Consider the following 72089-nt stretch of genomic DNA (forward strand, 5'->3'; position numbering starts at 1 on the left):
ACATTCAACCAAGTTGATCTCTCCTTTTCTCTGTGTACAGGGAGTTTAAATATAAAGTATATGTATTTATTCATTTATTTACCATTTATTTTCTCAAAGAGGTAAAACATTTGGCTACATGATACAGTATAGAGGAATTTCCAAGTCACTCAAGAATTATTTTGTTATTTGCAGCCAAATGCATTCTTTACTGATTTATAAATTTAAAATGCCTTCTTGAAAATCCCAACGAAAGAAATCCTGCTATTAGAAGCAACATGGCACAGTGAGGGAAAGGGGAACCGTACTGGTAGTCATATTTATTTTCCTTTTGGGACTAGAGTGAATGTTCCTGCCATTCTCAAGCTTGCTTCACTTCAGATCTCATTTACAGAGTGAACTGTATCTCTAATGTTGATATTCTATAATTTAAAAATATCTCCAATTAAAACTCTTAAGATAGCGGTAAAATCAGGAGCATGAACACAACCTCAATTAAAAATGGGAGGTACACAATGACTATTTTGGTTTGGGTTTCCTGGAAAAAGGAGATTTTGTGATAAAACTATTTCTGCATTTCGATGATCATTTTGACACCGCTGGCCATTGTTCTTAGCACGAGGAAGACTATTACTGAGACAGAGATAAAAGCACATTTTCTTTACTAAGTCTTCTCTCCACTTCTCTAACTAAAAGTGTAGTTCAGTGATTAAAAAAATAAAAGAGAAGAACTTCTGCCTCCGAAAATATGGAATAGATACACTTTTCCCTATTCCTGTTAAGTGCAACTAAAAACCCAGGGGCATTATATATAAAACAAAATGAGAAGTCTCTGAAAGATAGAGACATGAAGTGAATTGGCTACGGATGTTGGGACCCATGAAACAACATGGTGGTGAGTTTCTTGGGTTTTCTTTTTGTCACATATCCCAAACGTGCAGCTGAAGAAGTGGGCAACACAATAGATACAGACACAAAAAAAGCTAGCTCTCTCTAGCCAAAGGACAAGGAAAAGGGCAGCCTAATAAGACAAAACTTTTAGACAATATCATTCTACTCCAGCTAAATACACAGAAAAAAAACTGTGGTCCCAACCATACACACACTTGCAAATGGGGAGTTTGAATGTGCCTTCTTGAGAAGCTATAATGAGTCGCCTTTTCCCAACTCTGCTGGAGTGGGTCAAAAAAGTGCTGCTAAAACAGAAGGTTTAATAAGATCCAGAGTCTTATAACAACACCTGCAATTCCAGGTTTCAACAGAAAATCATTCTTCATACTAGTTACATCTCAAACTGAATGAAAAAATAGCCAACAGATGCCAATGCTGAGATGTCAGAGATCTAAGAATTATCTGTGAAAGATTTTATAGCAGACACAATAAAACTGCTTCAATAAGCAGTTATAGACTGCTTGAAGCAAATGAAAAAAAGCAGAGTACTAGCAAAATAGAAGATCTCAGTAAAGAAATTAAAGAACAAAATAGAAATTTTAGAACTGAAAGTACAAAAACCAAAATAAAAAGCTAAATGGATAGACTGAACAGCAGAATGGAAGACACAGAGGATAAAATCAGTAAATGGAAAGATAGAACAACAGAAATGATTCAATTTCTAGAGAGACAATGAGGAAATAAAAAGAAAAAGAATAGTCTTTGGAGACCTGTAGGCCCAACTATAACAAAATATCTACTATTTGGGTCATTAAAGTTCTGGAAAGAGAGTAAAATGAAGGTGGGGCTGAAGAAGTACTTGAGGAAATAATGGTTGAAAATTCCCGATTGTAGCAGAAGACATACATCAGGAAGCACAGCAACACCCAAATAAGATAAATCTGTTTGGACTTATGTCTTCATCTTCATTATTTTATTTTTAACTTATTGAATCTTTGTTTTACATGTGCTTTAAATAATAAAATTAATAATCTTGAGCTAATAGGCAAACATAGAACACCATATTCAACAGAATGTACATTCTCTCAAGCAAATTTGAAAGGATTTGTTTTCACAGAGACCATAATGTGATTAACTTAGACATCGACTAAAAGAAATTAGAAAATCCCACATTAACTTAGACATCGACTAAAAGAAATTAGAAAATCCCATATGTTTGGGAACACATTACTAAATAACTAATGGGTCAAAGAAGAATTATGATGGAAAATTTGAATATATTTAGAACTGAAAGATAACAAAAACATGGCATATTGAAAACTTGTAGGATAATGCTAAAGCAATAGTGGGTGAACAATGTAAAATCTTGTGTATATTAGAAAATAAGAAAGGGGGAAAAGTAATGAACTAAGTAATCATCTCAAATTATTTAAAAATGCAGCAAAACAAACTTAAAGGAAGTAGAAGAGAAAAGGTTATGATGACAAGGGCAGAAATCAAGGAAAGAAAACGAATATATAAAATAGCCAGGATCAATAAGGTCAAAACTTGATCCTTTGAAAAACTGGATCAAATTGACAAACTTCTGGTAATAAGGATAAAAAATGGAGGGCACAAAAATAACACGAATGAAAGAGGAGATGCTGCAGAAATTAGAAATACAATTGTGGGGTTTTTTTGAAACTGTATGTACCATAGAAGAAATGTTCTTAAATCTAATCCATTCCTGTGGGTGTAAACCCATGGTAAGTAGGCTCTTTAGATGAGGCTCCTTCAGTTAAGATGTGACCCACCTCATTAGGATGGCATTAATCCTATTATTGGAATCCTTTACAAATGAAATGGAAGCAAGGAGCTGAAAGCAACAAAACTTGGAAGAGAAGGGAGAAACCAATAGACTCTGCCATGTGCTTTGCCATGTGTAGAGGAGCCAAGGATGGCCAGCAGCTGGTTTTGGGGAAGAAAGCATCACCTTGATAATGCCTCAATTTGGATATTTTTCAGGCATCAATTGTAAGTGAATAAATTTCCATTATTTAAACTAACCCATTTGCGGTATAGCTTTGAGCAGCCTAGGAAACAAAAACAATAATTAACAGGCTTTTATGAACTTAATGCCAATAAGTTTGAAAATGAACTTATTTTTGCATTTCAGATGAAATGGGAAAAATTCCTGAAAAAATATCATGAAGAAAGAAATATCAAGAAGAAAGAAATATCAGGAAGAAAGAAAAAACCCTGAAGTCTTATAATCACAAATGAGACTAAATCAATAGTTTAAAAAAATAACCTTCCCCAAAGAGAATTCCAGGCCCTGATGGTATTACTGGTGAGTTCTAACAGGTATTCGAGGAATGAATAATTCTAATGTTATACAAATTATTTCAGAGTAAAGAAAAAGGGGAAACACTTCTTGACTCATTTTATGGAACTGGAAGAAGATTTTTTTTTATGTGTGTGTGTATGTTTAATTTTTTAAAAATATTTTTATTGACTAAACAACATACAGATACAAACATTCTTAACATATGAACATTCCATACTTGGTGTTCAATCAATGACTCACAATATCACCACATAATTGTATATTCATAACCATGATCATTTCTTAGAACATTTGCATCATTCCAGAAAAAGAAATAAAAAAAAAGGAAAAAACTCATACATACCATACCCCTTACCCCTCCCTCTCATTGACCACTAGTATTTCCATGTACTTAATTTATTTTAACATTTGTTCCCCCTATTGTTTTTTTTTATCCATCTCTTTTACTCATCTGTCCATTCTGTAGATAAAATGAGCAACAGACACAAGGTTTTCACAATCACACAGTCACATTATGAAAGCTATATCATTATACAATCATCTTCAAGAAACATGGCTACTGGAACACAGCTCTACAGTATCAGGCACTTCCCTCTAGCCACTCTAATACACCTTAAACTAAAAAGGTGATATTTATATAATGTGTAATAAGAAGGTTATCCTCCAGGATAACCTCTTGACTTTGTTTGAAATCTCTCAGCCACTTAACACTTTAGTTTGTCTCATTTCTCTCTTCTGGTTGAGAAGATTTTCTCAATCCCTTGATGCTGAGTGGGAGAAGATATTTTTAACACATATAGCCAAAGGAACAGTATCCAGAATGTTGTAGAAAACTACAAAAATTGAATAAGAAAAAAAAGTAGAAAATACCCAAAATAGTAATGTCATCTTAGAAAGAATATGAATGTTAAGAAAAGATGTCTAGAGGAGGGGCAAGATGGTGGCATAGGGAAGTGTGGAATTCAGTTTGTCTTCTAGAGCAGCTAGTAAATAGCCAGGAACTGTCTGGAAGAACTGTGTGGGGGCCATCCATGACTAGACATACATTGTATACCAGTCTGGAATGGGTGAGGAGGCTGAGATCACACCATAGAACTGTGAGTAAAGCCTCCAAAATCCAGAAGCTGGCACCCCCTCTCCAACTGGCATTGCAGGCTCAGTCACAGATATTTCACCAGGGGAAAAAGAAGAGGCCTCTACTGGGATCAAGCAAGGGCAGCTTAGCCAAGCTCCAATTGCAGTTTTAATTAACAAATTTTGTCTATTGAATACAAGCTGCAAGCACAGATAAACCAAACACAAGCAGGGTAGGAATCATGAGGTTTCTCCCAGCAGACAGGAGGCGGGGCTGACAGAAGGGAAAAAAAAAAAAAAGCCTGAGACTTCTAGAGTCAGCCCAGCTCAGAATTCTGGAAAAGGGTTGTACTCCAAGGTACAAATAGCCAGGTAACAACTCTGTCTCTTGATAGACAAACTTTGGGAGCTGGGGACTGGCTCTGAAAATGGAATTAAAAAAACTATTCTAAGTGGCTCATTAGAGAATGCCTCAGGCATTTTCAATTGTCAACCCTGATTCAGACAAGGGAGGAATTAAGATAGACCTGACAGTCAAAGCACAAGTCAAATGGAGATAATTCCCTAAAGGGCTTATCTTTCCAGGAAAAGAAGGCTGGGTTCAGCTCAAATGGTGGTCCTCAAGGGAGAATTCAGACCCCAGGGATTAAGCCCTAAATCTGTCTTCAACATCAGCCTCTGGCTCAGCCATGCCCCTGGCAGCTACAGGGTCAGTTTAGAATAAAAGGCTCCACAGTACTTTACACTGGTGGAGAGTTGAAGCCTGACAAACACCACCTGCTGAGAAGGATAGGAAAAGCACAGAGTCTAGAGGCTTCACAAGAATCTCTAAAACCTACTGGGTCTTATCCCCAGGGAAACTTGATACTGATTACACCCTCCTCCTGAGACCTGAGCCTGTCTTATCTTGGAAAATCTAATTGGGTCAATGATAGCTGGGGAAACCATCCTGAAAAAAAAAAAAGATTCTAGATAGGGCAAAACCCAGAAAAACAAGAACTGAAAAACTCTGAACATTCAAATAGAGGCTATGCTAGAGGTCCAGAATAAGTTGAAATGAACACCAAAAAAAACAGGTAGAAAACCAGACCAGCCAACAATTTCACTAGGTAAAAGAGCAAAATGACCTCTAGAATAAATTAATAAAGGAAATCAGATGCCAAGGCATTAACAAAAAATTACAAGTCATACTAGGAAAAATGAAGATACGGCCCAAAGAAAAAACACTTCAAATGAGGTCAGGAGTTGAAGCAATTAAGTAATGTTCAATCAAACATGCTAAATGAATTCAAAAATCTAATCAATGATTTTAGGGAAGATATGGCAAAAGAGATGAGGGGCATAAAGAAGACATGGGGCCAACATAAAGAACTTGAAAGCTTAAAAAAACAAATAGCAAAAATTATGGGAATGAAAGGCACAATAGAAGAGAGGGAAAACAATGGAGATTTACATTAGCAGATTAGAAGAGGCAGAAGAAAGGATTAGTGAACTAGAGGACAGGACATCTAAATCCTACACACAAAGGAATAGATAGGAAAAAAAATGGAAAAAGTATGATCAGGGTCTCAGGGAATTAAATGACAACATGAAGTACATGAATATAAGGAATATATGTCATAGAAGAAGAGAAAGGAAAATGGGCAGAAAGAATAATGGACGAAATAATCACTAAAAATTTCCATCTCTTATGAAAGACATAAATTTACAGATCCAAGAAGTGCAACACACCCCAAACAGAGCAGATCCACATATACCTACTCCAAGAAACTTACTAATCAGATTGTCAAATGTCAAAGACAGAGAGAAAATTCTGCAAGCAGCAAGAGAAAAGTAATCCATCCTATATAAGGGAAGCTTGATAAGACTATGTATAGACTTCTCAGCAGTGACCATAAAGGTGAGAAGCCAGTGGTATGATATATTTAAGATTCTGAAAGAGGAAAACTGTCAACCAAGAATTCCAAACCTGGCAAAACTGTCCTTCAAAAATGAGGGAGCACTTAAAATATTCTCAGATAAACAGACACTGAGAGAATTTGTGACTAAGAAACTGGTCTACAAGAAATACTAAATAATAATAATAACAACAACAACAATAATAATACAGGCTTATAGGAAAAGACAGGAGAGAGAGGTCTGGATAAGTGTAGAAATGAAGGCTATCAGTAAGGATAAAAAGAGACAGAAAAAAATGATGAGACATACATATAAAATCCAAAAGACAAAATGGTAGAAGTACTGCCTTTACCATAATAATATTAAATGTTACTAGATTCAGCCTACCAATCAGAAGACATAGACTGGTACAATGGATTAAAAAACAGGACCCATATATATGCTATGGGTCTAAATGAGGCTCTAAAAGAGATTCATTTTAGACCCTAGGACAAAATGAAAGGTTGGAAAAAGATATTTCATGCAACAACAATTAGAAAAGAGTGGGGTAGCTATAGTCATATCCGACAATTTAGATGTCAAATGTAAAACAATTAAAGAAGACAAAAAAGGACACTATGCAGTAATAAAAAGAACCATTCATCAAGAAAAGATAACTATATGCACCTAGCCTGAGTGCCCCAAAATACATGAGGCACATCTGACAACACTGAAGGGAGAAGTAGACACCTCTACAATAATAGTTGAGATGTCAACACATTGCTCTCATCAGTGGACAGAATGTCTAGACAAAGGATCAATAAGGAAACAGATTTTGAATAAAACAATAAATGAACTAGACTTAGACATTTATAGAACATTACACCACACAATAGAAGGATCCAAAAATTTCTCAAGTTCTCATGGATTAATCTCCAGGAGAGACCAAATGTTGGGTCACAAAGAAAGTCTCAATAAATTAAAAAAGATTGAAATTATAGAAGATACTTTCTCAGATTGTAACGAAATGAAGTTGTAAAACAATAACAGGTGGAAGGCAAGAAAATTCAAAAATATATGAAGACTTAAGAACACACTTTTTTTTTTTTTTTAACATGGACAGGCACCGGGAATCGAACCCAGGTCCTCTGGCATGGCAAGCAAGCATTCTTGCCTGCTGAGCCACTGTGGCCCACCCTTAACAACACACTTCTAAATAACCACTGGGTCAAGGAAGAAATTATAAGATAAATCAGTAAATATCTCAAGGCAAATGAAAATGAAAACACAACATATCAAAAGTTATGGGATGGGTGGGCCATGGTGGCTCACTGGCAGCTTTTGCCTGCCATGCTGGAGACTGGTTTGATTCCTGGTTTGATTCCTGGAACCTGCCCATGCAGAAAAAAAAAAAAAAAAGTTATGGGATGCAGTAAAGGTGGTGCTGAAAGATAAATTTATTGCCCTAAATGCCTATATTAAAAAAGAAGAAAGAGCAAATGAAGAATTAACTGCTCACCTGGAGGAACCAGAGAAAGAACAGCAAACAGAAAGAAAGAAATAATGAAGATTGGAATAGAAATAAACGAAGTTGAGAACATGAAAACAATAGAGAGAACCAACAAAACCAGAAGTTGGTTCTTTGAGAGAGCAAAAAAAAATTGTTGGATTGTTGGATTCTTAGCTAGGGTGATGAGGGAGGGAAGGAGGGAGGGAGAAAGAGAGAGAGAGAGACAGAAACACACAGAGAAAGACAAGAGAGAGAGACAGAGAGAGACAGAGAATGCAAATAAATGAAATCAGAAATGGAAGGGGGACATAACAACTAACCCCATAGAAATAAGGAGACAGTGAGAAGATACTAAGATCCTCTCTACAAGCTAATAATCGAGACAATGTAGACAAGATGGACAATTTCCCAGAAAAGCATGAACAACCAACATTGACTCAAGAAGAAATAGATGACCTCAACAAACCAATCACAAGTAAAGATACTGAATCAGTCATCAAAAATCTCCCAAAAAAGAAAAACCCAGGACTAGATGGCTTCACATGTGAATTCTACCAAGTATTAAAAAAAAATTAGTACCAGTCCTGCTCAAATTCTTCAAAAACATTGAAGAAACAGAAAAGCTACCCAACTCATTCTATGAAGCCAACATCACCCTAATAGGAAAGCCAGACAAAGATACTACAAGAAAAGAAAATTACAGACCAATCTCTTTAATGAATAAAGATGCAAAATCCTCAACAAAATACTTGCAAATAGAATCCAGCAACACATTAAAAGAATTATACACCATGACCAAGTGGGATTTATTCTAGGTTATGCAAGACTCATTCAACACAGGAAAATCAATTAATGTAATATATAACATCAATAAATCAAAATGTAAAAACCATATGATCATCTTGACTGATGCAGAAAAGACACTTGACAAAATTCAACATCCTTTCTTTTTTTGCTTTTTTATTTTTATTTATTAATTTTAAAAAATACCAAAAAACACCAAACAAATGCAAACATTCATAACTTTTGATCATTCTGTTCTACATATATAATCAGTAATTCACAATATCATCACATAGTTGCATATTCATCATCACGATCATTTCTTGGAACATCTGCATCTTCAACATCCTTTCTTGATGAACACACTTCAAAGGGTAAGAATAGAAGGCTGATAAAAATATCAACATGATAAAGGGAATATATGAAAAACCCACAGCTATCATCATACTCAATGGGGAAAGATTGAAATTTTCCCTCTGAGATCAGGAACAAGACAAGGATGCACACTGTCACCACTGTTATTCAACATTTAAACAAGAAGAAAAAAAGTAAAAGGCATCCAAATTTTCACTGTTTGTAGATGACATGGTACTATTGTCTTAAAATACCGAAAAATCAATAGTAAAGCTACTAGAGCTAATAATACAGCAAAGTGGCCACAATCAACACCCCCAAACTAGTAGTGTTTCTATAAACTAGTGATGAGCATTATGAAGAGGAAATCAAGAAAAAAAATTCCATTTACAATAGCAACCAAAAGAATAAAATGTTTAGGAATAAATTTAACCAAGGCCACAAAAGATCTATACATAGAAAAATTACAAGAAATTGCTAAAAGAAATCAAAGACCTAAATAAATGGAAGGACATACTGTGATCATGGATTGGAAGACTAAATATAGTTAGATTTCAATTCTACCCAAATTGATCAATGCAATACCAGTTAAAATCCCAAAAACTTACTTTGCAGAAATAGAAAAAAACAACAACCAAATTTATTTGGAAGGGTAGGGTACCCTGAATAGCTAAAAATATTTTAAGAAAGAGGAATGAGGTGGGAGGGCTCACATTATCTGACTTCAAAGCATACTACAAAGTCACAGTGGTCAAAACAGCATGCTACTGGCATAAAGATAGATAGATATACCGACCACAGGACTCGAATTGAGTGTTCAAATATAGACCCTCTCATCTGTGGACAATTGATCTTTGATAAGGTGGGAAAGCCTACTTGACTGGGACAAAGCAGCCTCTTCGATAAATGGTGTTTTGAGAACTATATATCCATATCCAAAAGAATGAAAGGACCCATATCTCAAATTTTATACAAAAATGATCTCAAAATGGATCAAAGACCTAGATCTTAGAGCTAAGACCATAAAACTTTTAGAAGAAAATGTAGGGAAATATCTTATCTTATTTCCTATATGTGACAGGGGATGGTTTCCTAGACCTTACACCCAAAGTGCAAGTAGTGAAAGAAGAAATAGGTAAATGGGTCTCCTCAAAATTAAATACTTTTGTGCATCAAAGGACTTTGTCAGGAAAGTAAAAAGGCAGCCTACGCAGTAGAAGGCAATATTTGGAAACCATATATTAGATAAGGGTTTAATATTGAGAATATATAGAGATTCTATGCCTCAACAACAAAAAGACAAGCAACTGAATTAAAGAATGGGCAAAAGACATGCACAGACATTTTTCAGAAAAGGAAATACAAATGGCTCAAAAAATATATGAAAAGATGCTCAACCTCACTGGCTGTTAGTGAAATGTAAATAAAAATCACAATGAGATATCATCTCACATCTACTGGAATGGCCATTATAAAAAAAAACAAACAAAAAAACCCCCAGAAAACTACAAGTGCTGGAGAGGATTAGAGAAAGAAGCACACTTATTCACTGTTGGTGGGAATGTAGGATGGTGCAACCACTCTGGAACGCAGTTTGGTGGTTTCTCGGGAAGCTAAGTATAGGATTGCCATATGAGCCAGCAATCTCACTACTAGGTATATATCTGGAGTAACTGAAGGCAAGTACACAAACAGACATTTTCTCACACATGTTTATAGCAGCATTATTCATGATTGCCAAGAGATGGAAATAGCTCAAATGTCCATCAATGGACAAGTGGCTAAAGAAACTGTGGTATATACATATGATGGAATATTATACAGCTGTAAGACAGAATAAACTCATGAAGCATGTAACAACATGGATGAATCTTGAGGACATTATGTTGAGTGAACTTAGCCAGAAACAAAAGGACAGATACTGTATGATCTCACTAATATGAACTAACATTAATGAGTGAACTTGGGGAGTTAAAGTTAAGAGCACAGGTTATCAGGAGATAGAAAGAGGGTAGAGATTGGGCTTTTGATGCTGAAGAAGTACTGAATGTTCAATAGGATTGATCGTAAACATCTGAAAATGGAAAGAACAATACTATCTGATAGTACCACAGTACCGTCATTCATTCAGTACACAGAATGAAGCTGAGTGTGAATATGGTTGAGGGAGGAGGAAGTGGGGCATGCATAACACCAGAAAGAAAGAGGATAAGAACTAGGATGGTATAACTTAGTGAAGCCTAGAATGGACAATGATGGTGATTATATGTACAAATATAAGAATGTTTTTGCATGAGGGAGAACAAATAAATGTTAACACTGTAAGGTGTTGAAAATGGGATGGTATAGGTGGGGGCGGAAAATGCAATCAATGGAAACTAGGGTCTATAGTAACAGTAACATTGTGACATGTTTCCATTGAATCTAACAAAGGCAATATGCCAAAGCTAAATGCCAATAAGCTGGGGATATAGGGGAGGGATGAGGGATTCTTTGAGAAAGAAACGGAAATGTTCATACAGATTGTGGTGGTAGAGGTATGGCTATGTGATTATACCAGGAACCATTGATTTTTTTACCTAGGATAGATTGTATAATGTGTGAATATAACTGTTTAAAAATGAACAGAGATACAAGTGCTGGTGAAAAATGTGGAGAGAAAGCTGTACCTTTTCACTGTCAGTAGGGAAGTAGAAATGGTGCAGCCCCTCTCAAAGGCAATGTGGTAACTCCACAGGAGGCTGGGGATAGGGTTGAGTTAGGATCCTGCAACCCTGTAGTTAGGTGTATACATGGAAGAACTGAAAGCAGGACACAAATGGACGTTTGCATGCTGGTGTTTATGGCAGCAGTGTTCAGACTTTCAATGGATGGAGGTGGCCTAAGGGTACACTGACTTGCAGAATGGAGGGGGGAACTGGCTATACATACAATGGGCTATTGAGCAGCTGCAAGAAGGAATGAAGTTGTGAGGCATGCAACTAGACAAATGAACCTTGAGGACTGTATGTTGAATGAAATAAGCCAAAACCAAAAAGACAAATATTATAATGCATCATTAGCATGAACTATAATATGCAAACTCTGAGAACTGAATTTGAGAGCATAGGTTATCAGGTAAAGGCCAATTGTGAAGGTTCCTAGATTCTAAGCTCTCACAGCAGTCACATCTACTCCGGAGTTGTAACTGTTATTTCTAAGTTTTGAGATGCTGAGCTTTCTGTGTATAACCTGGTCATTCCTTGGAAATTCGGGTATTTGTGTGACACCTGAGACTCAGAGCTAGAATACTGCAGATATGAATGCCAGCATTACCCCATACAGCAACTCTTAAAAACACTGAAAAAGTGATCAGACTTCAATCAGAGATGTGAATGAAGCTGATCTGGGTAGGACTAAGGTAAATGAGACTAAAGGCTATAGGATGATAGTGAGTGTATTTTAAAACTTCAACTTCTATGTGAGAACAAAGGAAGTGATGTTTATTTGGTTAAAAATGTATATGTTCGGTAGCACGCTATCTAATTTAATTTTATGGTGCATTAGTCAGGGTTCTCTAGAGAAACAGAACCGACAGAAGAGATATGCAAATATATTTCTAAAAGTGTCTCACACAACTGTGGGAATGGAAGTGTCCAAAATCCATGGGGCAGGCTGTGAAGTTGGGGGCTCGGATGAAGGGTCTGCATGAACTTCACAGGCGAGGCTCACTGGTTGAAGAAGCAGTGCGAGTCTCTCTTTTTCCTTAAAAGCCTTCAACTGATTGGAATATCTTGTTGTGGAAGATAAGCCTTAGTTGATTGCAGATGTAATCAGCCACAGATGCAATCAACTGACTGATGATTTAGTTCACCAGCCTTCCGGTTTATCAACCAGTCACAAAATATCCTTGCAGCAATGGTCAGACCAGTGCTTTCCTGACCAGACAACTGGGAATAATCACTTGGCCAAGTTAACACCATTACCCAACCATGACATATGGACAGCTCATTTGAACACCATAATTACATGGACCCTTTAATCGGGAGTGAGATCTTAATTGGTTGATACACATTGGTATAATGGTCTGATATATCCTAGGGTTATCTGGGCAGAAGATATAAAATTATTTGTAAAGCCCCCATAAGGGACTGGGGAAAAAGATAGGAATACCAAACTTGCCCAAATGGGGAAGACCCGACATTCTCACAATCATTGGGGACTTCCAATTTGATAGGCCAGGCCCTTGATCTTGGAGTTTGCCCTTATGAAACTTATTCCTGTAAAACAGAAGTTGGCCTACTTAGGATTATGCCGAGTCACCCCTAGAGAACCTTTTTTGTTGCTCAGATGTGACCTCTCTCTCTAAGCTAACTTCACATGTGAACTTATTGCCCTCCCCCCTACATGGGACATGAATTCTAGGGATGTAAATCTCCTTAGCAATGTGGGACATGACTCCCAGGATGAGTATGGCCCTGGTGTGTGGAATTGAGAAAACCTTCTTGACCAAAAGGGGGAAGAGAAATGAAACAGAATAAAGTTTCAGGGGCTGAGAGAAATCAAATAGAGGCAAGAGGTCATTCTGGAGGTTACTGTTATGTAGTATATAGATATTCCTTTTCAGTTTTTGGTGTATTGAAGTAGCTAGAGGGAAATACTTGACACTGTTGAACTGTAATGCAATAGCTGATTCTTGAAGATGACTCAGTAACTAAAGAGCTTTTAAGGTGTGACCGTGTGATTGTGAAAACCTTGTGACTGATACTCCCTTTACCCAGTGTATGGACAGGTAAGAAAAAAAAGACAAAAATAAATAGCAGTGGGATGGGGGGGTGGTTATGGGATGTTAAGGGTGTTCTTTTTACTTTTATTCTCATTTATTTTTTTGAGTAATGAAAATGTTCATTTTCATTCGTTGGTTGTGAGATGAATGCACACCTAAATAATGATACTGTGAACTACTGATTGTACCATTTGGGTGGTTATATGGTATGTGAATATATATCTCAATAAAATTTCATTTATTTAATAAAAAGCCATAGGCCCCGCGCACAGCTGCTACTCCGGTGGGACCCAGGCTGGACCGCGGGCCCCGGCCTGGGGGCCACAGCTGCCGCCGCCGCCCTCGTCTCCTCCCCATCCCCGCCCCGCCCCGTGTCTTCCCGCCTCGCTCGGGCCGGTGGCAGGGGTCCCTCCCCGCCGTCCCACCCCGCCTGGATGCCGAAGATGAAGGCGCTGCAATGCGCCTTGGCGCTGGAGATCCGCTCGGTAACTTGTCCAGGAGTGGTGCTGAAAGACAAGGAGGACATCTACCTTAGCATCTGTGTGTTTGGCCAATACAAGAAGACACAATGTGTCCCAGCCAATTTTCCACTGGTCTTCAATGCCAGAATGGTGTTTGAAAAGGTGTTCCCTGAAGCAGTAGACCCTGGAGATGTGGTCGCGCAGCTTGAATTATATCAATAAATGATTTTAAAGAGAAATTTCTAAGTCTGGATAACAAGAAACTCTCCAAAGTACTAGTAATCAACTATAAAAAGGAATAACTATTTGTAAGAACAGCAGTACAAAATTGTACTCTTGGGAATTGATTCTTCAAACTCTGGGTATGAAATGAAAAGCTGTTTAATTTTTCCTTGTAACTAGAAAAGTATATGGTATAACCCTGTTGGTCTAGTATACAACTATGGCTAAACAGTAAATCCAGCAGCATTGGTCATCATCATCAACCATATCCTTTCTGCTTCCCCACTATCCCCTGGGACTCTGGCATTGTGGGAACGTGGAGCCTAGTATTGTGTTAGAATATGGACATATCAGGAAGAGCAAGTCCCATGGTCCTCATCTTCATGGAGCTTCTACTGTAGTGACTCTTCAGAGAATACTGACAAGTGTCAATGTTTGATTTATCTTATATTTGTTCTAACACTTGGTGTTGTATCTTTTTTGGCAACAGATTAGGTAGGTGACAGTTTGATGCCAGATGGATATGACTTTTAATATTTGTTCAGTTTTTGGGAAATGGCCTATCTTGAAAATATGAAGATAATAATTTCCCTCATTTTTCTGAAATTCTCCTGTTGAAAAGCAGAATATACTTTCTTTTTGCTATTGAATTTGAAATTTTGAGGCTTTAAGAAGAACACTTTATGATTATTATCACCTGGAAACATTCTTGCCTTGATTTCTGTGTTTCAGTTTTTCTCTTGGGTCTCTTCTTACCTCATTGACTTTCTACTTTTTGGTATCCCCAGATTCATCTTTTCTCTTCCCTATCGGTATTCCACTGGCTTCATTTCTCTAATCTTTTTTTACTCAGTTTCTCCAGAAACTTGACTTCATTTTGTTACTATTCTCTGATGACTTCTACATCCTCCTTTTATTTGTTTATTTCAGTTTGTCCTCTAACCTTTTAACGTGAACAATTTAAAATATACCTAAAAATTGAGAGAATGGAATAATGAACTCCCCTGAACCTGTCACCCAGCTCCAATAACCCAAAATTTTGCCAATTTTCATTACTTGCTCAACCTGCCACATTAAAAAAAAGTTGGAATATTTAAAAGTATATTCTAGATGTTGTCATTTCACCAGCAAATCTCTGGTATAATCTTTAACTGATGAAGCCTTTTTTTTTTTCCTCCAATATAACCACCATACTGGTATCACACTTAAGGAAATTAAGAATAATTTCTAATAATATCACCTACTTAGTCATGATTCTAATTTCCCCAGTTGTCTCCCCAATTTTTTTTATAGCTGGTTTGTTAGGATCCAATGAGGTGCGGGTCACACTTACTTATGGCTGTTTCTCTCTTAAGTTTTTTTTTAATGTAATATTGTACCTCTTTTTTTTCTTTCTTTCTTTCTAATTTCATTTATGTCCCCAGCCCTCCTCCCTCTATCATTCTCACATGCAGCTTCATTCAGTGTTTTAACATCATTGTATTACAGTTAGGTAGTATTGTGCTGTCCAGTTCTGAGTTTTTGTATTCAGTCCTCTTGCACGGTCTGTATCCCTTCAGCTCCAATTACCCACTATCTTACCCTATTTGTATCTCCTGATGGTCTCTGTTACCAATGAAATATTCCAAGTTTATTCACTAATGTCAGTTCATATCAGTGAGACCATACAGTATTTGTCCTTTTGTTTTTGGCTAGTCTCACTCGGCGTAATGTTTTTTATTTCATATATTTGTTACAAAAATTAGATTTCTTTAGAATGTCCTAAATGGAGCTGACTGATTGCTTTCTTAAGAGGTTGTTGAGCTTGTTTCTTTATCACTTGTATTTTGTAAGCTGATAAATGGACCTAAATTCCAGTTAATGTTTTGGGAAGGGGGCAAAAACCTTCACATTGGTGCTGAGTACTTACTATTGTATCATATCAAGTGGCAAATAAAGTCTGATTGTCTCAAAAAAAAAAAAAGCCATACCCTGAATGGTGTGTCTAAAAATCATATGCCTCAAGTAATTATTCTTTTTAAAAAACATTTATCCTGAATCTCTTTATCTTGCCTAAAATCACAGTATAAGTGAATGGCAGAGTCAGAATTTGAAACCAAATGTCCTAAATTCTTTGCATTATACCCTATGCCATATGTAAGCTGTGTAAATTTAGACAAGTCTTTAATCTTCCCATGTGTTTCCTGCCTGGCTCAAACAAGATAATATATGAGAAAGTGCTGTGTAAAAAAAACCAAAAAAACAAAAAAACTGATGTTTAACTTCATTCATTATTGAGGATATTAAATAAATTTATATTTATTTAATAAATATTTATTTATTAAAATTTTTAATTTTAATTAAATAGTTATTTATTAAAAATAAATAAATTCAGAATGAAATATTTCACTTTACCAAAATGGCAAAAATTAAACAGTAAAACAATGTCAACTGTTGGTAAGACTGTGAAACCATGAAAACACTCATCCATTGCTGGTGGGAATGTACATTCAGACAAACATTTTGAAAAATGATTTACTTAGCATTAACCAAGGTGACCATGCACATAAATACTCTACAATCTAATAGCAAAAACTTGAAATAATCTAAATGCGTATAAAAAATGGATTTATGAATTTTATTAAACTACATCAGTGAGGATTAATAAACTGCCCATAAATCCATTAACATGGATGAAATTCTTAAAATGTTGAGCAAGGAAAGCAAAACCAAGACGAAAACATGCTTATATGTTTATAAACCTCAAAAGCAGGCAAACAAAACCGCATATTTAAAATGTTAAAAGCTACAAAGAAAAGGGAGAGATGAGCACAATGTTTAGTATTAAGGATGCAATCAGGAGGGGTAGTGAGGCACTGGTAATGTTCTGTTTCTTGGTCTGAAAACTGCATATGTACATTTCATATACTTTTGTATATATGGTATAGTTCATAATAAAATTATTTTTGAATGGTGTAATAGGTTGAATAATGGTCACTGAAAGATATGTCTTAATCCCTAAAATTTGAAAATGTTATCTTATTTGGAAAAAGGGTCTGCAATTGTGATTAAGGATTCTGAGATAGGGAGATTATCTTGGATTATATCAGTCGATTCTAAATACTGTGAGAAGAATCCATACATGACAGAGGCAGAGAGAGATTTCACACAGACACAAAGGAGGTGATGTGAAGATGGAGGCACAGACTGGAGACATGTGATCACAAGTCAGAGAGGCTAAAATTCTCAGAATCTGAGCAAAGCAAGAAATCAATTCTGATGACATTTTTATTTCACAACAATAAAACAGATTTTGTACATCTGGCTTCCAAAACCATTCAGAGTACACACTTCTTTTGTTTTAAGCCACCAAATTTGTTACATTAGCCTCAGAAAACTAATATAAATGGTGAAGAAAAAATGAATGGTTGAGAGTTGCCTAGGAATGGCTGGTAAGGGAGAGCCAGCAAAATTACAAACATTTATAGTAGTACCAATCTGCACAGCTAAATGATTTTTTTCCCAGCAATGTTGAGCAGCCTTAATTCAGGAACAGAGAAAGATGATAACTATGGTCGGGCTTTTTCCAGGCAAAGAAGCAAGAATATTTTCATGTGGAGTACCTAAGGTAGGGAAGAAATTGGGAGAGAGAATAAAGTGACTGACCAACAGATCTTTAGAAGATAAAGAGCAGATGCGGTGGGAATTATCAGAATGGAAGAACTGGAAAGATGGGTGGGTGGTCCAGGTCAGAAAAAAATTCAGAAAAGGAATACCTGATCTTTTGTTCACTTAGAGGGAGTTCATTCATTCACTCAAATTGATTGGACATCTATTATATGACAGGCAGTGTGGGAGGAGTTTAATCTATTATTTGCTATTAAGCAATAATGAAACCTCTCCTGGAAAACACAGTAGTTAATTGGACTGTGAAGAGTTTTTAAAATGGTACCTCTTAGATTTTCCTAATGCTGATCTTGCTGTTCTCTTTCTGAATAAACTCCCAGGCAACAGTATTCAGGTGCATTGTCAAATTACAGTGAAAATAATTTTCATTTCTAATCTATTCTATTATAGATGACATAAGCAAAGAAGAATTTATTACAAGAATCAGTACAACAGTCTGTTGGCTGGAAATGTGAATGATGTTCTCTCTTATTTCCACAGGCTATGAGCATTTTGATTCAAATTGAGCATTTTCCTCTCTAAGAGAGTGATCCTTAAAAGTATGGTCCATTTGGAAGTGATCTTTCCATCTAGGGACCAAACTTTAGCAGAACCAATAATGAATGTCATTTGATCTCCTAGGATTATGACCATGGGTAATACCAATCAGACCATCAGGTTGTGACAGAGAATCAAAATATACCTTGAAGGGAAAACAAATAACATAGTTCTATCTACCAGAATAGTGAATTTAGCAAGGTTCAAGTATATAAGATTAATATACAAAAGCAAAATGTATTTCTATATATTAGCATGTATAATTTGAAGTTGAAATGAATATTATTTTCAATAGCATCAAAATATTATCTACTTAAGGATAAATTTGACAAAAGACATATAGAACTTGTACACTGAAAACTACAAAACATGCTGAAATTAAAGATTTATATAAATGGAGAATCATATCCTTGAATTGGAAGACTCAATATTGTTATGATGCCAATTGATCTATAGATCCATGACAATTCCAACAAAAATTCAAGCACGTTTTGTAGGGATTGAATAGGTTGATTAAAAAATTCATGTAGAAACAAAAGATCTCTAATACCCAAAACAATTTGTAAATGAACAAAGTTGCAGAGCTAAAACTGTGTAATGCTAAGCATTCTTTTAAAACCATATAAATCAAGATGGTGTGATACTGGTATCAAGATACACAAACAGTATGTATTGTCTGTTCACAACACACTGAACAGAATGCATTCAGAAACTGACCCACGTATATACCGTCAACTAATTTTTAACAGTGAGACAAAGGTAATTCAGGAGAGAAAGGATAGCCTTTTCAACAAATAGTATTAGAGCAATTGGAGATCCTGTACAAAACAAAACAAACATTTAAAATTTGATCAATACCTTATGCAATATATAAAAATAAACTTAAAATGGACCAGTCCTAAATGTTTTAAATTATAAAACTTTCAGGAAAAAAAGGAGAAAATATTTGTTATCTTTGCTCATACAAATATTTCATACCACCACCACCATTACTCAAAATGAACACACAATAAATAAAGAGCTCTCAAAAGTCAATAATAAAAGCCCAATAAAATTTGGCCAAGAGACCTGAACAGACACTTCACCAAAGATATAAAAGTGCCAGATTAGCATATGAAAAGCTTCTCAGCTTAGCCACTAAAGGCATGCAAACTGGAATCACAATTAGTTATTACTACTTAACTATTAGATTGGTTAAAATTAAACGAGTATAACCACAAGTGTTATAAGTTGTGAACTGGACTCTCATACACTGCAGGTAGGAAAGTAAATGGCACAACCGCTTTGGCAGTTCCTTAAAAAGCTGAACATATTTCTACTACATGATTCAGTGACATACTCCTAGGTATTTACCCAAGACATCAGAAAGAATATATTCATACAAAGACTTTCATATGAATTTTCACAGCAGTTTTATTTGTATTAACCCCAAATTGGAAACAGCCCAAATATTCTTCAATAGGTGAAGGTATAAACAAAGTGTGATATATCCATACAATGGAATAGTACTCAGCATTAAAAAAGGAATGAATTATTGATATACACAACACAGATGAACTTCAAAATAACTATGCTGAGTAAAAGAAGCCCAACTAAAAGAGCCTACTGCATGAATCCATTTATATAAAACTGTAGAAAATGCAAATTAACAGAAAGAACTGTTTTCTAGGAAGAAGGGGGAAATGGCAGAGATGAGAGGGATTACCAAAGGGCATGAGGTAAATTTTGGAGGTGACTGATATCTTAATGTAGTGTCAGTTTCACAGCTGTGTGTAATATACCTATTAAGACTTAGTAAACTGTATACTTTAAATATGTGGAGCTTTATCACTTATTCCTCAATAGGCTATTTAAAAAACTTTCACTATGGTCCTTAAAATTAAGACTAACAAGGTATCACTTGTAAATGTTATTTTGTACAAGTAAAATTAAATCAAACTGTACAGGAGTTTCACACAGGAAACTCTATATGGAAATATTATAATATACAATACTATCATCTTATTTTGTCAGTTTAATTAAACTGATAAGCCTTTTCTATTTATCTGTCTGAAAGATAATAGAGAAAGATAATAGAAGAAAAAAGGTCTAATTTCCAAACAAAATGAAGAAACAAAACCATTACTTGCAGATAATAAAATTATCCACATAAAAATTAGGAGTCTACAAATTATAAAATTAATGAGAGGTTGCCTGATAGAAGATCAACAAATAAAAACTGGACGAAGTCCTATACAACAGCAATAATTACAGTTACAATTAATTTAGAATACAACTTAAACATTACTATGTACAAGAGCCACAAAGTCTTTAAGACATAGGTTTAAATCTAAATCTTTATGTAGAAATTATAAAACTTTATTGAAGGGCATAAAGATGTAAGTGGAGAGACAATACTATGTTCATAAATAAAGTCTTTGTATTATGTATATGACAGTTCTCCTTAAATTGAGCTATATATTCAAAGCAATTTCTTTTGATTAAAATCCCACAAAGGTTTTTAGAAACTTGAAAAGCTTATCTTAAAGTCAAACAAACGGCAGTGCGATGGTGGCTTAGTGGCAGAGCTCTAGCCTGCCAAGTTGGAGACCTGGGTTCATTTCCTGGTGCCTGCCCATGCCAAAAAAAAAAAAAGTCAAAGGAGTGTTCAGTGCTAGAATGCTTGCGTGTCATGTCGGAGACCAGGTCTGATTCCCAGCCCACGCACCCCACCCCCCACAAAAATAAATAAATAAAAAAGTTAAAACAAAGGAATAAAAGGTCAAGAATAGTCAAGATAAGGGTGAATGACAATGATAGTGTTCTGGTACTCATCCTGTCATATGACAATTCTTACTGTATAGCTAGCTACATGTAACAAAGGGTGCACACCCAATTAAAGGGTGTAGGACTAGATATGGTACATATAGAAAGAGCTACAAATAACATGGGAACTTGACATATGAAAGAGGTGAACAAAAGATGAACTTTTAAATAAAGGGAAGGAAAACTGGGTATGAATACTGAAAACAATAAAATTAGATCTCTACCCTCAATGTATTCCTGATGGCTTACAGACCTAAAAATAAAAAAATAAAACTCATGTACTCAGAAGAGAACTTGGGTGAATGTATGTTTTTGGAAGCATTTAAGATGGAAAAAGCACAATGAGGAAATACAGACAAATCAGTTTCGAAATAAAAAAGTTTTGTATGACAAAAATCTTAAAGCGAAAATACAAGCCATGGACAAGGTGAAGACCTTTATTAGTGTCAAAGGCTTAGAATCCACTATATATAAAGAGCACCTCAATTCAAAAGAAAAATAGTCAAACATCATAAAAGAAAAATTGGCAAAGAATACGAACAGGGAAAACCTAACTGGACAATAGAAAAGGATCATCACTCTCAACAGCAATTAGAGAAAAACCCATCAACTCTTTCAAACCCATCAGTCTGGTAAGAGTCCAGTAACATCAAGAATTGGCAATAATATGGGGCAAAAAGAAGACTTAAACATTGCTGGTGAGAGATACAGTAGGAACAAGAACTTTGCTGAGCAAATTTCTAATACCTAAGTTACAACTGAAAAACGTATCTCACATTCCGACAGTTTCACTTTTAGTTTTTTGTGTCTTAGAGAAGCTCTCACACATTTTGTAAGATTACTTATTTCAATGCTAAATGTAACTGGAACTCAATAAGGAAAAGGCTTAAACTCTCTAAAAAAATACGACCCAAATAAAGCAAAATGTTAACATTGTTTAATCTTGTGGTGAAGAATTATGCCTAAATACATTATTTCCTTACTATACTTTTCCGTTTATCTGAAATAACAATTTAAAAATTAATTCTGAGGCATAAAAAAAACGTAACAAGCAATACTGCCCTTAACATTTATAGTAGGTTAAAAACTAAGTATCTTTATCCAAGTGATTGCAATTCACAAAAACATCAGTAGTGAGTTGATCTGTCCCTAAATAATTCCCTACCACCTATCAACTAGTAAGTCAGAGCCTTTATTACTTCTGTCCTAGAAATTATTCTATAAAACTGCTTAACCCTATGACGTTGAATCAAAAGCAGGGAGTGAAAAGACATTAGACCTTGACTCCTTTCCAAATCTATTCTAGTCTCAACACCTATTATTTTTTAATGTCATAAAACATCTATCATCAGTAGAAAAATAAGCACACCAAAACATCTAGGACTTTTTGAGGAGTATAAAGGGAGACTCATGGAAGTTTGTCCTGTCCTCAAGTTTGTCCTGTCCCTCCATCCAAGACCAGCCCCTCTACCCCCACCGCCCCACCCCACTCCAGCACCTCATGTATTCCAGGTTAAGAATCTTTGCATTAAATGCTCTACAAAGTCAGTAATCATAGCTAACATTTATAGAGTGTCTATTCTTCTAAGGAGTCTTATTAACTAACTTCATTCTCATAAACACTCTTTGAAGTCAGTACTTTTATTATTCCCATTTTTCCAAAAAGGACATTGAGGAATACAGGGCTTAAGTTTGCCTAAGGTGAGCTAACTAGCTAGTTAAGTGGTGAAGTCAAGATTCAAATTCAGGCAGTATGGCTCCAGGGTATACACTCTCAATCAGAAATCTTTGTTGCTTAGTTGGATAGTCAATCAGAAAATGTTTATCAGGAAAACTTGACCTGAAAGTTCTAATTTTTTAAAAAAATGAGACTGAAAGAAAAAAAGATATAACAAGGACTCCCAAAGCTTTTTTTGTGTTTTTTTCCTTGCCAAACATTTAAAAATAACTACTGTGATATTCAGTCCATTTTACATTGCTCATTCATTTAAGATGGTTTCTTTGTAATATAGCAATCAGTGCACTGTTTCTTTCAACTTCTTTATTAAGTTGGTTGCATAAAAGATATACATTCTCATACTGACAATTCTTGTCATGAACAAAAAGCAACAAAAATAAGGCAATAGCAAGTGTGCTTCACATATAAACAATCATGTTGTAAGAACAGGAAATCTGGATCCCAGTACAACAAAAAGTTTAGGAAGCAGCATGTGAATAAGCCGTGTATTCAGAATATACTCAAATGTGTGTGCAGAGACTGTACACTCATTATATAGGTCACTTAGGTACTTTTGTTTATAATGCATAATTCCTTAATTATCCATTTGTGAAATAAGAATGAACACTAAGAAACTGAAATCTGATTAACATTTATTTTCACAATATCATGCTAAACTCGAAATAGTGACTTCATTGACTGTAAATATTAAATGTTTCGAAAGTAAAAGGTAATCCTAATTTTTTTTAACCCTCTGAGTGGCATCTGCCAAAAAAGGTAGATTTCAAAGGAGACTAGACAGCCTGAGCTTAAGTAGCATGAGTAACAAAAGAGAGCAGACAATTATCACTAAAAGTAATGCCCATACATATCAAAATATCTAGTTGAGCTGTGTTCTTTCTACTTATATAGCTAGCCTATTAACCAGCATAATGAAAGCTTACACCTCACATGACAGAATTACTAAATTACACATCTATTCGAAATTTTCAAATTCCTGCTCTCAAAACAATTTTAGCACAACTATTAAGTACTACAGGTCATTTAGAAAAACAGAAATAAAACATACACCCAGTCTTTGGAATTAAAAATCTTTCATAACATTTGAACAACGTTCTGATATAAAATTTGAACTAATTACATTTATTTCTAAATATGATTTATGTAATTAAAGGCTTCCTAAACAAAGATCATAAGTATATGATCTGTACAAACTTACAGTAGTGTATATTTCAAATAAAGATTTTGTTCCTACTATAATATTACAATATAACTCTTTTCTGAGTAAATATATATGTTAAGGCTTAAGGTGTAAACTCTTTTGGAAGGCAAACAACTTAGTGAAGAAATTATCATTCATTTAAAAATGTGTATCATCCCATAATAGGCCCCTGAACTTTCAAATTTATATGTGAGAATATATTTACATCTCAAATCTCTAGGAAAGGCACAGGCTTTATGTAAAAAAGCAGCAAAATTTTAAACCTACCAATTTATTTAAAAAGCCGTTACTTTTATTAGAAACAAACAATGCTTCTCAAGATGTTGGCAACAGGTCATATATTTCACACAGTGCATTTCTCTGTTTAATTACATTCCAGCAGGAGGTGGAATACCTCCCTGACCATGGGCAGATGTATTTGATGAACTGTGTAAGCTGGTCTCCTTGTATACAAACCAAGCATTTCCTCCCCAAAGTATCATATTCAGAAAGCCAAAGATCTATGAAAGAAAAAAATAAATATGAAAACCTGTATCTACTTAAAAATTCATAGCCCGACAGTAATGCATTATTGCATTTAAAGTTTATACTTTAATCTATCTATACACTATATAGAAAGTGGCACAGAAAGGGAAGACTATTTTTCAATGTATTGAATTTGGATTTATGATGATTTAGTCCCAACAAAATAAAGCTAAACCTCTAAAAAATCATTAACATATAAAATCTGGACTAAAACAAACTTACTTTCGCGTGCTCATTATTACCAAAAAGGTGGGATTAGATAGATATGAGGAAACCAACTAAAACCTTCCTTGTATTACTCTGTATTTAACTTGAGTGCTTCAGGGTAAAGAGTAACAACAGAAATCCATGTTTCCTTCACTTGAGGACTTTTACTTATCTCCATTTTAAAAGATATAAACTGTCCTGTAGACCTTTTCCTATTTCCCTCCTTCCCCACCCCAGTATCGCTCTCCTTACTCCCTATAGACAGGAGAGAAAAGGAGTCACAAAGGAACTTTATCTCACATCTCACATTAGTTAACCTAAAAGAAATTAATTTTCCCAGATATAAATCTGACAATATGAAAGTCTTCGAGATGAATAAACTGAAGCTACCCTATTTTAATAGTGTCCTTTATAATCTAAAAATAATAGTGATTTATGAAGAGTGGGATAAGAAGCTTGTGAAAGTACTACTGAAGAATAAATGCTTTGTGTATATTTGTATACCAAACATTTCTGAAACTGTTCAACTCAAATCACTGTCTATATAAATGCAAAAAAACCAAAAAACTTTAAAATTATAAACTCATGAAACAAAAATGGGAAACAGTTTTACAAGGTCATACTGACTTCATCCACTGAAAAAAGGTATTTTCTTGAAAAGATGAGACCTCCCTAAACCTAACAAACTCAGTATTAATGACAGTATATGTTTTTTCTTGAAATACGTATATTTAATAATAAAATTACATTTTGGCAAAAATAGCAAACTAAGTAATATTTAATGCTTTATATGTATTAACTAAATTTTATGGGGTTACTTAAACTATAATAGTATTACCTTCATACACTTGTAAAGTAGGCTCTAAAGTCAAATTTGGGTTCAAACCTTAGCTTGCCGTTTACTAGTTTTATCATCCTGGGTATATTAACTTCTCGGCCACATATTTTCTCGCAGTGTAAAATGAAGCCACTAATACTACCTTTCACATTCCTCTTAGGATGGTAGGGTGATTTAAACAAGTTATGAATGTGAAGTCCTTAGCACAATGCCTGGCACATAGTCTTAATGTGTTAGTGACTACTATCATTGCCTTCAGGTAAAAGTCCTGCAGATCAATTTTAATGAAAAATAAGACTAAATCCCGATCATGTTCAAACCTGTTACAAGTAATAATTTACTTAACAAGCTCTTCTTCACTTTTATAAAGGCAAACACTATATGGTCACTAGGATTTTGATAGCTCTTAATAAAAATAAAAGCCAATATATTCATCTAGAGATTATTAAAAGTTATTACACTCAATGAATAAGGTTTTTCTAAGTGAAATAAATTTTTTAGAAATAACGTATACATACCACAGACACATTTAAGGATCCCATACTAGTGACAGAGCCAAAATAACATGTCAATCCTGGATGCTTGGTACAAGGAGAAAGTTCCGCAACAAGACTGTGACCAGTAGCTATTTTAATATCTGTAAGAGCCTTAGCCCAGGCTGAAGTGCTCACCAACCACAAAAAAGTGGCAACAAGAGTAACAACGAAGTCCTAAGTAAAAATAATTACGAGTTAATAATGAAGAATAAATTTAAAAACACTAAATTTCAAATCCATGATGAAGGAATTGAGATTACATCTAACTCTATGGTGTTGAGAAATGGCCTTCATGATATACTTTATAACAAAAGGTCACAGTCACCATAGTAATCATTTGCTGTTCACTATTACTAGCCCAATGTCAAAGATTCAACATAAATGAGATTCAATCAGCCCCTTGGGAGTTGATTTTGTACTAGAAACCAAAATTTTACACAGCCTTTACCATAATTTTACTTCAGCCACTCATTTCCAGGATCACACCTTAGACTTTGTCATTAACAGCATAACAGCATTCCTTCAAAACCTGTTTCAGTTATTCTGCTCTCCAATCATCAACATCTGTCCAACTCACTCCCACACTCACCTCAACCTCCCAAATCCTTTGACCCCTCTAAGATCTAAGCTCTGACCCTACTAACTTTCTACTGTCTTCTTAACTTCATTTATGTCTTCATTTCCTTCCTTACCCAGTTTATATTTCAAGTTCTTTCATTATAATCCCTTGCATATACTCTCAACTCCTTTGCCCTTCTGCTTTTTCATGCTATTCTGGCAAAACATTAACTAACATCAGTTAACTCTAATTCTCCACGAGACAGTTAATGAAAAGGCGAAAAAGGCATAACCAGACTGACTTGTCTCTTGTTAAACTCATAATCATAAACTTCAAGAATTTCATTATATTAAGAAAAATATATATATACTTTCCCTCAAGGTAAAACTTTCTACTAAATCCTTCGTTATTAAATTTCTGAAAATAGGAATGAACATTTTAACATCTCAAATACCTTCTTATTAAACTAACAAGCTGCAGAGGAAAAAATACAATTTACTTTCCTTAATCTAATCTGTTGGGGGACTAAAATTTTGTAAACTAGTAACAGTTACAAAGACATAACTAAAACTTTAGATATGCATATTTACGTAATATATTAAGTCCTCTGTTTGATTTTCCTTCAAATTAAGAAAAATCACCTTGTTTAATCTTCCCTCAAATTAATGATCAAAATGGGAATGATGCCTCATACTCTGAACATACAAGTACATTCAAGGCATGGCATCTTACACATCTGCAGCAAAAATCTCTTTAAACTAAGAAATGGGTTTTGGAGCCTATCATAGAAGTGCATCTGAAATAAGCAAGATTAGTTTTAAATTACTTTTGCCAGCCAGCTTTTGGTCATTTACTTAAGATAAATACTAGTGAACTCTCTCTTATGAGATACAGAAACTATAGCTACAAAGATTCCCCACCTAGTCAAGACTAGTATTTAGTAAATGCCTTCTGATTAGAGGACCAAAACTAATTCTACAGGAATTGTTCTTTCATGGCAGTCTAACAAAGTACAAAAATAATTTTGTAAACATGGGGTATTTATATGCATTTGAGCTGTCCTCCACTACGGGTTTTCTTAAAAAAATATAAATCAAAGAGAAAAGAATAGGAACACCACAGCTTAAAATTTTTTTCCAGTATAGGAATTCTACCCTTTACTGCTGCTGCTCTTTTTTTGCTGAAGGAGGACATTTTCTAAACACTTGCTAGAAATACAGTGCCTTTTGGAAAACTGATAATAGTACAAGGTTATCATATGATAAATGAGCTCTCTCTGGGATAAAATTCATAGCTTTGACCAAAATATATGTCAAATGTCCTTAACTTTCAGTTAATCCATGCAAAACCTTAATAAAAACACAATTTGGGGCAGGCTATGGTGGCTCAGCAGGTAGAGTTCTCGCCTGCCATGCCGGAGATCCGGGTTCGATTCCTGGTGCCCGCCCATGTTAAAAAAAAAACAAAAAAAACCAAAACCAATAATAACAAAAAAACAAAAACACAATTTGTTTCTTTTACTGACTGTGCTTTTTTTTTTAATTAATTAAAAAAAATTAACTAACACAACATTTAGAAATCATTCCATTCTACATACGCAATCAGTAATTCTTAATATCATCACATAGATGTATGATCATCATTTCTTAGTACATATGCATTGATTTAGAAAAAGAAATAGCAAGACAAAAGAAAAAGAAATAAAATGATAATATAGAGAAAAAATAAAAATAAAAATAAAAAATACAAAAATATATAAGAAAAAAAACTATAGCTCAGATGCAGCTTCATTCAGTGTTTTAACATAATTACATTACAATTAGGTAGTATTGTGCTGTCCATTTTTTTTAGAAATCATACCATTCTACATATGCAATCAGTAATTCTTAACATCATCACATAGATGCATGATCATCGTTTCTTAGTACATTTGCATCGGTTTAGAAGAACTAGCAATATAACCGAAAAAGATATAGAATGTTAATATAGAGAAAAAAACTAAAAGTAATAATAGTAAGAACAAAACAAAACAAAACAAAACAAAACAAAACAAAAACCTATAGCTCGGATGCAGCTTCATTCAGTGTTTTAACATGATTACTTTACAATTAGGTATTATTGTGCTGTCCATTTTTGAGTTTTTGTATCTAGTCTGACTGTGCTTTTTAAACATACTTCGCTGATGGGTTAAGACATAACATTCTTACATTTCAAAAGCAGGTACTTTTCTGAATATGATGCACAAAGTAATCCTAGGGGGAAGGAAAGTGGGGAAAACTGGTCTCTGAAGATAGTCTTTGTCCTACTCTAAGGACTTACAGTTGCACAACTCCATACATACTGCATTCCAAGTTATCAGTGCTACTTGGAGTTGTATAGTGTACAACCTGCAGCTGCCTATGGCAGCCTTGCTCCAACCAATAAATTAGGACATATTTCATAACAGACTTTTTAGGATTTAGAAGGCCCTATTTTTAATTGCTTTCATTTTGAATTTCTGCTTTTTCACTTCGCTTAAAATCATGGAGTTTCTACTACTAAATCGAAAGTGCTATGTATTACTTAAAATAAGAATTAAAGTAGATTTAAAATTTTACAATCAAAATATTCCTGGACATACCTCAGTGTAAAATTAAGAATACTGTCAAATACCAGTCCTCATGAACAAAGAGTACTGAAAAATCAATGTTATATTGGGCTGTATTTAAAATTTTGGATATCTAAAAAAAATATTTTTTTACATTTATACAGTTAAATTAAAAATTGAATTCAAAATTTAATTTAGAAGCTTGTTTGTTTACAGTCAACACCTATTATATTTCAAACGAAAACAAAAACCACCCAAGGAACTAATTCTGCACTAACTCTCTATGTAACCATGACCATAACTGATCATTATGATGTAGATAATTATTTTTGATTTTCTGAATGATGCAACTAGATCAGTTTTATAGTTTTATTTTGAAAAACACTCTACAAAAATAAACCTGAATTCTGCTTTAAGAAGCATGGTAGTTTAAAATTTCATTGGATAAAATATATGAAATAAAGGGTGCATTGCTAGATTTAATTTAAAAATTTGTGAGAATGACAAAGTAACAAGAAATAAATCTTCATTTAGAATTAGGTATGGAAAATGTTAAAATAGAACATCTTTATGATCACCCTAGTTTCCTTTTAAATAAGTCTTGAAAGTCTGCAGAAGGCACAGATTCCTAATATGTAATACCTGATGAATAAGCATTCTAGATAAAAACAATTGGTGTCTATCTTTTTGAAAGCCACCGAATAGCCAAGAAATAGCTGATGAAAACAACTGATTTAGATTACATCTGAGACAAAAAAACTAAACAAATCTCAATATTTTTAAAAACTTTTATTCTATACTTACCATTTGCATTCTTATGATCCAGGCAGCAAAAATTAAAAACAAGTAAATAAATAAAACATCTTATTTGACAATTCCTTCAGTTAAAGGGCTTTCGCTTTAAAGTAACTGCACTAATATTTAGCAGACCTGTGTTTTCATAGACATAAAAGACGAGTATTTCCAGAACACCTTCCATTCTCCTTTCAAATCAATGGCACTAACGTTAATTCTGTAGTTATAATTTCACAGTGGAGGTTTAGCTTAAAACCATGGCTTAACTCTGGGTTTGCCATCACACAATCTGGGGCAGATTCTACTAAATCGTGAAGATTATTTATATGTCTAGATTGGTAAACTCTGAAGCCAAGAAAGGTGTCGAAACTTCAAATCCAAATCCTTTGTTGGAATCTCAAAGATTCACAATTACCTCATGGATGCCACTATTGCTGAATACAGGAATAATTTGGTTCGGATTTAAAATGAAAGAGTTTAGGTTTGGCAAACTTTTTCAGTAAAAGGCCAGATGGTAAACATTTAAAAATTTTCTATCACAACTACTTAATCTCTGCCATTGTAGCATGAAAGCAACTTTATACAGTATGTAAATGAATGGGTATGGCTGTGTTCCAAAAACACTTTATTTTAAAGATAGAAAGCCAGATCTGTCCTGTAAGCCGCAGTTTATTGATTCTTAATATAGACCATTAAGCTCACTAAGGCATTGCAGAAGCATAAAGGGTATCTTTGGAGAAAGAGAAAAAAGGTTACAAGTAAGTGTATAGTTACGAGAGTACTGGTATGGTCAGCAAATTCTTCAAATCAAAGTAGAAATTCTATTTAAATAATTTTCCACTAATTTTAACCTAATATCCTTTCTTATCACATATTTGAGTTTTCCCCTCAGGTTAAAATACAGTTTAAAAAAAAAAAAACCTAACCAAACTAACTTTTGCTTGAGAACAGAAAAAGTGCTGCAAAAAGGCAAAAAGAATTGAGTTAATCATGACAACAGGAAAGTTCAATCTCATGGTAAATAGAAGTTGAAATATGTTGAACTGGCATATGACAAAAATTCTGATTTCCAGTGCAAAGAAAATCATATTTAAATTAAAACGACTTAAATACTTGGCTGAAATTATTTTTATATAAAAAGAAATAAGGTGTTTACTTACAATCATGGGAAGTTTTCGACTATCCCGATATAGGTTCATGTAACCAACATAAAGGAGAAGAGCAGCAGTGCAGTATAGAAAAACAAAGACTGCAAATGTAACATAAAATTGTGCAGAAGAAGAGTAATCTCCTATAAGGACAAGACTTTTCCAATTTACTTCACACACGTTTGCTGGAGATGACTGAAATGACACCTGATTCAACCTATTTAAAAAGAGACTCAAATAAATTTATGAATTTCTAGACTCTCCCAACAGAGGAGAAAGCCTAAAATACTTAGGTAGACATATAGATGCAGGATATTGAATGACATTTCAAAAAATATTCTCTAAATATATATAAAAAAATTTTCTTTCTTGTAAAAAGTAAAATTGAAACATTCAAGTAAACTGAAATTTGCATAACAAATGTACCTAAATTATATTTTTTTATGACTGAATATAGACTGAATTAAAAACTTCCATACACCAAGATACTATCTTCCTGCAATAAAAATTAGATCAGGATGGTTTAAACCAAAGTGCTTACAAACTGAGACATGACATCCATTCTAGGAGGTAGTCTGGGACTAGCAGCAAGGGAGCACATTATAACAATGAATCACATTTTAACCTTGGATTAATTAGCTGTTAGCTTCACATTGCCTTTAATTTTCCCCATTCAGAAATGGTAAAGGTTCTTACGACTAACGATGCTGGTAAACAGTTCCCTGTACAGGAACACCTCAGCGGAAAGGGATGGAAGATGGAAAGGCATTGATGGTTAACGAGCGCTTACTATTTGCATATCTTTTACATAAGATTTTATTTGAATTATCAAAACAATTCTTCAAATATAATATTTACATTTATTGGGCAGAAAAATTAAGTCATAGAGAGGTCATGTAAGGCAGTTAGTAAATGGAAGAAGACTCATACCCTGGCTTAAACACAGGACACAGTCAATAAACTTCTCAATGAATAAAGACTTCGCAAAAAAAATTCATTTTAGTGTAAGAGTAAAAGAATAAGGTTTTATGCTAACGAAAGAAATATAGGGACTCTTTATTTTATATAAATGTGCCTCAAAAATATAAAACAATATATTATTTGGTAACTGCAAAAACATGAAAAATCTGGATTTTCCTAAGTTACGTTTGCTTCTATTTCAGGGCTTCTCACATTAAGGTGACAGAGCTTGTTTTGTTTTTTAATTTCCAATCTGCTGCTGGTTAGTACAACAAAAAAGTCAAAATAATGCCAAATTGCTACAAAAGGTTTCTAAATGCTTACTCTCACTTTTGGTACTTAATTAATTGCAGACCAGTAAAACAGTTTGTAGACAGGTATTAGTCTGTGAATCACAGTTTGAGTAGCACTGATTACTTACAAATAGGCATGCAATAAAAAATTTCCTATCTTCCATGATCAGTATATTGCTGGAAATCTTAATGAGTAAATAAGTTGACAAACCATAAAAACAAACAACTCACCTGAATGGATAACCAAAAGTGGCTGAAACAGTTTTATTTACACCAATTTTAGGACAAGTCACTAGTATTTCTGTTTTACCCTTAAAACCTCCACAGGTGGCAAAAGCAAAGATAGAAGTAATCTATACAAAGTGAGACAAAAGAAAAGGAAAAGTATTACTATTACCCAAAATATGGGCCAGTAAAACTCTAAATAGAATGTTTATTTAAAAAAATTGGTTCAATGATAATCAGAAATTCTTAACCACAAATTAAGCCTAGATGTGAAAAACATTTAAAAATTTATTTGTATCTCTCAACAAATTTTATTTTCTCTGGATATAATATAGAAATTAATATACCAGTTCTTATAATAATTCATTTGTTCATGCCCCAGTATACCTACTAAGTATTAGTATGAAATTCAGGGAGAGACTTATTTATTAGTATTAAAATCAAAAGGGGTAACCTGGAGGTATTTTATTATTTTTTTGGAATGCAAGGTGAAGCTATAAAGCCAAGAGGCAGTAAACATTGAAGAGATGTTCCTTCATGAGCTTGGATGGCCTCATTTGTGGGTACTTCTGGGTTTCAAAAAATATGTAGAAATTTGTTTTCCTGAACATGAATAACAATGTCCTTTCAAGTGATACCTGTAACAGAAAAAAAACTGGAAGCATCCTAAATGTTGATAGAGAATCCATTAAACTATAATTTATCATACCTGGAGGGCTGTGCAGCCATTAAAATGTTGGGGAAATATTTAACAAATGTTAAATGTTCATTACATATAAAGTTTGTACATGCGTCTACATCTATGCACAGAACAAAAATAAGAAATGCTTTGCATCAGAATTCTAACCATTGTTAAAATTCTGATTAATTAATTAATTAATCTTAATGGAAAATAAAGTAAAATTCTTTTTTTTTTTTATGTACCTTCTAAATTTCCTACGAAACAAATCAATCAACCAAAAAAATCCAGATACACTGCAGTGACAAAGAGCTCAATCTTTCAGCTACTACTGATGGTTCTGCTTTCAAAATATATTTGGAATCTGACCACTACTTACCACCATGATGTTATCAAAACATCATGATCTAAACCACCACTGCTTGCTCAGATTATGTGCCAGTAGCCTTCTTATTGATCCTCGTGCTTCTGTCTTGGCCCCAGCTACAATCTATTGTCCAGCCAAGGTGGTCTTTTAAAAATGTTAAGGTAGAAAGTAAAATCTTTACCCTCCTACTATATGGGACATGATTCCCTGGCAATGTGGGACAACTCCCAGGCATGAGCCTGGCCCTGGCACCATGGGGTCGACAATGCCTACCAGACCAAAAGGGAGGAAAGAAATGTAACAAAACAAGGTATTAGTGGGTAAAAGATTTCAAATAGAGTGGAGAGGTTATTCTGGAGGTTACTCTTACACAAGCTTCAGCTAGATATTGCTAATTGCCATGGTATGAGGTATGTGCCAAGCCCCAACCAACAGTATGTCTGTAAATCCTAAAGAATATCCAGGGCTCTGAGAATCTATAAAAATTTCACTCAATAAGTTTATTTTTCAGAACCCTATAACCTCCAGATGGTTCCTAGGCCAGATAAACCCTGAAATCCAGGGTTACCAGTTTCTCCTAGAGCATCAACCAGTTGCATCCCCCTACCCCATAATGCCAACACCCCTTTTCAACATGAAGAGGATAGAATGGTCATTGCCCAAATATCCCAAAAGACTGGGAGAAGGATCAAAGGAGAAGGAGGAGTTGTAACAGAGAAGATCAGATTTAACAAACTGAGCATGACCACTGATATTTCTTTTTAGTCTTCAGCGTCTTAGAGCAGCTAGAAGAAATATCTGATTGGTAGAACTGTAGTTCATACCATACTTTGACATTTGTCCTAAAATTACTTGCTAAAATTTACTTTGAAATTTATCGCTTTTTTGTGTATATGTTACACTTCACAATAAAAAAGATGTTTAAAAAAAAAAGGCAGAAAAATTTTATTATCTGCTCAGAACTCTCCATGACTTCTGAGCACTGTCTGAATAAAAACCAAAGCTCATACAACGGTCTAATTAATGGTCCTCTCCTCCCTCAATATTTTTGACGTTATGTTGCTACTTTTCTTCCCTCGCCTAATGTGGTCTACATAAAATGGTCTCTTTGCCATTCCTAAACTCTCTACCTCAGGGCCTCGGAACTGGCTATTCCTTCTTTTTTGCTTAGAATTGTTTACTCTCTCACGTCCTTAGCTCTCCATTCTAATATGACCTCTCAGAGGCCTTTCCTTTCCATTCTGTATAAAACAACAGTGCTCCCACCACACATTACCTATTCCCTTTATTTATGCTGCTCTATTTTTCTTCCAAAGTAATTAACATTGTCTGACATAGTACTTGTTTGTCTGTTTTCCTTCACTGAAAAGTAAACTCCAAGAGTATATGGACTTTGTCCGCTCAAGGTTACACACACCTAGGAAACGGCAGACAAAATACAACCCAGGTACGATATCCAAGCCTGTATTGCTGAACACTGATATAATGCCTTCCCTGGATTATTCTACGGTCTTAAATCTGGTAGGCCATTACGAGAATCATAATGACAATGAAGGGAATTTTTTTTCCAAGAAAAAGAAATATACAAAAAGAAATCTGGCTTCAGATGAGTCTGAGGTAATGTCCAACACATAGTTTGGGGTCTTCTGTAAAGAAGTAATAGGTGAAAAATAGAAGAATGGATACTTTCTCAGACAGAATAAATGTGTACTAATATAAAGAACGAAAACCGAAGGCCAGGAAATGAATCTTGGGCATATACCCACAGTCAAATGGGAAACACAAATTAAACCAATAGAACAGAACAGAGGCCAGAAATTGACTAATGTATATGGGGAAATATGAAAGCAGTGTGGTAGTTTTAAGGCTATGCCCACAAATTCTGTGATAATGTCCCCCTCAAGAGAGGGGAGCTTAAGTACCCTCTTGTTGAGTGTGTACTGGATTTAATGACTTGCTTCTGGTAAACAGAATATGGTAGAAGGAATGGGATGACATTTCTAAGAATAGGTTATAAAAGACTGCAACTCTGACTTTCTTTCTCTTGAATCACCCACTCTGGGGAAAGCCAGCTGCCATCTTGGGAGGTTACTAAAGCAACCTATAAAGAGACTCTTATGATGAGGAACAGAGATGACTGCCAGCAATCACATGAACAAGACTGAAGAGATCATCTGAAGCCTGCCAAGAACCAGGTAAGTGAGCTAGGAGAGGGATCCTCTCAGTTTGAGCTTTGAGAAAACTACAGTCCAGCCAACAGCCTGCCTGCAATCTCATGGGGGGACCCTAAGCCATGACCACTCAGCTAAGCCACTCCGGATTTCTGACCTACAGAGAAACTGTGAGATATGTCTGCTGTTTTAAATTGCTAAGCTTGTGGCAATGTGCTATGCAGGAATAGATAACTAATATAAGGAAGGATTATTTAATAAATGGTCCAGATAGGCTACAGACTTAAATGTAAAAAGCAAGTCTTAAAAACAAAAATGAAAGACAATATAAAAGAAAATCTGTGGGCCTTGTGGAAGGGAAGATTTTTTAAAAATCAAGTGACCATATGAAAGTAAAACAAGCCAAAAACTAGGTAAAAATATTTGCAATTAACATACTGTCATAAAGGATTAATATCTACCTGTATAGACCTCAAAGATATTGTGGATTGGTTCTAGACTGCTGTAATAAGGCCTATAATACAATAAAGATAGTCACATGAAATTTTTAATATCCCAGTACAAATAAAAGTTATGTTTATGCTATACTATAGTCTATGAAGTGTCGAACAACATTATGCCTAAAAAAACCAATGTAGTACCTTAATTAAAAACCAATTTATTGTTAAAAAATGCTAACTGTCACCTGAGCCTTCAGCAAGTGGTAATCTTTTTGCTGTTGGAATCTTGCCTAGATGTTGATGACTGCTAACTGATTTAATCAGGGTGGTGTGGTGCTCAAGATTGGGGTGGCTGTGACAATGACCTCTGCCACATACAATGACTCTTCCTTTCACGTGAACACTAAAGAGGCCTTTGTAGGATTATGGCGTAATTTCAATATTGTTGTATCTGAGGGAATAGGGCGGCTGAGGAGAGGTAGAGATGGGGAATGGCTGGTAAGTGGAGCATTCAGAACACACACATGTATTGATTAAGTTGTGTGTCTTATATGGATGTGATTCATGAGGCACCAAGACAATTACAATAGTAACATCAAAGCTCACTGATCACAGGTCACTGTAACAGATATAATCATAATGAAAAAGTGCAAAATATTGTGAGAATTACCAAAATGTGACAGAGACATGAAGTGTGCATATGCGCTATTGGAAAAATAGCGCTGAGGGACTTGCTCAACACAGGGTTACCACGAACCTTCAATCTGTAAAAAACTAAAAACTAAAAACGCAGTATCAGAGAAGCACAATGAAGCGAGATATGCCTGTATCAAGATCTAAGAGAAATATGTGCTCATATGGGCCAAAAGACATGTATAAAAATGCTCATAGCAGCACAGCTTGTAATACTAAAATATAGGAAGAGGGAACCAACAGGAAAATGGACAGAAATATTTTTGCAATGGGAAGTTATACAGCAATAAAGTTACAGAAACTACAGCTACCCATACCAACGTGGAAGAACTGTCAAAAGCTAAAGCTGAGTGAAAAAAACATGCTGTATTAGACTACTTACAGTATGATACCATTCTTAAAAAGGCCGATTACTTGTCTATAAAACCTCTGCCATTAGTTTTGTTCAGTCTCTCAGCATTTTTCCCTGGGACTAGTCAACACACTCTTCCTCTCTGAATCGCATTCCAAATCACCTTTAATATTCTGTAGTGTGGGCTCTAGAGATACGACGTCAAATAAGGTAGTCATCAGCTAAATGTGGCTACTGAGCACTTTAAACATGGCTAGTCTGAACTGAGATGTGCTATATAAATGTAAAATACACACTAGATTTAGAAGATTTAGTGTGAAAAAATATAAAACGTGAGTTTTTATGCTAAAATGTGAGAATTACCAAAATTCTCTAAAATGATATTTAATTATTTGCTAAAATGATAATAATATGGGCACAATGGTTTAATTAAAGTATATTAAAATTAATTTTGCCTGTTCATTTTTCCTTCTTAAAGGTGGCTAACAGAACATTTTAAATCATATATATGGTTTGTACTGTAGTTCTATTGGACAGAGAGGCTTTGAGGTGATGTTACACAGATCTAAAATAAAAATCTGATTGATCATGTACTCCCTTGTTTAAAGGGATTTCCTCAATGGTTTTTCAAATCTAAAAAAAAACTTAAAAATGTTTTAAAGCATAAAAGAAAAGTATGGTTGATCTAGCCTCAATTTTATCCTTGTAGATTTACGTGTATTATATACTATCACACTGCACTACTTACTTTTCCTGAAACACACTGTACATTTATATCTTAGATGTACATTAATTCTGCTGGAAATGTACCCATCGCCCCCCCCACCCCCAATTCCCTATGTTCTGTATCCTGGGCTGACATAGACTTAGAAAGGTTAACTCTTCTATAGGCATTTTTCTTGTTGTCTTGGTTTATTAAAAAAAATTAATTCCTTAATACAATATAAATAGCACACTGTTCTACAGCTTATAGCTTTCAAGACTACTGCCTCTTCCCTACCCTTGCCAGACAAATATGTCTTTGTACTGGTCTTATTCAGAATCGTCAGTGCCTACCTAGCAGAAGGCCTGGCACACAGCATGTGTTCAGTAAATAATTGTTTAATTAAGGAAAAGTCAATTTCCAATAACCTACAAATAAAACCGAATTTCTAATCTTACATAACCATCATTTCAAAGCTGCCTTTTCATTACAAGGACAAATGCTATGTCAGCAATTCTGGTCTTTATCGTATCTTACAGAAAAAAAAAACCAAGGAGACATTTTAACCTTAAATTAAGTACAAAATGATGTGAAAGTGAGCTATCCGGCCATCTTACCTTTCATGCTATATTACTATTATTCTGATCTAAATTGTAAGTTATATACTGGAAGCCCCAGAGTGAAACTTGGCCTACAGATATCTGTATGGTCTTTTCAGTATTTATTTAAAAAGTGGATTTGTTCCATTATTTCAATGTCAGGAAACTACACATAAAAATTTGGATTTCCTGCTTTTCCTGAGCCAGAGTTGTAGTGGTGGTAGAAACAGAAAACATGGCATATTCTTTTACAGCAATAATCAAGATGGAGTTGAGTGACAAACGCCACTCAAAAACAATGCACGTAGGAAGTTAGACTAGTCATTTGCCAATTATCCCAGAAGATTGGGAGTAGGATCAAATGAGAGGGAGAAGTTACAACAGAGAAGACAGGATTTAACAAATGAGTAAGCCTACTGAATCATATTTCTTGTTAGTTTCTAGTGTATTGGAACAGCTAGAAGGAAATACCTGAAATTGTCAAACTGTAACCTATAACACCATACTTTGAAATTTGCTCTATAAATACTTGTTAAACCGTTCCTTGAAATTTATCACTTTTGCATTTTACATTTCACAATAATAATGTTAAAAAATCTCCCACATTAGCATGATTTATGCAATCTACTCACAAATGTTTAGGCAGATACATACATAGAATGATACAATAAATGTGGCAAAATGTTAAAATTGGGTAAATATGCATATTTGAGTAGGAAGTATATTGTAGTTCTCTGTAGTATTTTTTGAAAATTTCCTGTAAGTTTAAAATTATTTCAAAATACAAAGTTTAAACAAACAAAAAACAATACATGTGCTTTCTAGATTGCCACTACTTTCTACTACTGTCTTAACACATCTCAGGATGCATGTTAGTTGCCAGCAATCAATGAATTTGACTATTTTTTTCCTTCCAAACATATCTTAAAAAAAACACTTTTTATTGTGAAATATAACATATCTACAAAAAAAGCAATAAATTTCAAAATACACTGTAACAAGTAGTTATAGAACAGATTTCAGAGTTTGGTATGGGTTACAGCTGCATAGTTTTTTTTAAGTTTTTCCTTCTAGCTACTCCAAGACACTGGAGACTAAAAGAAATATCAATGTGATTCAGCAGTCATACTCATTTGCTAAATCCTATCTTCTCTGTTATAACTCCTTCTCCTTTGACCCTTTTTCGAATCTTAGGGGTTATGTCCATTCTAACTTTTTATGTTTCTACCAAACATCTCTTTAAGAGGATGGTTCCTTTAAGCTTTTCAGTTTATATCCTAATCCAAAATAAGGAGTACTAGTATGCTGATTTATACTTCCTTGACACTTGTGAAATTCATTGCTCAGTTTTGCCTGCTTCATGAAAAATGACTGCAATTTCTGATATGAAATTCACGTGTGGAGTAATTAATAAAAACCCAGGGATGAGAGCAGGCTTTCCTTCAGGTTGAAAAAGTTCCATAGTCATCAACATGGGCCAAACAGTTCAATGTATCTCTCTGGTTCACCAGACACACACTAGAAGGCCACCATGTTAGATTCCTCACTTATTTAGTAGAGCTATAATCTCGGGTTTAATATTATAGCCTGGTCCTCTAGAACACTAATTTCCAAAGTTGAGTTTATGGGTTCCTGGAATTCAACTTAATTAACTGGTATTTGAACTTCTATTTACATCTACTTTTAGACCTAATGAAGTAATTAAAGATTTAATGAAATTAATATGCCAATGAAACTCATTCTGGGCCTAAACGTCAGATGATCACATCTCACTACAGAATTTTGGTTATCATGAAGGTATTCATAATATAGAAGGGCTGACATTAGTGCCTTCACTTATTCGTTCACTTTCAGTTTTAATGTTTACAAAGTGAGTGAGTTAATTAAATAAATCACCTAGTTTTAACTGAACTAAGCTTCATAAAAAGGACGGGTAGTTTAAAAAAATACATCTTCTAAGAAAGTACAAGATTGATAATGTAAACAAAAATTCATGTCCCAAAAGAAAATGGGGGCGGGCCAGGGTGGCTCAGGAGGCAGAGTTCTCGCCTGCCAGGCCGGAGACCCAGGTTCAATTCCTGATGCCTGCCCATGAAAAAAAAAAAAGAAAATGGATTAACACTCCATGAATGAGCTATATTTCCCAGCCACATTTCAAGATAAAAACAGATTTCCTTTAATCAGACAAGTTGGTAAAAATATCAGAAAATTATCAAGTAGAAAATATGAAATAAGGATTTAAGTATGAATGAAACCTGACCTGCGTGTATCAAATGCCTTAAGATATGAATTAACAGTAAAATATATATCTAAGCTATGAATATACATGTATTAGGATTGTGTCCGTAACATTTTTACATTGAATTTTAATGCTCTTGATGGGGATCCCTGATGAAAAAAAGAGAGAGAGAGAGGAAGGAAAAAGATAAAATACGATTTTAGAGATCGCTGGTATCTTCAATGATTTATCTATTCTTATAAACAGAGACATAGTCCTAGCTCTTATTCCTAAACCCAGCTCATTCTGAGATTTCTATTGGGGAACATTTGTACTCTAATTCACGGTCTCTTTGCTTGTTTCTAGTTGCAAGATACTCACCACTATTTGGTTTCATCATTAATCCAATGACATCTATTTTAATTTTTTCTGTCTAAGATTTAATTTCTAAGATTTAGTTTATCATTTTCATAAACTAAATATATTATAAATGATATATTAGGAATATATATAATAGTGTATTATGTATGAATATGTACACGCACTGGATTTGGCAATGGATTCTTAAGTAAAACACTGAAAGCATGAGCAATAAAAGAAAAAACTGGAACAAAACTTTTGTGCATCAAAGGAGTCGAACAAGAATGTAAAAAACAACTGACAGAGAGGAAGCATTTACAAATCATATATGTAATAAGGGTTTCATATCCAGAATATATTAAAAAAATGCTCTTACAACTCAAGAACAAAGCCAAACAACCTGTTCTAATTTGCTAGCTGCCGGAATGCATCACACCAGAGATGGCTTTCAATAAAAGGAGATTTATTTAGTTAACGTATAGTTCTTCAGAGGAAAGGCAGCTAACTTTCTACTGAGTTTCTCCCTTATGTGGGAAAGCACAGGTGATGCAATCTCTGCTGGCCTTCTCTCCAGGCCTCTAGGTTCCAACAACTTTCCCTGGGGTAATTTCTTTCTGCATCTCTAAAGGCCTGGGCTGAGTTGCAAGTGCTGAGATGAGGTATGCTGGGCTGTGCTATGTTGAGCTCTCTCATTTAAGCACTAGCCAATTAAATCAAACATCATTCATTACAGCAGGCATGCCTCTTAGCCAACTGCAGATGTAACGAGCAACAGATGAGGTTCACATACCATGATCCAATGATCATGTCCATAGCAACAGAACTAGGCATGTTCACCTGGCCAAGTTGACACCTGAACCTAACTACCACACCACCCAATCTTAAAATGGTCAAAGGACTTAAATAGAAGTCTCTCCAAAAAGGATACACAAATAGCCAACATGCACATGAAATGAGGTTCAACATCACTGGTCATTAAGAAAATGTAATTAAAAAATGAGATACAACCTCACACCCATTACAATGGCTTTATTTTTTATTTTTCAAAAGAGGGGAGGTAGAGTACTGGTAAGGAAGTGAAGAAACTGGAACCTGGTACATTGCTAATGGGAATGTTAAAATGGTGCAGCTGCTATGGAAAACAGTTTGGCGATACCTCAGAAAGTTGAATGTAAATTACCATGTGACCCAGCAATTAGATTCCTAAGAATATATCAAAGAGAAAAGAAAGTATATGTCAACACAGACACCTGTTTACAAATGTTTATAGCAACCTTATTCATAATATTCAAAAGTTGGAAATAACCCCAATGCCCATCAATCTATGAATGGATAAACAAATTGTGCATACATACAATGGAATATTATCCAGCCATAAATAAAGGAATAAAGTATGGATACTGCTAAAATTTGGATGAATCTCAACACATTATTCCATGTAAAAAAAGTTAGGCAAAAAATGGTCATATATCGCATGATTCCTTTTATATGATATACCCAGAATAGGCAAATTTATAGACAGAAAAGCAGATTAGAGGTTAACACAGGAAGGGGAGATTAGGGTATGATTACTTCATGGGTATGGGTTGTTATGAAAAAGTTTTGAAATTATAGAAAGCTGTTGGTTATACAACATGTGACTATGCTTAATACCGCTAGACTACATACCTTAAAATGATTAATGTTCAAATTTCATCTCAATTAAAAAAAAAAGAAAAAAGAAATTTAAGAGTCAAATTAGCCAAATTCAATGTTTGCACTTTATTTGGAGTTTGATGTAAGTAAACAGTAAAAAACAAACAAACAAACAAACAAAAAGATATGCATCAGGCAACTGGAAATACTGACTTGGTATTTTGAGATAGGAGGCAATTATTGTTAATTTGACATATATAAAAATGGTAGGGGAATGTGACTGTTTTTAAAAAGAAGCTTTATATTTTAAAGATTATACTGAAATATTTATAGGGAAAACGAATCAATGCAACGTGGAATTCCAATGTAACGTGGAAGTCACGTTACAAACATGGTTTGAATGTTTTACAATGTGGGAGTACTCTGTACAATTAAAAAGATGAAAACATCCCTTGAATCATAACCATGACTAAACAAATACAAATAATGTAAAGAACAGAGTAAAACATATCATGATGGTAAAACACCTCAAAAAACTATTTAATGCTGTTTTTATGAAATCAAATGATCATGCAGTAATTAAAATGAAAAATCACAGAATATTTGCCTTTACAATCATAAGATCAGATGCTTAGAGCTTAGACCCAAGATATTTATTTTTATGAGTTAAAAGTCTGAAGTGTATTGAATGTGCTGGTTTGAATCCATGGTGGATCCCAGAAAAGCCATGCCCTTTAATTCTCATTCAATACTGTTAGCTGGGAGCTTTCTGACTGTCCCCAAGGAGATGTGACTCACCCGATTATAAGTATGAACTTTTGATTAGATGATTTCCATGGAGTTGTGACTCCACCCATTCCAGGTGGGTCTTGACTAGTTTACCGGAGTCTTTTAAAAGAGGAAGCATTTTGGTCTCATTTAGAATGATGGGAGTCACAAAGCAAAGACCACACAGCCATAGACCTTTGGAGATGCAGAAGGAAAATGTCCCTGGGGAGCCTGATGAAACAAGAAGCAGGGAGAGAAAGCTAGCAGACACCGCAATGTTTGCCATGTGCCTTTTGTTTGAGAGAGAAATCCTGAACATCATCGCCTTCTTGAACCAAGGTACCTTTCCCTGGATGCCTTAGATTGGACGTTTCTAGCCTTGCTTTAATTGGGACATATCCATGGCTTTAGAAATGTAAACTTGCAACTTATTAAATTTTCCTTTTTGGGGGGTGGGGTGGGATGGGGTACATGGTCCAGGAATCGAAACTGGGTCTCTCTCATGGAAGGCAAGCATTCTCTCACTGAACAACCCATGCACCCTAAATTTCCCTTTTAAATGCCACTCTGTTTCTGGTACATTGCATTCCAACAGCTAGCAAATTAGAAAAGATTTTGGTACCAGAGAAATGGGGTGCTGCTGCGGTTTGCAAATATCAAACATGTTGAAACAGATTTTTAAATGGATAAAGGGAAGACTTTGAAGAAGTTGTGAGGAGCTTGATAGAGAGGGCCTAAAATGTTTTGAAGACACTGTTGGTAGAAATGTGGACTCTAAGGATGTCTCTGGTGAGGCACTAGACAGATATGAGACATGTTATTGCAAACTGAAAGGAAGGCGATCTTTGTTGTAAAATGGCAGATAATCTGGCAAAGTTGACCAGTGGCTTTGGCTGGAAGGCAGATTTAAAAAGCTATGAACTTGGATATTTTGCAGAAGAGATTTCCAAATTAAATGTGGAAAAAACAGCCTGATTTCTCCTTGCAGCTTACAGTGAAATGTGATAGGGAAGAGATAAGCTGAGAACTGAACTCTTGGATACAAAGAAATCAGAAACTGATGTTTTGGAAAATTCTGGGCTTCCAGGAAGGGAGAACACAGAGTATGGTGCCCCATGTGAGGATTTAACCAAATGTGGAACCAATCAGGTATTTCAGAGAAAGCCAGGATTGGAGATGGAGTTATCAAGGAAGGATTTGTGGAAGCTCCTGCTGTCTGATGGGTATGATCCTTGCTTATTACATAGAAAGCCAACAAGAGTGCTATGGGGCCACTGCCAGCCTGGACTGGGGCACTCAGAAAAGGGACAATGTGAAGGTAAAATAACTTCAGAGGCAAAACTATGGAAGCTAAAGTCTAAAGTCAAGATATCTCAGGTCAGGAGAGCAAACCCACCCAAGCACCTGGAGAGGGAGAGTTTGCCCCAAAGGCAGAGAGTATGGGTCTTCCACCTTATTGCAGTGGAAAAGTCATGGTGCTTCAGGGCTTGGAAAGGGTGCAGCACATTCTTTGGGTATTGTGGAGAGCCTGGCTGCCACCACATGGAGGGGATGAGCATGTGCCTCAGAGTGCCCTGCGTATGGCCCCAACATTTGAAGAGGGTGTAGCTGAGAAAAAGGTGGTCTCTCCAATGTCCCTGTTGCATTCAGAGAGAGGCAGTCCACTGCAAATGTCCTTGGAAAGGGTGGTACTGCTGCTTTCTAAAGCCCCAAAGATAAATGACTCTCAGACTTTGAAATCTAATGGAATTTGTCCTGCAGGTTTTAGAAACTGCTTGGATCTGGTGACCCCTGTGTTCCTTCTAACTCCTTCTTATGGAAATGGGAGTTATTTATCCTATGACTGCCTCTCCTTCACATGTTGGCAGCAAATAACTTGTTCTGAGTTTTGCAGGTCTAGAACCAGAAGAGAAGTTTCCCTTAGGACAGGCCATGCCTGCACTGTCTTTGATGAGATTCTGTACTGTTTCTGACTTTGAATTTCATTTGTATTGTTACTGAAACACTTCAAGGCTTTCTGATGTTGTGATGGAATGAATGTATTTTGTATTTGGAAAGAAAATATCTTTTTGGGGTTCAAAGGGTGGAATGCATCAGTCTGAATTTGTGGTGGACCTAAGAAAAACTATGTCCTTCAATCCTCATTCAATTATTGCTGGATGGGAGCTTTTTTGGGGGGGGGGGGGTGCACGGTCCAGGAATCAAACCTGGGTCTCCCACATGGAAGGCAAGCATTCTACCACTGTGACTGGGAGCATTTTTATTGTTTCCATGGAGATGTGACTCACCTGTTGTGGGTATTAACTTTTTTTTTTTTTTTGGCATGGGCAGGCTCCAGGAATTGAACTCAGGTCTCTGGCATGGCAGGTGAGAATTCTGCCATTGAGCGACCACTGCACCACTTGGGTATTAACTTTTGTTTAGATGGCTTCCATGGAGTTGTAACTCCATCCATTCCACGTGGGTCTTGATTAACTGAACTCCTTTAAAAGAGGAAGCATTTTAGAGAGAGCCCCATTTTAGAATGATGAGAGCCACAAAGTAGAGCTCATGCAGCAAGAGACCTTTGGAGATGCAGAAGGAAAATGCCCCTGGGGGAGCTTCATGAAACAAGAAGCCAGGAGAAAAAGCTAGCAGATGTCATCATGTTGCCATGTGTCTTTTGTTTGAGAGAGAAATCCTGAACATGATCAGCCTTCTTGAACCAAGGTATCTTTCCCTGGATACCTTAGATTGGACATTTCTAGAGCCTTGCTTTAGCTGGGACATTTCCATGGCCTTAGAACAATAAACTTGCAGCTTATTAAATTTCCATTTTAAAAGCCATTCCGTTTCTGGTACATTACGTTACAGCAGCTAGCAAACTAGAACATTAAATATTCACCTTTTAAAAAAATGTTTTGTGGGTGGGCCATGGTGGCAGAGTTCTTGACTGCCATGTTGGAGACCCGGGTTCTATTCCTAGTGCCTGCTCATGCAAAAAATATATAAATAAAATATTTTGTTAGTGTTACCAATATTTATCCCACTGTACACTGAGCGGTGAAGTCAGTGAAGTCTACCTCTTCTTCTAAAATGCTAATATAAAGCTCTAAATGACCTCTAGAATAATTCCATAACCTTTAAGAATTTCAAACACGAGCATAAACTCAGAATACCTGCTGAAATAAACAAGATGTGTTTTGCTGAACTTTTAATCATTATATGTTGAAAACATCTGTGTCATCTTCATTCTTAATCAACTGTTAAGCTAAGAATAAAATTATAAATCTCCGAGGAATCTAAAAATATTTAACTTTCAGATTGTTCTATCATTTTTATGTCTTTTGAGGTGAATCAATATTCTGATTGTTGATTTGGCTGGCTGTCTTGAAGTCAGCCTATCACAAAAAAAAAACTGATAGTATTGGTTGCCACTGATATTTAAGCTTTCAGGTGAAAATTAGTTTCCATGTGTCTGGGATACCTGATGTAGGCTCAAGTTGAGAGTCTGGCTTTCCCCCTTTTTGTTTCTGTTGAGTGGTTTTACATTCATCTCTCTGTCTAGTATTTTTATGGTCATTCCTACCTGGTCTCCTGAGTCCCCTAGTCCAAATATACTTCTTATACTGGGGCCCCCAAACCACCAATATATGAAAATATTCAAGTCATCATAAATCCAGCCCTTATGAAAGCACATAGATTAGTCCAGGTTTTAGTTAGAAAGCAATATCTCTTTCTTTCTACCCCTTTATACACTCAGCTCTCTCTATGTCATGTATCTAGACAGTAGGTTGAAATTTTTTCCAGATATATTTCCTGATCTGGGAAGAGTACACCCACCCATGTTTCCTGTTTTGTTTCTGGTCCTCGATGATGTTTACTTTGAAGGAGAATAGCAGTTCTCAATGTGCTGTCTGTGGACCACTGGGACTCACCAAGATTCTTTCAGGGAGTAAAGAAGGTAAAAAATATTTTTATAATAATATCAAGCCATTATTTGCCTTTTACACTGTGTTGACATTTGCACTCATGGAGCAAAAGCATTGGTGGGAACTGCTTGGCTTTAGCACGAATCAAGGCAATGGTACCAAACTGTATTCCAGTGCATCTCACAGTTTAAAAAAAAAGGCAGCTTCATTTAAGAATGTCTTTGAAATGTAACAAAAAAGGTATCAGTGGCTAAGAGAGTTCAAATAGAGTTAAGAGGCTACTTTGGATGTTGTTCTCATGCAAACTCCAGTTAGACATTGCTACCTATCATAATTTGCCAAACCCCAACCAAAACCATTCTAGCCAATCCTAAAGAACACACCTAGGGCAATTTTTAAGATTTTACAGAAGTTCTATGCACTAGGGTAACTTTCTAGAAACCTACAACCTCCAGATGGGTCCCTGGACCAGGTAAGTCTTGAAACCTGGAGGGGCCAGCCTTTCCAGAACATCAGCTAGTTCCATCTCCCTACCCCTTATTATTGACAGCCCTTCCAACATGAAAAAGTTAGAATGGGTATAGCCCAAATACCTCTAAAGAGTGGGAGAAAGATCATAGGTGATGGTGGAGATATACAGAGAAGTTAGGGTTTAACAAATGACTATGAATGCTGAATTATTAAACTGATATTTCTTTTAGTCTCCAGTATCTTAGAGCAGCCAGAAGTAAACATCTAAATTTGTGGAACTGTAACCCCTACCGAACTCTGAAATCTGTTCTACAACTAATCGTTGTGCTGTGCTTTGAAATGTATTGCTTTTCTGTGTATAAGTTATTTTTCACAAAAAAGAAAAAGTTGATTGTGATGATAAAAAATTATTCCCTTTAGCCTCCAATGTTCTGGAGCAGCTATGTGGCAGTTAGATTCACGTGTCAACTTGGCCAGGTGAACGTGCCTAGTTCTATGGCTGTGGACATGAGCCAATGGCATGTGAACCTCATCTGTTCCTGATTACATCTGCAGTCGGCTAGGAGGTGTGCCTGCTGCAATGAATGATGTTTGATTTAATTGGCTGGTGCTTAAATGAGAGAGCTCAACATAGCACAGCCCAAGCAGCTCAGCATACCTCATCTCGGCACTCACAGCTCAGCCCAGGCCTTTGGAGATGCAGAAAGGAATCACCCCAGGGAAAGTTGTTGGAACCCAGAGGCCTGGAGAGAAGGCCAGCAGAGATCACCCTGTGCCTTCCCACGTAAGAAAGAACCTTAGTTGAAAGTTAGCTGCCTTTCCTCTGCAGAACTATACGTTAACTAAATTAAACCTCCTTTTATTGAAAGCCAATCCATTTCTGGTGTGTTGCATTCTGGCAGCTAGCAAACTAGAACAAGCTAGAAGGAAAAATCTGAGATGATGGTATGGTAGCCCATGACAAACTCTGTAATCTGTCTTGTATCTACTTGTTGAAAGGTGCTTTGAAAACCATTTCTTTTTTCTTTCTTTGCTTTGTATTATGTTATATTATACAATAAAAAAACTTAAAAGTAAGTCTTGATCAAGCAGTAAAAAATTTTTAAAATTAAATTTGGACCCTTGCATAAGCATCTTCATAAAATTCTGTGTGATGAAATGAGAAGTGCAAATAAAGAAGTGCATTCTAAAATACAATGGCTACCTCCAGGGAGAGCATTTAAGTTGAGTTGCAAGCTGAGCTAGCTGTTTTTCATTTGGGACCAGTTCTACTTGAAAGAATAATAGAGAAGTGACAGCTACTCAGACTTAGATATCCGGCAGACATTTTTCTCGAAAACAAATGAGATGAGCCAGCCACCTCAAGGAAAACTGACATTTGTTCCCATTCTTATAATTCAAGCTTTTGAGTGGTTTATTATAGAAATAGCAATAACTATTTCTAAATAAATAAATATTTAAAATGTTTTTCATAGTCAATATCGATAGATATAATTCACATAAACAAAAGAGTACTTTGAGGTCCTCAATTTTTTAAGAGCATAAAGGGAGTCCTGAGACTAAACAGTTTGAAAACCGTTATTGTAGAGCATCACTCTGCTATCTTACTTTTCCCTTTTAAATTTTAATAGCAATTACTATCTGTATGTATGTGGGAGGGTGTTCTGAAAGTATTGACAACATATATACTGTCTATGAAAATGACATCTGATTCATCTATGAAGATGATTATGATGAACAGTGAGGATTTCAGGTAGAAAGAGCAGAGAGCAAAGGTACAGGGGTGAATCAATAAGTCTATCAAGAAGGTTTAAGTTCTGATAGGCAAAATGCTATGTGAAGCCCTTTTGTTCCTTTCTATAATGGGAACAAAAATGTGAACCCAACTAGTAAGATTAAGTGCAGGACATGTTTCTATAAAGTAGCCTGTGTTACAGGCGGACAGTCTAAAAATGTAGAAATTAAGCAAATGCATAAGAGAAATATCAGTCTTTATATATATGCCTTATCTCCAATGCTCACAACACAATTTCTAATTTCTAGAGTGTTCATCTATGCTATACTGAAAACCACATCATTAGGATAAAACATGATCCCTGTTTGCAAAAATCTAAGGTATATATATTTTATATAAACTATTATGCATTACTAAAAGTTTGCTTGTTTAAATAAATTGATATATGTAATACTCATATGTACTGTTTTCCACACTACTTTCCTGAATTATGGTTTATCCCAAAGTAATGTTTTTAAAGAGCTTTTGAATTTGCTCATTAGGAACACAAAGGTAAATTACCAAAGCGACTATTACAGTCCTGGATCTTCCATATAGTAAATATAATCCATGGGATGCTGGGCAAGTTACTCAACTTTACTAAGACTCAGTAACATGGAGATTAACAATAGGATCTACCCTCATAGGTTGTCAGAAGATTAAATAAGAAAAAACAGGTAAAGCCCTAGCACATATATTGTGTTCAAAAAACCTCATATTAATACTGAACATAAACTTGACAAGCATGGAGAAAAACATCTGGAGAAGGTTCATAATTTAAAAATTTAACTTAAAAAAAAAGGAAAATTTAACTTAATTTATCTGGTATTCCCTATACACTCCCCCAAATAATATTTCTTCCATGATTTTTTTTTTTATTTGCTGCACCTAGGAAAGCATACTACTTAGATGTATTAATAAACCTGTGTTAGTCAGGGTTCTCTAGAGAAATAGAACCAACAGGAGATCTGTGAATATGAGACTTTTAAAGAATGTCTCACGTAACAGTGGGAATGGGAGAGTTCACAACTATACAGCAGGCTGTGAAGCTGGCAGCTCCAATGAAGGGTCTGGATGAACTCCACAGGAGAGGCTTGCTGGCTGAAGAAGCAATGAAAGAGCCTCTTTTCTTTGTTAAAGGTTGTCAACTAATTGGATTATATCATTGTGTATGGGGAGGGGTGGGGGATGGCCACGCCTTAGCTGATCGCAGATGTAATCAGCCAGATGCAATCAAATGATTGATGATTTAACACACCAGCCTTCTGTTTTATAAACCAGCCATGAAATATTCTTGCAGCAATGGTCAGGCCAGTGCTTGCCTGACCAGACAACTGGGCATTATCACTTGGCCAAGTTGACATCAGAACCTAACCATCACAGTCCACCTCTTGCCAACGTGGCAGCTATACATATCACCTCAACATACGCTCATTTCAAAATAGAACAGAATAACAGACATATGTTTTGCCTAACAATACTCAACTGCCCTGCATACAACTGGAAATGTACCACATCTCCCCAGAATAGTGTGCAAGTATCTAGGTAACATTCACTCTTAAACTTCATATTCTATGACTTAAATACTGTAACATGAACAATACAACTTATGTCATATGATAAGAGGAAAACAAGATATTTGCTTATGTACAAATGCAAGCATACTTAGAATAACACAGGGAGGATATATCATACAATCATGGTCCTTGGTTCTGTAAATGGTCATGTGGTCGTAGTTCATATTTATCACTACCTTCTTCTACTACCCATTTCATGCTCCCTTTACAATCAGCAAACACTTCAGCTGGCTGTAGTTCTTTGCCGTGTGGGGTGACCCAGACCTTCGTTCTTGAAGTTTCCGGGACATTGGTAGTCCTGCTTGGATTGGGTTGTTGCAGTTTTCCATTGACTTTAATAACAGAGCATGGTAGTACTAAGAGACCCCTGAGGAGATCTCCTGTATTCCAGGAAAACTCTTTTTCACCTCCATTGTATAGGTGCAGTCCTGCTTCCCCTTGACAGTAAGGATCAATCACCCCAGAAAGAACACTAATCCCCTTTCATGCCTGTGAATTCAGTGTCATGAGACACCCAAAGTGGCCAGGTGACATTCTTTTTTTTTTTTATTTTTTTTAATTTTTTTTTCAGGTGACATTCTTAACTCCCAGTTCAATGGAATCATTGTTGTATCTCCTGTTAGGAGCACACCTCCTTTGGGAACTAAGACCTGTAGACCAGCAGGGCTTAAGGTTTCAGGGACAGGAAGAAAAATTTTCCTAGTGTATCACTAGGGGTGATAGTGAGTGGTGCTATTCCCATTTCCACCCCTTGATTCCTGGACTTGTGAATCCTGATTATGGGAGAAACAGCACCAGAGTGATCACTGATTCAGAGCATAAACAATCTCCTGGAGAACAATGCCCCAGCCCTGCAAGGTACTGCCACCTAGTTAGCACTGTAATTGGGTCTTCAAAAGGCCATTCCACCGTTTTATCAATCCAACTGCTTCTGGATGCAGGGGACCATGGTAAAATCAGAGAATTCCATGAGCATGTGCCCATTTCTGCACTTCATTCGCTGTGAAGTGGGCTCCTTGGTCAGAAGCAATGCTGTGTGGAATACCACGATGGTAGATAAGGCATTCTGTAAGTCCACAGATGGTAGTTTTTGCAGAAGCACTGCATACAGGGAATGCAAACCCATATCCAGACTATGTGCCTATTTCAGTTATAACAAATTGTTGTCCCTTCCATGATGGAAGTGGTCCAATGTAATCAACCTGCCACCAGGTAGCAAGCTGATCACCTCAGGGAATAGTACAATATCAGGAACTGAGTGTGGATCTCTGGTCCTGGTAGACTGTGCAATCAGAAGTGGCTGTAGACAGGTAAGCCTTGGTGAGTGGAAGCCTGTGTTGCTGAACCCATGCATAACCTACAACCCTACTACCATGCCAACTTTGTTCATGAGTCCATCAGGAAATGGCAGGTGTGGCTAAGGAAAGAAGATGACTTGTATCCAAGGGACATGTCATCTTATCCATTTGATTATTAAAACTTTCTTCTGCTGAAGTCATCCTCTGGTAAGCATTCACATGGGACACAAATATCTTAATGTTACTTGCCCACTCATAAAAGTGTATCCACATACCTCTTCTGCCAGACCTCTTTTGTCACCAATTTTCCAATCATGCTCTTTTTCAAGTCCCTGGCCATCCAGCCAAACCATTAGCAACAGCCCATGAGTTAGTATACAAACACACTCTGGCCAGTTCTTTCTCCCCACTCCTGGTACCAAACTGTGTCAGGGTTCTCTAGGGAAAACAGAACCAAGAGGAGAGAGACCTGTAAATATGAAATTTATAAAGGTATCTCATGCAACTGTGGGAATGGAAGAGTCCACAGTATGTAGGGCAGGCTGTGAAGCTGGTGGCTTTGATGAAGGGTCTGGAGGAACTTCACAGGAGAGGCCTGTTGGCTGAAGAAGCAGTTAAAGAATCTTCTTCCTTAAAAGTCTTCAGCTTATCAGATTATCTCATTGTAGGAGACATGCCTTAATTGATCGCAGATGTAATCATCCACAGATGCAATCAAATGACTGATGATTTAATATACCAGCCTTCCAGTTTATCATCCAGGAATGAAAATATCCTTGCAGCAAAGGTCAGGCCAGTGCTTGCCTGACCAGGCAACTGGGTATCTTCACCTGGCCAAGTTGACATCAGAACTTAACCATCACAAGTGCCCAACTTAGGCAAGATAGCGGTTAGAAAGTCCAAGACAGTATTCAATTTTAAAAGGAAATAAAATCACTTTAATGATAAGCACAGTTTTCTCATTACTTTAATCTAAATGTTAGGGAAAACTGATTATAAGAGCCAAGTTAAAATTTACCAGGGAAAGTAGAAGTTTTTTAAAAAGTTGCTTTGATAAAATTAATCCTTGACTTTTATTTCCCATATTGAACTCCTACATATGAGGCATCTATTCTTACCTTAGCTCGCTTAAACATTTGAGTAGCCTTGTGAAGGGATTGGTACTTTCGTGTAAGTGCTATATAACTTCAACCTTTAATGAGTACTTACTACACAAACAGAACTGAGCCAATGTCAGTGCTAGGAATTTCAACAAGGGGCCAGGGGATAAAACAAGGTAGGTGCAGTTTAAGCTGAGAGAAAATGCACCTGCATAGGCAGATCTATATTAATTCTGTCCAAAAATATTTACTAGGCAACTTGCCTTCAAGAGGTGTAACTTTTTGAGTTACACAGTACCAGGATAGACCTCTAATATCTTTTAGAAGCTTGCAAGCACTAATGATTTGGCGAACTGTTCTTTTAACTATATAGATGGAAAAAGAGACTTTTAAATAGTTTTAGATTTGTTTATAAACTCATTTCTTGACTAATTTTAGAGGTAGTCTCTTTCCCACTCGCCCACTCAATGCTTCATGAAACTTCATTCAAAATATATGAAAACATTCCCACCATGGGCCTTTCTACTCTAGAACCTTGTTCTACTGTTTTATCCCTTTTCTGTCCATGTTTTTAAATCTCCAACAAATCTTTTATCTATAGTCAACAAACATGTTCAGTTTTTCCCATCTTTACATGAGTTACCACCAAATCCCTCCCATTTTCAGTCAAATTGTGATTTACTCTCCTGTTCCCTTTCTGACCACACATCCATTCAGCCTACTATACTCAGGTTACTGCCTCTACCATTTTACTGAATCTGCTCTCCTTAATTAAAGCCACCAACAGCCCCGTAATTACCAAACCAAGGGATGAATTTTAGACTATATTTTGAATACCTCTCTATTACACCTGACAAATTAAACACATTTTTCTTGAAATTCTAACAGTGATGACAAGATGTTATTTCTCATCATCTCTTTAACCATTCCTTTTTTATCTCCTTTGCTGGCGGATACATGCTAATCTCCAGTCCATGCTTGTTTTTTAAATTCCAGATCCACATATCTAACTGTCTACAGGAAATTCCACTTATATGATCAAAGGAGAGCATAAACTCAATACATCTAAAACCTCACTGACTGTCTACCAAAAATTTGCTCCTGTTCCTCTCAACAACCTATCTTGGATAATGATACCACTATCAACGCAAGGCAGAACTGTTGTCAGTTATCTCCAATCCCTTCCTCTTCTTCACCCTCCCAAAATACTCTGATTTCTAAATCTCTCTTCCCTATTCCCAGTGCAACTCATTTCAGGCCTCATAATTTTTCAAGTCAATAGGTCTCTCTTCTTTTGATTCTGATCTTTCCAATCCATTCTTTCCACTGCTAATAAAATAAAATTCTCTAAAATGCAAATCTAAATATATTACTCACTTGTTTAAAACCTTTGACCCTTAAGTTAAATGAGTCCCCATCCACTATGGCAAGGATTCTGGGCTTACATGGAGGCTATCCAATAAACATATCAAAATAACATAAAATTTTGTACTCTAGACATACGCAATTTCCTACGGAAAGGGCCCAGATCCTCAAAGAGGGTCAATCAAACCCAGAAGGTTAAAAACAACGGATCCACAGGATAAACTCTAAACTATTTTGCAAGCCCTTTGAAACATTTCAGAATACCCTCAAACCGCTCCTTCCCTCCCTATATAACCAAACCCAACTGTCATCAGATCTATGCTGCTTCAACTTTTAACACAATTCTCTTTGCCTAGAAAACCTAAGTACTCATCCTCCAAGTGTTTAATCTAAGTCCTCCCTAGGTCCTCCAAGCCAAGCAACTGATAGCTCCCCCATTTCATTTACTATACTTTGCATATATCTTCACCATATTTATCATAAGGCATTTTGATATTTGTTTTCACATCCTTCTTCCTTAATAGAGCATGAGGAAAAGATCAGGTTTTATTGATGTTTATATCATAGTGCCAGTAGATAATGGGTACTTAAACATTTGTTGAATAAACATTCACTACAGCATTAACAACGAAGATTTTCATAAAAGGCTGTACTATGTAACAATAAGTTGCTGACACTGAAAGTTGTATTTCCTTAAGTAGTTTAAAAAAAGTATTTTTCAAAATATATCGACCTATAATTACTAATGAATGTATCTCTAATGTTTTAAAATGTTAAGGAAAAAAGTTAAATGTACAGTTTTTAAAGGTAAACACTGACAAATAACATGAGCATCAATAAAAACAACTGCTTCTTCATTTAAGTGAAAATTAAAATTATTAATTTAATTATAACCCTTAATGACACTAAATCTACAAGGTATAAGACTTTTTCTTAGCCCTTCTATTTGATTAGCCTAATTAAATAATGTGATTTTCCTTCTGCAATTTTTATTTTTTATATGTTCAAATAACTTTCTATTTAAATTTGGACCCAGGTAAAGATATTTACATATCTTTAAAGTAGATATTTGTTTCAAATCAGCACTATTTCGGTTTTCATAAAACACCAGGCAAAGCCCTAGGGGTTTGGTCAGTAGGAAATCAGATTAAATACCTATAAAAGAATCTGAGGAAAAGTGTCAATTTAAAAAACATTCTCAGTAGGTTGCCTAAAACAGGAAATATAAAGTTCTTATTCATCACCATTTATCACTAAAACATAAGGTTAAGGAGTCACGGATGTAAACACTGCTGGCTATAAATACAACTTGCCTGCACAGTGGACAGCTGCCAGCTGCCAGTAACTACAGGCCTGAAAAATGAGCACGAAAAGTGTGGACTAGGCCAGGAAGTTTGAGGAAACCTGAGTGCCTGGTATGGTCACTAACTCCTCCCAGTGATCACTGCCAAGTTTGAATTAATAAGTCTCTTTTGACGTTAATGATTGAGAATGTGCCCAAGAAAGGACGAAAAGCTGACTGCAGAATGTTGCTTGGAAATACCTAAAACAAACTTAATGTTGTCCCCACCACTTACTAAGTGACTGAATTGACTAGATGCGTTTTGTATAAAGACTTTTCTCCTGCTTCCCTTACCAAGTTTATTTCTAACACGAATTTGGAGCCAATTGCAAGATAAATTAAGAGTCGAATGCTCATCTAATCAATGCCACAATAAAATAAAATCCGCTTTCTAAGGGGCACGGCCACAAGTCAGCACCGGGACTGAAGTCACTGACCACTCTAAATTGCGCAGAGGAGGAGGCCGGGGACAACTCCGGTCCGCCAGGTTTCGGTTAGACCGCAACAGGAAGTCCTCTGTTCCCTCGCGGGAAGCAGTAAAGCCAAAGAAAAATTTGAACTCCGACTCCCAAAGGCGCCCGGAGGCGAGCTTAGGCATGGGAGGGCAGTTCCGCCCGGGACCAAAGCAGCCGAGGGACGGTGCGGCCACAAGCTCCAGAATCCGTGATTCGACGCCAACTACTGCGTCTCCGCCCCACAGGGGCCAGACTGCGGCCTCCACGGCCCTCCCCTCCCGGCCGCGGCGGCGGTCTCGGGGCCAGCGCGGACCAGGCCGCACCCTCCGCTCTCGGGGGCCCTCCACCTCCCCCGCCGAGGGCGTCCCGCCGGTAGGGCCGCAGGCAACTCCGAGGCTCGCCGGGCTGCACTCACCCACTCGAGGACCTTGATGAAGCCGAGCGGCTCCTTGAGCGGGTTGAGGTTGAGCTGGAAGGCGGACATCCTCTGAGGGAAGGAGGGAGAGAGAAAGTCCGGCTGACGGGGCGGAGGGGGGGACAGAGCGACACAAGAACAGCTCAGCGGGGAGGAAGGGCAGGCGGGGCGAGTAGGCGCTGCTCTGGGAGGCGGGTCCGGGATGGGGCGGGGTGGGGTGAGGAGGGGTGGGGAGGGGCGGGACGACGGCGGTTGAGCCGCTCCGCCGGGGCTCTGGACCGGAGACGGAAAGGGGCAGGCGAGAAAGGAGAGGGGCGGGTAGGGGCTGGGAAGGGAGGCTCCTCCCCGAGCCGCACCTGTCCGAGCCGGCTGATCCGCTGGCGAACCAAGTAGATATTGGGCGCCATGCTGCCTGCGCCGCGCCCCCTCCTCTAATGTCCAGCCCTCGGCGTTTCGTCTCTTCCGGTGCACTCACGCGGGTCTCACGTCCGCGTCTCGTGCTCGCTTCTTGTCCCGCCTGGCGGGGGCGCGAGGTCGCCCACCCGGGCACGTCGAGGTCCGCGCGCGCCCGTTCCCACGCCTGCGCAGCCGGGCGCCGTTGCCCAGAACTAGACCCTCGGGCCCCCGCGCCTCACCCGGCTCCTCCCCCCACCCGACCACGGCGTTTTTCCCTGCGCCCGCAACGACCTCCCTTTTTCATCCATTTTCCTTCACATTTTCCCAACTTTCTAATGGAGTTTTAAAATATTGACAGATGAAGCTGTATTTCAAGGCTTGTGTCAGGGGCCTTTTTAAAAAATGGTGGAAAGTTTTTACAGAGAAACGATCTTTCGGCCACCATACTGTGGGGTACTTCAGAAAGGTGATTCACCAAGCATTTTTACGGAAATTGGGTTTAGTCTCAAAGTTTTCATTGAAGTCAGGGTTGAAGTATCTAGAAGAAACGTCCCTCATGACCTACCTCCTCACCTCTCCTAACCCTGTCAAGTCTTCTTGGGACCCTCTTACTAATTTTCTTCAGAACTAACTCCTGCTGTTCCTTCAGGAGTTGGCTTAGGTGATTCTTTCCTCCTGGCCTGTAATTATTGAAGCCCCAGAGAGTGATCTGTTTGTTGGCTTCTTCAAACCTCGTAAACTCTTGGAGAACTGGGATGGTGGCCTGTTTGTGTCTAAGGTAAGATGGTTAACGCAGTGTATGTAACACTTGGTAAATAAGTAAAGAATTTAGCACAGTAGCATCCCGAAACTAACTTCTAGGTGCGTCCTTACACTAGCTGAATTTCCAAGCACTTAACCTCTGACTTCCCAGGTTACTTGTTACTGAAGTTATTCTATAAGAATCTGATACTGTTATTAAATGCTTTTCCAGTAAGCTAACCCGTTTTCTTTTGAATCCTACTTACTGCCATGATTGCTTCCTAGAGAGTGCAAAGAATATATTTTAATTTTTTTGTAGACAGCAGCAGTCTTAATCCTCTTTCTTTCCTGGCCCCAGCACAGTACCATGTGCTCACTGGGCACCTAATGGCTGATTACAGTTGCTCTTACTAAACAAGAAGGCACGACAGATGACCCTCAGGATTAAATCGGTGGACGGTGACCACACATTGGTACCCTGTGCACCTAAAATAATCATGAGTTAATACTTTGTATGTTCCTGCTTCCTCTTTTTTTCCTAATTTATTTCTTAATACTCTTCTCTTTTTATTCTCTTTAACCCATTTTCCTGAACTTTTACTCCCATTCTGTTGAAGCCTTTTGGATGACGACCTGTAGATGAGGTAGTAGATGGCTGAGGCCTCAAATTCACAAAAATTCAAATTAGATCTTAAATGTTATTTTAAAATAAGATATACACAGACAAATTAGAAAGATGATCACTTTGCAATTTCAATGATTAAACATATCATAATTTAAAACATTAAAATGTACCAAAATTTAGTAACCCAGTTAAAAAAAAAAACAACAAACAGTTTTAGTCACACACCATGTAATCCATCCTAAGATTCACACACCATGTAATCAATCCATCCTAAATGTACAATCACTGGCTCCTGTTATAACCACATAGTTATACATTCTCCACCACAATCAATATGAGAACATTCCCATTTCTTCTAGAAAAGAAAGAATCTCATATCCTTCCCTTATACCCCCCTGTTATTGACATTTAGCTTTGGTATAGAGCCTTTGTTACAATTAATGAAAGAATATTCCAATGAGTAACACAGTTTTAGCATGTCTTCATTTTTTCATTTACCAAAGATCTGAGAAATTGAAATTGGCTGTGCCCTTTCTCAACTTCTAAAAAGCTTGACTTCCTGCTGCCTCACTTCTGCCTCTTTTTGCTTTCTCTCCTGCTACTTCTTCAAGCCCACCGTGAAAGGCATGGCTGTTTTTTCCCCTTGGGATACCTTTGGTGTGAGTGTGTGCATCTTGAACTTTAAGAAAGTTCTCTTCCTTGGCCATCTGCCACTAGTGTTTTAAAGTTAGAGACCACTTAGAGGGAGCAGAAGAGCAGCATCTGATCACTTGTCAGAACTCATACATAGGAGCCGACCAGTCAGGACAAAGCAGGACGGGGCCACATACATTACCATCAGTCACAGGCAACCCAGCACAGTTTCTGCTGATCAGCTGAGGCCCACCTTCCTGAGAGGGAGCTGCCAGGAAAGTCAGAGAAAGTGAGATCTCATTAGGCAATGAGATAGCTATGAACTTAAAAACTTTTTTTTTGAACAAGCGTATCTCATTGAAGCCACAACTGTTCACACAACTGTATCATATTGACTACAACAATGGTCATTTTCTGATTCGTTCCTCAAATCGGAAGATAGAGCCAGAAACTGGGCATAGCAGGTGCCATGTATGCTTTATCGGGGCTGTTGTTAAAAACAAAACTTCCAATGCAAAATTGTTTTATCTTCAATAGTAATATTAGAGCTTTATCTGTGGTAATATAATTAGGAAAGTTACCTACATAATTTGTCATTGTTTCACTTTTTTTTGCTGTTTGCTCTTTACAAAACATGTTTTGGGTTGTGACACTTGGAATTTAGAGATGTGCAAAGAGGCCAGAATAGAAGCTATGTTTAGAAAAACTGTATTATTGGTTAACTATAATATTCTTTTGTTTTTCTCAATGGGAATACAAAGTTTTTGGTCATTTTATTAGCAAGACGAGACATTAAAACTCATTCTCACCAATGTTTGTCCTTTCCTTTCCCCTAAAAAGAGAGTGTTTAATGCTGACAAATTCAAACCTGGGTTTTGCTGATGAATAAAACTAGGTCTACTCTTTTCACTGATGAATTCAAGAATCATTTTAGAAAAATTTAAAAATAACTCTAAATTTATTTAAATTGTTCAATAGATTGACTCTGAACCCAGTAAATTAATGTAAATAATTAAATAATGGTCTTTTTAATGAATTTTTTGGGGATACTTTTAGATTTATAGAAAAGTTGGAAACCACAGATATACACTTCACTGAGTTTCTCTTAATGTTAACATCTTATATATCATGGTACATTTGTCAAAATGAAGAAATTAACATTGGTATATTTCTATAAACTACAGTATTTTTCCACTTTCATCAATTTTCCACTAAGATTCTTTTACTGCTCCAGGATACCATACCATATTTACTGTAATGGAGTCTTTATTTTTTATTTTGAAACATTTTCCCTTAGAAAGAAGATGATCAATATTTTTGATAAAAAATATTACAAAAATAATACAAACCCCATACAGAGAACTCCAACATACCCCTACCCCACCCCACCCCCACCACCACAGGTTCCCAGATCCACCAATTTTAAATTTTTGCCACATTTGCTTACATTTGATCTATTTATCAATCTGTTTTCTGAATGCTTGAGTGTAGTTTCTATATATCATCCTCCTTGAACACTCATTACTTCCATGTACATTTCCTAAGAACAAGGGTATTCACTTATATAACCACTTGAGAGCATTCTGTTCAAGTAATTTAACATTTAGCTTATAGTCTATATTCTAATTTTTTCTTATGCCCCAGTAATGTCCCTTTGAGCCTTTTCTCCTTCCTTTGCTTTGTTATCATGTATTACATTTAATTATCATTGTCTCTGTAGTTGCTGCCTTTTTTTTTTTAATTATGGGACATATGTACAATATAAACATTCCTGTTTCAGCCACTCCCGTGCATACCATTCAGTGGAATTAATCACATTCATATTGTGCTACCCTCACCACCTTCCATTACTAAAACTTTCCCATCTCCCCGACCCTACATCCATTATATATTAATTCTTCCTCTCCCCCGGCCCCCACACCTGGCAAGTGTACTCTAAATTCTGTCTCTGTGAGCTTGCATATTTTCTAATATTTTCTTTGTAGTTTCCATGGGGTTTAAATTTAACATCCTAAATCTGTAACATTCTAATTTGCTTGATACCAATTTAACTTTAATAATATACACACACTATACTCCTATACTCTGTCCTCCCACCTTTATGTGTTCTTATCACAAACTACAATGTTTATACATTATGAGTCTAAAGCCACTGATTTTTTTCATTACATTTCATGCATTTTCCTATTAGATCCTACAAAGAGAAAAAGTGGAGTTACAAACCAAAATATAATATTACTGGCATTTATGTTTGCCCATGTCATCAGCCTCACTGGAGATCCTTATGTCTTCATGCAGTTTGATCTATTGTCTATTGTTTTTTCCTTTCAACCTGCAGAACTCTGTTTAGCATCTCTTATAAGGCCAGTCTAGTGGCAATGAATTTCTTCAGCTTTTGTTTATCTGGGAATAATCTCTCCCTCATTTTGCAAAGATGTAAAGACAGTTTTACTGGGTATAGAATTCTTGCATGGCAATTTTTGCTTTTGGTACTTTAAATATGTCCTCCTACTGCCTTCTTGCCTCCATGGTTTCTAACAAGAAATGGCACTTAATCTTATTGAGGCTTCCCTGTATATGACACGTTGCTTCTCTCTGGTGGCTTTTAGAATCCTCTCTTTATCTCCTTGTCTTTGACATTCAACAGTCTGATAATAATGAGGCACAGTGTTGAGTCCATCTAGGTCTATCCTGTTCGGAGTTCATTGAGCATCTTTGGTGTATAGATTCATGTCTTTTGTTAAGGAAATTTTGTTAAATTTGGGGAGTTTTCAGCCATTATTTCCTTGAATAGTCTCTCTGCTCCTTTCTTTTCCTTCTGCGACTCCCACAATTTGTGGTATTCCACTGGTTCCTCAGGCTCTGTTCACTTTTCTTCATTCTTTCTGTATTATAGGGTTCTCTAGAGAAACGGAATCAACAGGGGAACACTGACAAATATAAAATTTATAAAAGTTTCTCACGTGACTGTGGGAATGCAGAGTCCAAAATCCGCAGGGAAGGCTGTGAAGCCAATGATTCCGATGGAGGGTCTGTATGAACTCCACGGGAGAGGCTCGCTGGCTGAAGCAGGAAGAGAGCCTGTCTTTTCTGAATCCTCTTTAAAAGGCTTCCAGTGATTAAATTAAGCATCACTGATTGCAGAAGACACTCCCCTTGGCTGATTACAAATGGAATCAGCTGTGGATGCAGCTGACATGGTCATGATTCAATTCTATGAAATGTTCTCATCGCAAAAGACAGGCCAGCACTTGCCCAACCAAACAAACAGGTACCACCACTTGGCCAAGTTGACACATGAACCTGACCATGACAGTCTCTGCTGCTGGAAGATTGGGCACTCAGCAGTGGCTGTAGCCAAGTCAGCCTTGGTGAGTGGAAGTCCATGTTGCTGAGCCCATGCATAACCTCCATCCCAGCCACCATGATGACTTTGTTCATAGGCCTCTTGGGCAACAACAGGACTTGCTGGAGAAAGAGGCTGTCTGGTATCCACAGAACAGGTCATCTTATCCACTCGATTATTAAAACCTTTATCTGCTGAAGTCACCCTCTGGTGCGCATTCACATGGGACACTAATATGCTCATGTTTTTAGCTCACTCAGAAAGGTCTATCTACATACTTCTTCCCCAGACCTCTTTGTCACCAATTTTCCAATTATGGTCTTTCCAAATCCCTGACCATCCAGCCAAACCATTAGCAACACCCCATGAGTCAGTATACAAATGCACCTCTGGCCAGTTTCTTTCCAAGCAAAATGAATAACCAGGTGCACTGTTCGAAGTTCTGCCCACTGGGAGGATTTCCCCTCACCACTGCCCTTCAAGGACACCCCAGAAAGGGGTTGTAGTGCTGCAGCTGTCCACTTTCAGGTAGTACCTGCATATTGTGCTGAACCATCTGTAAACCAGGCCCAAGTTTTCTCTTCCTCAGTCAATTCACTGTAAGGAACTCCCCAAGAGGCCATAGCTCTGGACTGGGAAAGAGAAGGTAATGTGGCAGGAGAGGAGACCATGGGCATTTGGACCACTTCTTTATGTAACTTATTTGTGCCTTCAGGACCTGCTCTGGCCTTATCTCATATATACCATTTCCATTTTATGATACAGTACTGCTGCACATGCCCAACTTTATGGCCTGGTGGGTCAGACAACACCCAGCTCATGATAGGCAACTCAGGTATCATGGTAACTTGGTGGCCCATGGTTAAGTGTTCAGTCCCTACTAAGGCCCAGTAGCAGGCCAAAAGCTGTTTCTCAAAAGGAGAGTAGTTATCTCAGCAGATAGTAAAGCTTTACTCCAAAATTCTAAGGGTCTGCATTGTGAGTCTCTTATAGGGGCCTGCCAAAGGCTCCAAACAGCATCTCTATTTGCCACTGGCACTTCTAGCCCCATTGGATCTCCTGGATCTCCTGGTCCAAGTGGCAGAGCAGCTTGTACAGCAGCCTGGACCTGTCGCAGAGCCTCCTCTTGTTCAGGTCCCTACTCAAAATTAGCAGCTTTTCTGGTCACTCAATAAATGGGCCAGAGTAGCGTACCTAAATGAGGAATATGTTGTCACCAAAATCCAAAGAGACCAACGAGGTGTTGTGCCTCTTTTTTTGTTGTAGGAGGGGCCAGATGCAGCTACTTTTCCTTCACATTAGAAGGGATATCTCAACATGCCCCACGCCACTGGACACTAGGAATTTCACTGAGGTGAAAGGCCCCTGTATTTTTGTTGGATTTATCTCCCATCCTCTGACACGCAAATGCCTTACCAGTAAGTCTAGAGTAGTTGCAACTTCTTGCTCACTAGGTCCAAACAACATGATATCATCAATATAATGGACCAGTGTGATGTCTTGTGGGAGGGAGAAACGATCAAGTTCCCTGCGGACAAGATTATGACATAGTGCTGGAGATTTGATATACCCCTGAGGTAGGACAGTGAAAGCATATTGCTGACCTTGCCAGCTGAAAGCAAATTCTTTCTGGTGGTCCTTACTGATAGGTATTGAGAAAAAAGCATTTGCCAGATCAATAGCTGCATACCAGTACCAGGGGATGTATTGATTTGCTCAAGCAATGATACCACATCTGAAACAGCATCTGCAACTGGAGTTACCACCTGGTTGAGCTTATGATAATCCACTGTCATCCTCCAACACCCATCTGTTTTCTGCACAGGCCAAATAGGAGAGTTGAATGGGGATATGGTGGGAATCACCACCCCTGCATCCTTCAAGTCCTTAAGAGTGGCAATAATCTCTGCAATCTCTCCAGGAATCTGGTATTGCTTTTGATTTACTATTTTGCTAGGTAGGGGCAATTCTAGTGGCTTCCACTTGGCCTTTCCCACTATAATAGCCCTCACTACACGAGTTAGAGAGCCAATGTGGGGATTCTGCCAGTTGCTCAGTATGTCTATACCAATTATACATTCTTGAACTGGGGAAAAAACTACAGAATAGGTCTGGGGCCCCACTGGACCCACTGTGAGGTGGACCTGAGCTAAAACTCCACTGATCACCTGGCCTCCATAAGCCCCCACTCTGACTGGTGGTCCAGAGTGACGTTTTGGGTCCCCTGGAATTAATGTCACTTCTGAACCAGTGTCTTATAATCCCCCAAATATCTGATCATTTTCTTTTCCTCAGTGCACAGTTTCACCCTGGTAAAAGACCATCAGTCTCCTTCACGAAGGCTTGGAGGAAGATTAACAGTATAAATTTGTGGCAGTGTAACAAAGTTCTCCCCCAAAGGGACCTGGCCTCCCCTTCATTGAAGGGGCGCTGGGCCTGTAAACTGTCTCAAGTCCAGAAATTGATTAAGGGGCTGTGATTCTGTGTTTTTGTAATTCAGGTTAGACTTTTGTTCACTTGACCTAGAACTTTTTTGTTTATACAGCTCAAACAAGAATTTAGTAGACTGCCCTTCTGTTGTATTTCTAGGTACCCCATGATTTACTAGCCATTGCCACAAATCTCTGTGAGTCATATAATTTTGATGCCTGCTTTGAGTTTGCTATCTATCGTAATAGCCACATCCACCCTGTCTTTGGCAATTAAATGCTGCCACCTGGATTCTGCCAACTAGGGATGCCATCATCCCCTTGTGTTTAAGGATTCCAGCTCAGTGATAGAAGTTCTCACAGTAATATTTGATCTACAGAGAAGTGCAACCACAGAACTCTTCGGGGATGATGGTGCTAGTCTCACAAATTTATTTCTCACTGTTCTGGTAAAAGGTGCATTCTCCAGACATCCCTGGGGTATAAGAGCAGGCTTTGCATGATAAATCCATTGTAGCATTCCAGTCTCTCTAAGCCTCTGGATCCCCTCACCTACATTATACCAGGGCAGTTCTGGCATATCAACCTCAGGTAATATCGGCCACCTTTTTTTTTTTTTTTTTTTTTTTTTTTTATTAATTAAAGAAAAAAAAAGAAATTAACCCAACATTTAGAAATCATTCCATTCTACATATGCAATCAGTAATTCTTAATGTCATCACATAGATGCATGATCATCATTTCTTAGTACATTTGCATCGATTTAGAAGAAGAACTAGTAAAACAACAGAAAAAGATATAAATGTTAATACAGAGAAAAAAATAACAATAATAATAATAGTAAAAAAAAAGAAAAGGAAAAAGAAAAAAAAAGACAAAAAAACAAACAGACAGACAAAAAAAAAAAACCTACAGCTCAGATGCAGCTTCATTCAGTGTTTTAACATGATTACTTTACAATTAGGTATTATTGTGCTGTCCATTTTTGAGTTTTTGTATCTAGTCCTGTTGCACAGTCTGTATCCCTTCAGCGCCAATCACCCATTATCTTACCCTGTTTCTAACTCCTGCTGGACTCTGTTACCAATGACATATTCCAAGTTTATTCTCGAATGTCGGTTCACATCAGTGGGACCATACAGTATTTGTCCTTTAGTTTTTGGCTAGACTCACTCAGCATAATGTTCTCTAGGTCCATCCATGTTATTACATGCTTCATAAGTTTATCCTGTCTTAAAGCTGCATAATATTCCATCGTATGTATATACCACAGTTTGTTTAGTCACTCGTCTGTTGGTGGACATTTTGGCTGTTTCCATCTCTTTGCAATTGTAAATAACGCTGCTATAAACATTGGTGTGCAAATGTCCGTTTGTGTCTTTGCCCTTAAGTCCTTTGAGTAGATACCCAGCAATGGTATTGCTGGGTCGTATGGCAATTCTATATTCAGCTTTTTGAGGAACCGCCAAACTGCCTTCCACAGTGGTTGCACCATTTGACATTCCCACCAACAGTGGATAAGTGTGCCCCTTTCTCCACATCCTCTCCAGCACTTGTTATTCTCTGTTTTGTTGATAATGGCCATTCTGGTGGGTGTGAGATGATATCTCATTGTGGTTTTGATGTGCATTTCTCTAATGGCCAGGGACATTGAGCATCTCTTCATGTGCCTTTTGGCCATTTGTATTTCTTCTTCTGATAGGTGTCTGTTCCAGTCTTTTTCCCATTTTGTAATTGGGTTGGCTGTCTTTTTGTTGTTGAGTTGGACAATCTCTTCATAAATTCTGAATACTAGACCTTTATCTGATATGTTGTTTCCAAATATTGTCTCCCATTGTGTAGGCTATCTTTCTACTTTCTTGATGAAGTTCTTTGATGCACAAAAGTGTTTAATTTTGAGGAGCTCCCATTTATTTATTTCCTTCTTCAGTGCTCTTGCTTTAGGTTTAAGGTCCATAAACCCGCCTCCAATTGTAAGTTTCATAAGATATCCCCCTACATTTTCCTCTAACTGTTTTATGGTCTTAGACCTAATGTTTAGATCTTTGATCCATTTTGAGTTAACTTTTGTATAGGGTGTGAGATACGGGTCTTCTTTCATTCTTTTGCATATGGATATCCAGTTCTCTAGGCACCTTTTATTGAAGAGACTGTTCTGTCCCAGGTGAGTTGGCTTGACTGCCTTATCAAAGATCAAATGTCCATAGATAAGAGGGTCTATATCTGAGCACTCTATTCAATTCCATTGGTCGATATATCTATCTTTATGCCAATACCATGCTGTTTTGACCACTGTGGCTTCATAATATGCCTTAAAGTCAGGCAGCGCAAGACCTCCAGTTTCATTTTTTTTCCTCAAGATGTTTTTAGCAATTTGGGGCACCCTGCGCTTCCAGAGAAATTTGCTTATTGGTTTTTCTATTTCTGAAAAATAAGTTGTTGGGATTTTGATTGGTATTGCATTGAATCTGTAGATCAATTTAGGTAGGATTGACATCTTAACTATATTTAGTCTTCCAATCCATGAACACGGTATGCCCTTCCATCTATTTAGGTCTTCTGTGATTCTTTTAGCAGTTTTTTTGTAGTTTTCTTTATATATGTTTTTTGTCTCTGTAGTTAAATTTATTCCTAGGTATTTTATTCTTTTAGTTGCAATTGTAAATGGGATTCGTTTCTTGATATCCCCCTCAGCTTGTTCATCACTAGTGTATAGAAATGCTACAGATTTTTGAATGTTGATCTTGTAACCTGCTACTTTGGTGTACTCATTTATTAGCTCTAGTAGTTTTGTTGTGGATTTTTCCGGGTTTTCGACGTATAGTATCATATCGTCTGCAAACAGTGATAGTTTTACTTCTTCCTTTCCAATTTTGATGCCTTGTATTTCTTTTTCTTGTCTAATTGCTCTGGCTAGAACCTCCAACATGATGTTGAATAATAGTGGTGATAATGGACATCCTTGTCTTGTTCCTGATCTTAGGGGGAAAGTTTTCAATTTTTCCCCATTGAGGATGATATTAGCTGTGGGTTTTTCATATATTCCCTCTATCATTTTAAGGAAGTTCCCTTGTATTCCTATCTTTTGAAGTGTTTTCAACAGGAAAGGATGTTGAATCTTGTCAAAGGCCTTCTCTGCATCAATTGAGATGATCCTGTGATTTTTCTGCTTTGATTTGTTGATATGGTGTATTACATTAATTGATTTTCTTATGTTGAACCATCCTTGCATACCTGGGATGAATCCTACTTGGTCATGATGTATAATTCTTTTAATGTGTTGTTGGATACGATTTGCTAGAATTTTATTGAGGATTTTTGCATCTATGTTCATTAGAGAGATTGGTCTGTAGTTTTCTTTTTTTGTAATATCTTTGCCTGGTTTTGGTATGAGGGTGATGTTGACTTCATAGAATGAATTAGGTAGTTTTCCCTCCACTTCGATTTTTTTGAAGAGTTTGAGGAGAGTTGGTACTAATTCTTTCTGGAATGTTTGATAGAATTCACATGTGAAGCCGTCTGGTCCTGGACTTTTCTTTTTAGGAAGCTTTTGAATGACTGATTCAATTTCTTTACTTGTGATTGGTTTGTTGAGGTCATCTATTGGTCTTGAGTCAAAGTTGGTTGTTCTTGTCTTTCCAGGAACCCGTCCATTTCATCTAAATTGTTGTATTTATTAGCGTAAAGTTGTTCATAGTATCCTGTTATTACCTCCTTTATTTCTGTGAGGTCAGTGGTTATGGCTCTTCTTCCATTTCTGATCTTATTTATTTGCATCCTCTCTCTTCTTCTTTTTGTCAATCTTGCTAAGGGCCCGTCAACCTTATTGATTTTCTCATAGAACCAACTTCTGGTCTTATTGATTTTCTCTATTGTTTTCAATTTCATTTATTTCTGCTCTAATCTTTGTTATTTCTTTCCTTTTGCTTGCTTTGGGATTAGTTTGCTGTTCTTTCTCCAGTTCTTCCAAGTGGACAGTTAATTCCTGCATTTTTGCCTTTTCTTCTTTTCTGATATGGGCTTTTAGGGCAATAAATTTCCCTCTTAGCACTGCCTTTGCTGCGTCCCATGAGTTTTGATATGTTGTGTTTTCGTTTTCATTCGCCTCGAGGTGTTTACTAATTTCTCTTGCAATTTCTTCTTTGACCCACTCGTTGTTTAAGAGTGTGTTGTTGAGCCTCCACGTATTTGTGAATTTTCTGGCACTCCGCCTATTATTGATTTCCAACTTCATTCCTTTATGATCCGAGAAAGTGTTGTGTATGATTTTAATCTTTTTAAATTTGTTAAGACTTGCTTTGTGACCCAGCATATGGTCTATCTTTGAGAATGATCCATGAGCACTTGAGAAAAAGGTGTATCCTGCTGTTGTGGGATGTAATGTCCTATAAATGTCTGTTAAGTCTAGCTCATTTATAGTAATATTCAGTTTCTCTATTTCTTTACTGATCCTCTGTCTAGATGTTCTGTCCATTGATGAGAGTGGTGAATTGAAGTCTCCAACTATTATGGTATATGTGTCTGTTTCCCTTTTCAGTGTTTGCAGTGTATTCCTCATGTATTTTGGGGCATTCTGGTTTGGTGCGTAAATATTTATGATTGTTATGTTTTCTTGTTGAATTGTTCCTTTTATTAGTAGATAGTGTCCTTCTTTGTCTCTTTTAACTGTTTTACATTTGAAGTCTAATTTGTTAGATATTAGTATAGCTACTCCTGCTCTTTTCTGGTTGTTATTTGCATGAAAGATCTTTTCCCAACCTTTCACTTTCAACCTATGTTTATCTTTGGGTCTAAGATGTGTTTCCTGTAGACAGCATATAGAAGGATCCTGTTTTTTAATCCATTCTGCCAGTCTGTGTCTTTTGATTGGGGAATTCAGTCCATTAACATTTAGTTTTATTACTGTTTGGATAATATTTTCCTCTACCATTTTGCCTTTTGTGTTATATATATCATATCTGACTTTCCTTCTTTCTACACTCTTCTCCATACCTCTCTCTTCTGTCTTTTCGTATCTGACTCTAGTGCTCCCTTTAGTATTTCTTGCAGAGCTGGTCTCTTGGTCACAAATTCTCTCAGTGACTTTTTGTCTGAGAATGTTTTGATTTCTCCCTCATTTTTGAAGGACAATTTTGCTGGATATAGGAGTCTTGGTTGGCAGTTTTTCTCTTTTAGTAATTTAAATATATCATACCACTGTCTTCTAGCCTCCATGGTTTCTGCTGAGAAATCTACACATAGTCTTATTGGGTTTCCTTGTATGTGATGGATTGTTTTTCTCTTGCTGCTTTCAAGATCCTCTCTTTCTCTTTGACCTCTGACATTCTAACTCCATTCTTTTCCCTATAGTTTCTGTTTCTTTTTGGAATTCAATGTTTCATCCTCCAAATCACTAATTCTATCTTCTGTCTCTTTAAATCTATCATTGTATGTGTCCATTGTTTTTTCCATCTTTTCCACTTTATCCTTCACTTCCATAAGTTCTGTGATTTGTTTTTTCAGTTTTTCTATTTCTTCTTTTTGTTCAGTCCATGTCTTCTTCATGTCCTCCCTCAATTTATTGATTTCATTTTTGAAGAGGTTTTCCATTTCTGTTCGTATATTCAGCATTAGTTGTCTCAGCTCCTGTATCTCATTTGAACTATTGGTTTGTTCTTTTGACTGGGCCATATTTTCAATTTTCTGAGCGTGATCCGTTATCTTCTGCTGGCATCTGGGCATTTAGTCAGATTTCCCTGGGTGTTGGACCCAACAGGTTGAAAGATTTTTCTGTGAAATCTCTGGGTTCTGTTTTTCTTATCCTGCCCAGTAGGTGGCACTCGTGGCACACGTTTGTCTGCGGGTCCCACCAATAAAAGGTGCTGTGGGTCCTTTAACTTTGGATAATTCTCGCCGTGGGGGAGGTTCGCCAGCCGAAGCGGCTTGGAAGAGTGCCAGCCGGCCCAGGGATCCGAACACGGGGAGGGTCACTGGCCGCCGCAGCCCGGGAGAGCGCCCGTCCAAATATCCTAGTCGGCCCGGGGCACCAAGTGTGGCGGGAGGGCGCCAGCCGCCGCGGCCTGGGAGAGTGCACCGTTCCCAGCCGGACTGGGAAGTCACGTGTTTGGAAGGGACCCTGGTCACTGTTCTCCCCGGCCTGGGGATCTCCGATCCAATTCTCCCAGTTGGTCCGGGGGGCCATGCGTGGTGGGGCACCAGCCGCCGTGGCTTGAGGGGACCACCTGTCCAGTTGTCCCAGCTGGCCTGGGAAGGAGGAAGGGAGGGACTCCGGCCGCTTGCCGCCCCAGCCCGGGGAAGCCCGCTCCCCTCGGCGATCTCACCGGAGTGGGTTCTCTCAGCCAGTCAGCCGTTCCAGGATGGGGT

At 36.9% G+C, this 72089-nt stretch overlaps 1 protein-coding gene across 1 annotated transcript; it reads right to left on the bottom strand.

Annotated features, from left to right (window-relative positions):
• Positions 1–23277: 23277 nt before the first annotated feature.
• Positions 23278–58075, bottom strand: SYPL1 (synaptophysin like 1). Its single transcript, XM_077163259.1, has 6 exons — positions 57913–58075; positions 57557–57628; positions 32870–32991; positions 31398–31602; positions 26279–26470; positions 23278–24690 (listed from the first exon to the last, which is right to left on the bottom strand). The coding sequence occupies exons 1-6, from the start codon at positions 57961–57963 to the stop codon at positions 24559–24561; spliced, it is 774 nt and encodes a 257-aa protein (XP_077019374.1). The 5' UTR covers positions 57964–58075; the 3' UTR covers positions 23278–24558.
• Between the last annotated feature and the right edge of the window lie 14014 nt (positions 58076–72089).

The sequence above is a fragment of the Tamandua tetradactyla genome, chromosome 1 (genome assembly GCF_023851605.1).
Source record: "Tamandua tetradactyla isolate mTamTet1 chromosome 1, mTamTet1.pri, whole genome shotgun sequence".
Taxonomy (NCBI): Eukaryota; Metazoa; Chordata; class Mammalia; order Pilosa; family Myrmecophagidae; genus Tamandua; species Tamandua tetradactyla.

What these genes read in the sequence shown, in the direction of transcription:
- SYPL1 (XM_077163259.1), bottom strand. Translation starts at nt 57,963, where the DNA reads ATGGCGCCCAATATCTACTTGGTTCGCCAGCGGATCAGCCGGCTCGGA. An exon ending in GGATCAGCCGGCTCGGACAG is followed by an intron (nt 57,629 to 57,912) that starts GTGCGGCTCGGG and finishes TCCTTCCCTCAG; the next exon opens with AGGATGTCCGCCTTCCAGCT. An exon ending in TCATCAAGGTCCTCGAGTGG is followed by an intron (nt 32,992 to 57,556) that starts GTGAGTGCAGCC and finishes CACTTTGTATAG; the next exon opens with ATTACTTCTATCTTTGCTTT.